This window comes from Spea bombifrons, chromosome 1 (genome assembly GCF_027358695.1).
Source record: "Spea bombifrons isolate aSpeBom1 chromosome 1, aSpeBom1.2.pri, whole genome shotgun sequence".
Lineage (NCBI taxonomy): Eukaryota > Metazoa > Chordata > Amphibia > Anura > Pelobatidae > Spea > Spea bombifrons.
The window spans coordinates 99344273-99416361 of NC_071087.1; the positions used below are offsets into that span (position 1 = coordinate 99344273).

General features: G+C 41.7%; 3 protein-coding genes across 4 annotated transcripts in view; 1 reads left to right on the plus strand and 2 right to left on the minus strand.

Moving 5' to 3' along the window:
* Positions 1 to 739, plus strand: part of PUM3 (pumilio RNA binding family member 3) — a 17835-nt gene extending 17096 nt beyond the window's left edge. For both annotated transcript variants that reach the window (XM_053466212.1, XM_053466220.1), the window contains exon 18: positions 422 to 739. In XM_053466212.1, the coding sequence (XP_053322187.1) occupies positions 422 to 554 (133 nt within the window). In that variant the 3' untranslated portion in view covers positions 555 to 739. The remainder of the gene's footprint in view (positions 1 to 421) is intronic.
* A 3368-nt stretch (positions 740 to 4107) lies between these two features.
* Positions 4108 to 10308, minus strand: KCNV2 (potassium voltage-gated channel modifier subfamily V member 2). Its single transcript, XM_053466233.1, has 2 exons — positions 8775 to 10308; positions 4108 to 4582 (listed from the first exon to the last, which is right to left on the minus strand). Exons 1-2 carry the CDS (start codon positions 10176 to 10178, stop codon positions 4301 to 4303), a joined length of 1686 nt encoding a protein of 561 aa, XP_053322208.1. The 5' UTR covers positions 10179 to 10308; the 3' UTR covers positions 4108 to 4300.
* A 5731-nt stretch (positions 10309 to 16039) lies between these two features.
* On the minus strand, positions 16040 to 47933 carry VLDLR (very low density lipoprotein receptor). The gene is made up of 19 exons (XM_053466200.1): positions 47562 to 47933; positions 35691 to 35810; positions 34973 to 35095; positions 33962 to 34084; positions 32204 to 32575; positions 30576 to 30698; positions 30358 to 30480; positions 29447 to 29566; positions 29232 to 29357; positions 28975 to 29146; positions 27762 to 27986; positions 27233 to 27351; positions 26994 to 27133; positions 26756 to 26897; positions 25613 to 25759; positions 25310 to 25375; positions 19016 to 19096; positions 17082 to 17251; positions 16040 to 16877 (listed from the first exon to the last, which is right to left on the minus strand). The coding sequence occupies exons 1-19, from the start codon at positions 47713 to 47715 to the stop codon at positions 16842 to 16844; spliced, it is 2682 nt and encodes an 893-aa protein (XP_053322175.1). The 5' UTR covers positions 47716 to 47933; the 3' UTR covers positions 16040 to 16841.
* Between the last annotated feature and the right edge of the window lie 24156 nt (positions 47934 to 72089).

Sequence of the window (72089 nt, forward strand, 5' to 3'; positions counted from 1 at the left end):
AGCGTTTTGTTGGAATTATATATATTAGTTGTGCACAGCATATTGCATTTTAGGCTGTTGGGTTGCTCTGTCCTCAATATGCCATCTACGACGTTGGAGGGGTTGCTCAACCATGCATTATAGATACCTTGGCATGTACATTGATTGACTTAATAATGTTCATTAGATGATATCCATAAGCTTGTTCTTAAACTGGAGTCCAAGGGTCACCAAAATTCTCTAGTTATATATATCGCCATCATATTCTGCGGCTGGAAACCGAATGTACCTAAAGATTTCTAGTAATAACATTTGTTAGTAGGCAGAGCTTACATTTTTAATGATGCGTTCATCTTGACGAGTGATTGCTTCTTATTTTAGCATGTATGTGTTTGTATATATAAATATAATACATGTATTTTTTTTTTTTTTTTTTTTTTAGCCTTCTTGAGAGCTCAGATGAAGAGATTGCTGCCAAAGTAAAAAATGGACTCAAGGAACTGGTCTCAAAACCTAAAGACAACACGAATACAAAAGCAATTGAAGCTTTAATTAAAATGTTAAATTCTCCCTAGTAACGTTCTTATGTTTGGTTAAATAATTATACATCCAAAAGAAAAAAAAGTTTAGTTGTCAGAGGGTTATACAAAACGATGCTTGGAATCCCTCTCTGGCAACCAGAGGGTTATCCTTTCTCTTGGTAAGGAGATGGACTGTATTAATGTTTTATATTTATAAATAAAACTCCTACCAACTTTGAGTGTTGTGTTATTTAGTTATGACGCAGTTAATAGGATCAGGAACTGGGATAAGTATTATGTAATCTTAGAGGGTCAGAAGGATTAACACAAGTACATTTCATTGCTACAGTTGATAAAAGAGATGTGTTTCTGACAGGAAACAACCTGTGTAATCCAAAGCAGTATATCTGCCAGTAATGCCTGCCAAACAGCTCTCTGTTTTCACCTACATTCACTAAAAGTCTTAGGGTTTATAGATTAAAATAGACTTTATATGTACGGTGCTATATGGACAAACGTATTTGAAATGCACCTCTTTAATTCTCGATTTGCCACAGGTGTATAAGAGAAAGCACCTAACCCTCCAGTCTGCATTTACAAACATTTCCTGTCTGTAGAGCTCAGTCAATTCAAGCGTGGTGATAGGATGCTTCCTTTGTAATTGTAAGTCAGTTTGTGAAATTTCATCCCTGCTATATATTCCACAGTAAGTGGTATTATTGGAAAGTGAAAGTGTTTAGGAACAGCAGCAACTCAGCCACGAAGTGGAAGACCACAAAGTCACAGAGCGCGGTCGCCAAGTGCAGAGTTGAATGGTGCGTAAAAGTCGCCAACGCTTTGCTGATCCCATAGCTAAAGAGTGCCAAACTTCCACTGCTATTAATATCGGCACAATATGGGAGCTTCATAGAATGGGTTTCCATGATTGCCCAGCTGCACCCAAGCCTTGCATCACCAAGTGTAATGTCAAGTTTCAGCGACTGGTTTAAGGCATGCCACCCCTGGACTCTAGAGTCTGGGTTTGGCAGATGCCAGGAGAGCATTGCCTGGCGGCATTGTGCCATCTGTAATTTGGTGGAGAAAGGATAATGGTAAGGGATTGTTTTCAGTGTTTGGGCCCCTTACTTCCAGTTAAGGGAAACCAAGACATTTTGGATAATGCTATGCTTCCACTTTGTGGGAACAGTTTGGGGAAGGTCCTTTTCTATTCCAGCATAAGTGTGTCGCAGTACACAAAGCAAGGCCCATAAAGACATGGTTGGATGAGTTTGGTGTGGAGGAATTTGACGGAAATTGGGAGCCAGGCCTTCTCATCCAACATCCGTGCCTGACCTCACAAATGCTTTATTGGATGAATGGCCAAAAATTCCCGCAGAAACACTCCAGAAGAATGGAAGCTGGCTGGCAATGATAATATATGGAAGATCGATGCGCAAAATGAATGGATAGCATACAGATGCGATTAGACATGAATCAAAGTAACAAGGTAATTGACATGCACTAAAAGTAAAATTAATTTATGCCGTAACATCATATAAAGGAAATCCCATCCAGTTTAACATCTGTTGGCATCAGAACTCCATGCAGTCACATTGTCCATGGTTTAGAGAATGCAGTTGAGCCAGAAAAGTGAATTTGTTCATGAAGTTAATGGCAGTCCACCTTAAAAAAAAACCAAACAAACAAAAAAAACCCATACTAATTACGGCATAAAATACACAAGCTGAGTGGAGTCAAATAATACCAGTTCAAAGAAACTTAAATTGTGAATATTCCCCCAAAAATATAAATATGCAGCATTAGAGAATGATAGTATTTTGAGACAGCATCCCAAGATCTAAAAAAAGTTATGTATGGTCCACCTACTACAGAAATAGCCATTAAAAATAGGGAAAAATCTAAATGAATGCTTTTTAAAGTTTACACAAAAAAGGCAGAAAAATCTCTATTCTCATTTAATTTGTACCTGTTCAATTTCTATAAACATTGGGGGCAATTGGTGAAAATTCCTGGGGAATTCTGCTCTTGGTCCAATAAAACGTATCCTCTTCAACTAAAGAATCCAAGTAACTAAAGTAAAAATCTAATGCTTTAACTGATTGCAGACTCATGGGCATCGCGTTAATTAAAATAGGTCGGCTGTAATGAAAACCACAATTAAAACAAATGGAAGCTGTTAAGTTCTTTTTTAGTTACAAGTATTATCTGGAGCATTACTCAGCCGTCTGTTCTTACCTGAGTCTGAATAAACACTGAGAGTTAAGCCTGGTTAGATATAATTGATGGTGACAGAAAGGCCTTTGACTTGTAAACATGTTTTTACCTGTTTCCCAAAATAAATTTGCTTCAGCACATGATGTTCCTGGAGTATAATTGTTTGGCAAAATGAAATATATTGCGATGGATTTGTGTCATGTGGCCACATTTGAAATGATAGTTATCCACTTAGTGTATTCTGCTGCATCTGCACTATTGCCACGATGCGGATGTACACGTGTGTGAGAACAGATGTGTTTGTGTAAGTGTGTGTCCATGGATGTGTTTGTGTAAGTGGTGTGAGATGGAGTATATGTTAGCATGAGTGTTGTGAGAGGATGGAGTGTGTGTTAAAAATGAGTACATGTGTGTTAGTATGAGTAATTGTGTGTGTTTACATGTGTGCCATAGTGTATGTTGGAGGGGAGCCAAGGGGCAATGATGGCACAGATAAGCTGTTAGTTCGGACAAAGGTGGCACTCACAAGCTGGGGGCAAGGGAGGTACTCACAAGCTGTTTGGAGGCAAAGGTGGCAAAGTATATATTTAAAGAACATATTGACTGTCCCAAGAATTTTAGATTTGATGAGGTAATAGGTGAACTAAGTGCAGTGGCAACAAAAACTATTGTATTTGCTCAATTATTAGATGACCCCCCCCCCAAATTTGAATATTAATTTAGGAAAAAAATGAAAAGCCTGGATATAAGGCTACCCTATAGGAAAAAAGTTTTACCAGTAAATATTCTCATGTAAACTATTTCTTTCATATTTAATAAAAAAAAACTATGATTGAGAAAAATGTTTTGTTTTTATTTCCTTTTATTTGCCAACCTGCCCTCCCAGTTATGCACATTTGCCCCAGGCTTGCCACTCTGCCCCCCAGATATGCAACATACCCCCAGATATGCCACTCTGCCCCCCAGATTTATTAAATGGGTCGTCGTTTTCCTTCTAACTTCATAAAACCACGCGCAGCAATGCCAACAGAAAAGCGTGCAGATGTGCATATCAATACAGCGTATGTGCCTCAATGAATCTCCTCATTTCTTAGCAAATGATCGCAAGAGTTTGATTCACAGGACCGAGACTCGTCCTTGCATTTGATAAAGCTCCGAATTTAGAGACACATGTATTCTCAGTCTCCCTCACAGAGTCCCTTAATCATAGGGAATGCCATTTTGAGGATGGGAATGAAAATACAAGTGATATCAATAATATTGAACATTATTCTATTTTAACAAGCTTCCTTTAAATTAAAAATAGTAAAAGTCCGAAACATGTTCCACCATAATCGCAATGCACTTTTTTTTTATACATCTTTATTAACACACACATGTGACAATAATGGATTTGACATGTAGGCCTGAAAACAAGCACATAATATAATTAAGCAAAATGTCACCAAAATATATCATGTATTATCAACTGGCCTTTATTAGCTAATTTGTGTACATAATTTACAGTTGTACTAAGTAGCATATACAGTATATAGATATAATCGTTACATATAGCCTGTCTTTTGCAGTCTTGCTAGAAGGTGTCATCAATGACTGTGGCCAGGAAGAGGTTGTGTTGATGTGCTAGTGCAACACTCTGACATCTTCTTCATAGCTCTGCCAGTAAAATCTACTTTTCCTCTTTTCTTCCGTATGGTTGTATATTCATAAGACTTTAGCTTGCTGTAATAGTCAGAAAACTTGTTATATAAGATTGAGATAGGCATCCCATTTAGAATGATCCCAAAAGCAATGCAGAGGAAAGCGAACAGTCGCCCAAGGTGGGTTTCCGGATATGTGTCTCCATATCCTACGGTGGAGATGCTGACCTGCAAAATGAATTATATCTCAGTTAAATGGCTGTTGTCTAATGAAAGGTTTAGAAAAACAGAAACATAGAATTTTACAGCAGATGAAAACCATTCGGCCCATCTAGTCTGCTTATTTTTCCTGATGCAAGGGGTTCAAACCCCTATCAGTCTTTGGTCAGTCTTTGGATATCGCATGTTAAAATAGTTTATCTGACCCATGAATCATACATCATTATTGTCCCAGTATAAGTCCCTGTTTCATTTTATGGGTATTATGCCATAAAATATATTTAATTGACTGGTACACCTCTAATCACCATACTTTGGCGGAGCTCTGTAAAATAAAGAATTTGATCATGTTTGTTGTAATACTGTAACATTTATTTATGCTGTTTATAAAAGTTGAACTTTAGGTCTATGAAAAATCTTTACCTAGAATATAACCCAATGTAACTTTGAGGACTAGATTTAACTCCTGGATAGATCTGGGGAGAAATACTTAAAATTACCTTCTTGTCTGCTTCCAAAGTAAATTGTGCAGAAGCAATAAGGACAACAGTGGTCACAGTGGCGGAACTACCAGGGTCGCGACTGCGACCGGGCCCTGGAGTTCTGCCAGTCAGGGGGGCCCAAGGGGTGCCGAGCGGTTGCTGAAAACGACCGCTCGGCAACTCTTGGGCCCCCCTGACTGACAGAAATCCAGGATGCCTCTGCTCCCCGCCGTCGCCGCCGCCTGCCTCAGAGCTGCCCAGAGTACAGTGTTGGGAGCGTGAGGCGTTTGTCTAGGGTGCCGGCGCTTCACACTGAGTGAAGGGCCGGCACCCGAGACAAATGCCTCACGCTCCCAACACAGGAGTTGACGGTAAGTGACCTACAAAGGGGGGGTAGGGAGGGAGTGGGTAGATCGTGAGAAGGGGGGGTATGGAGGGAGAGAGTAGATTTTGAGAAGGGGGTAGGGAAGGAGAGGGTAGATTGTGAGAAGGGGGTAGGGAGGGAGAGGGTAGATCCTGAGAAGGGGGTTAGGGAGGGAGAGGGGAGATTGTGAGAAGGGGGAGGGAGAGGGGAGACTGTGAGAAGGGGGGATAGGGAGGGAGAGGGGAGACTGTGAGAAGGGGGTAGGGAGGGAGAGGGGAGACTGTGAGAAGGGGGTTAGGGAGGGAGAGGGGAGATCGTGAGAAAGGGATAGATGGGTTGGGGGTGGGAGGGTGGGGGGGGGCCCTTAACAGATTCTCGCACCGGGGCCCTGAGGTTTCTAGTTACGCCCCTGAGTGGGCAGAAACTACAAGTATTTGTCACAATGCTCATCACATATCGATGGAGATTCAAGCTTGGAGAAGAAACAAGCTTTTTTCCTGTGAAGCTTCCTCTGGGTAGAAACTGCAAAAACTTTCACTAAACTCTACTCTAAACTACTCTAGGTTGCAGAATTTATGTTACTGCAGTTTGGCAATATTAGTTCACTGGATGATTACATGGCACCAAAAGCCCAATGTCATGTAAACTGGCACATGACATGGCATGTATAAGAACAGACAGAAATGAGTTCCACAATGACATGCATACACAATTACTAAGTGCATTTCATAGAGTGTAGTCAGAAGGGGACATTGCAAAAAGAGATTGCGCTGGATATTTTGCAAAGCATTTGAAGCTCGGTCATGTGTCATGTTACATTAAGCCACTTCTGTGGCAGGTTGTACTGGCAGACTGACATTTACAACATGAGGATCCAAGCAACATGGGTTGAAAATTTTTTAAAAGTAATGTTTAAGGGTTAATCACATATTAGGTGGGATAATGACCTAGAGGTAAAAAAAACACAGAGTGCTAAAGGTCACTGTTTTTGCTGTCTAATAGTTACAACAGGGGAAGAAAACAAAACGTAGAACAACGTTTCTTCCTTACAGGGTTTAGGGTGTACAAAACAGTAATTGCTTACTACGCTCACATAAAAAAAAAAAGTATATACTATACAATAGTAAGAAAACAATGGCATGTTGAATAGTTTTCATCTGCTGTCAAATTGTATATTTCTATAAATACATTTTTTTTCCATACATGTACTGCAGGGCTCGGACCAACTTATTTTAGTTTTAGTCGTGTGAAAAATACTGTAAAAAGGGAATGCTTTCAAAAATAGATATGTTAATAGCTGATTTTTTGACAAAATGTAAAGTGAGTGAGTAAAAATCAATATTTGGTTTGACCACCTTTTGCCTTCAAAAGAGCATCAATTCTTCTAGGTATGCTTGCGTACAGTTTTTTTTTAAGAAACTCGGCGGTAGTTTGTTTCAAACATCTTGGAGAACTAACCACGGTTCTTCTGTGGATTTAGGCGCCTCAGTTGCCAATCTCTCTTCTCGTAATCCCAGACAAACTCTGTGTTGAGATTAGGGTTCTGTAGTGGCCATAGCATCACTTCCAGGACTAATTGTTCTTCTTTATGCTGAAGATAGTTCTTAATGATTTTGGTTGTATGTTTGGTTGTCATGCTGCACAATAAATTTTGGGCCAATCAGATGGTACTGCATGATGGATAAGTACTTCTAGCCAACCCTTTGGCAAACAAACTGCCTTCTGCTACAGCAAAATATTATACATTTTGTTTGTGTTTTCGTGAATAGTTGAGTCGCTTGGCCTTGTTTCCAAATCACTCACGGGCCACTTTATTAGGTACACCTGTTCAAATGCTTGTTAAAACAAATAGCTAATCAGCAAATCACAATGCATTTAGGCATGTAGACGTGGTCAAGACAACTTGCTGAAGTTCAAACTGAGCACCAGAATGGGTAAGAAAGGGGATTTAAGTGAGTTTGAACGTGGCATGGTATTTAGTGCCAGATGGGCTGGTCTGAGTATTTCAGAAACTGCTGATCTACTGTGATCTAGGGTTTACAGAGAATGGTCCAAAAAAGAGAAAATATCCAGTGAGCGGCAGTTGTGTGGACAAAAATGCCTTGTTTATGTCAGAGGTCAGAGGAGAATGGGCAGATGACAGGAAGGCAACAGGAACTCAGATAACCACTCGTTACAACCAAGGTATGCATAATACCATCTCTGAGCGCACAACACGTCGACCACAGCGAGTGCCACTCCTGTCAGCTAAGAACAGGAAAGTGAGGCTACAATTCGCACAGGCTCACCAAAATTGGACAATGGAACACTAGAAGAACATTGTCTGGTCTAATGAGTCTTCATTTCCAGCTGCGACATTCAGATGGCAGGGTCAGACAACATGTAAACAACATGAAAGCATGGATCCATCCTTCCTTGTATGAATGGCTCAGGCTATTATCGGTGGTGTAATGGTGTGGGTGACGCCCCTTTGTACCAATTGAGCGTTGTTTAAATGCGACAGCCTACCTGAGTATTGTTGCTGACATGTCCATCCCTTTATGACCACAGTGTACCCATCTTCTGATGGCTACTTCCAGCAGGATAATGCACCATGTCAAAAAGCTCACATCATCTCAATGACAATGAGTTCACTGTACTCCAATGGCCTCCACAGCAACTAGATCTCAATAGAGCACCTTTGGGATGTGGTGGAACGGGAGATTTGCATCATGGATGTGCAGCTGACAAATCTGCAGCAACTGCGTGATGCCATCATGTCCATATGGACCAAAAATCCTATTGAGCAGACTCAATGGCTTCCTAATTCACTGTGTGTGTTTGTATACATATGTTTGTATATGTATATGTATATGTATATGTATATGTATATATATATATATATATATATATATATACATATTGCACAAAACTATCTGCACCATTTTAGCCTACAAACTGCACATTTTTATTTAACTTTACACATTATTCTCTAAAGCTCTATATGTGACTTGTGGTTTAGACCTTATGTCCAGAGGTGGATTACATTTCATTTGCCAAATCAAGGCATAATTCATAATATAGTGTTATAGTGTTGCCCAGGTATATTTAACATTGTTTCCAGATACTGAGAACCATGGTATTTTTGTGGTTACACATTAATGGGATGTTAACATTTATAAATAGCTATTTTTGAAAAGACCACACGCTAGAAAAACAAAACAGCTGTGGGGCATTTCTGTACATTTCCTGGTTACGCCAGTCTGCTACTTCTTTTACTTACACTATCCTCTAGGTGGATTATTTGTAATCTGAAATATATTCAACGAGTATATATTTTTAAAAGTATACTTCTACTTTTGAAGTCAACACTTACTGCTGCCCACCACCAGGCGTGAGGAATGCTGGTGAAGTTGGTGCCAGCCACATCATGCTCCACTGTATATACCATTGCAGAAAAAGAGAAAATGCCCATGGCAATGAAAAGAAGCAGGCACCCAACCTGCTGATAGCACTGTCGGAGAGTAAATCCAAAAGCCCTAAGCCCAGTGGAATGTCGTGCCAGTTTCAAGATACGAAATATACGCATGAGCCTCATGATCCTTAGAACTTGACCGAGTTTTCCAACTCGCACTACTGCTTCAATCTCTTGTTCGTGACTGGACCTTTTACCATTTTCATCCTCATCAGCAAACTTCTCAAGAAGCAGCTGTAAGTAAAGTGGTAATATGGCGATCATGTCTACAGCATTAAGGACGCTGCGTATAAATCTGCGTGGGTCTGGGGAGGAAATGAGTCGTAGTATATACTCCAAAGTAAAGAAGGTGATGCACACTGTCTCTACGTGTTCAAGATAGGGCCTGCCACTGGGAAGGCCAGACGCATTTTTATACTGCATGTCTTCTACAGTGTTTAGTGTCATTGCCACAACAGATATAAGAACAAAAAAACTGGATGCTACGGCCATTGCCTTTGCTGTGATTGATGAAAAGGGTTTTTCCATAAGGTTCCAGATTCGACACCTCATGTTGCCATAGAGCATCCCTCGGAAAAGTTCCTCATTTTCCTCTGTTTCCATTTCAGCTCTCAGCTCCTTTTGGATCTTTAGTTGCTCATTCAGCTCATCTTGCCTCTCTTCAAATGAGATTCGGCAACAACGTGGCGTATGCTTGATCCTTACCCCCCAGTAGTTGATTTCCTCCAGAAAACTTCTGGGGCACAATTCATCTCTTATCCACAAGACCCCGGTACGATAGAAATTATAGATGTGCTCAAATACAGCAGGATCCCGATCAAAAAAGTAGACATCTTCCGCCGGACTATAATCATCACACAAATCTAACTTACGTTGGCAGTCTGTGTATGTAGCCAATCGACCTATACGTGTCTTTGGATAGCTGGCTGCTATTGTGTAAGAGATTTGAAAGCTGGTTCCTCCTACGTTTATGTTCAACAAATTGCTCCTTACATTCCCAAAATGCGAAGGTGACAATAAGTAGCTTTCCTGATCATCTTCGTAGAAGTTACCGTCTAAATGTGCTGCAATAAATTGTTTCTTCCATCCATCTAGCCTTTCTTCTTCTCTTTCTGACCACCTCAGTTCCTCTACATCATCATCTTCATCCGCAATGTAGTAAATGTAATTGGCCTCAGACTTCCAGTGAAAATTGGAGTCCCTTCCCATGCATCGTCTGTCATTGTTTGCTCCATGCTGTCCGACTGGGATGTTCCCATAATAGGTCAATGGAGAAGACCTGGCCCTTTGCTTGAACTGCAACATATTCTGACAGAACACATTTGAACAATGCAGAAAACTTAGTAATACTGTTCAGTCATACAGGTATAAGCGGGACAGAAACAGCAGTCATCTTCACAAGTCACAGGGGGTCTCTATTTCAATGTTCACCTCTTCTGTGTTTCTCAGACATGTCACATAACAATCCCACTGCATTATCTGCTATACGTGTCATTGACTGTTTTAAGTCCTGCTGACAAAGAAGATTTTAGTACTTAAGAAGGGATTTTAGGGCTATTATCCCATTCAGCCTGAAACTAGAAGCAGCCTGTGACATCTCTCTTAACAAATATGGGACAGAATTACATTGCTGCAAATACTTACAAGTCGTTTTCATCGTCATTATTGCAGAATTATTGCAAGAAAAAAATCTTCCCATTGGGCAGCAAGGGAGCATCATGGCCTCCACATTTCTAGATAAGAAAGAAGTCTTGCCGATGATTAGCTGGTTGATGTAAAAAAAAAAACCCAAACCTATCAGGAAAAAATATACTTCACCACAAAAATATATTTCACTATATACATTATTCATTTCCCTGATCATTTACACTTTTGTGGTATTTGTTTTGCTTGTTCTCAAAAAAAGTTTAAAAAATCCTTGTCATTGTGCAAACGGTTAGCTGCTTGATTGGACCTAGTCACAGTTTTGATGCTGACTGTTTCTAGAAAGTGTTTATATCATTCGAATTTCGCTCATCTGATGAATAAAACCGTATTGTATGAGGTTTAGCTTGTGACACCAGTGTTTTAGAAATGATTGTGCTCTTTATGGCCAATTGTCTAAACCATCCCCTTTTTCAAGTAAACCTAATGCAGATATCTCAGTTCTGAAAATATGTGCCTTGATAGTTTGTTCATCTTCTATAAGTTGCTTTTAGTCTGATAAAGATTCCGTGTGTGTTTGGCCTTGTTTCTGGTGCCATCTGGCTTCCCATATGGGTTCCTCAGCCATGTTCACTTATGTTGGTCATGACTGTAATCCGACAGGTGCTTTTTTTTTTTATTTTCCTTCCTTTTCCCTGAAGAGGACTGTTTTTTTTATAATGTAGTGTTGTTTAAAATTGTAAATAAATGGTGCGCACAGGGACATAGTAACAGTTGCAGAACAATTTAAAAATCAATTTAAAGTGGCTCTTATGTATTTAGGTGAAATGCACTTTTCTTATCATAACACATCACATACTGAAAATACAGTGGCAGCAAAATCTGGATAGACGTCAGTTCGGTTGTTAAGGATTCACATATAAAGTAAACATATTAAGGAAAAATGATAATATTTTCATATGTGCTAGTAAATGGAATGAAAAAGCTATTCAGAAAGACATTAGAAACAGCATTTACTCTCTATCTATGTGAATTTATTTTATGAATCTTTGGTTGAGCATGTGGTGTGAATGCCAAAAAGCAAAACAAAACAGAAAACTAAGCAGTTCTTGCTGTTATGTCGAGGAGATCTCATGACCCACTTAGGGTGACCAAATTTTACCGGTATTTCTGTCATTCAGGGACACACTATGAAGCGGATGAGATTACACACAGAGGCGTATATTATATATATAGATATACATATCTTACATACGCACTGATTCACATATGCACACCGTCACATACACATAAAATGCATTTTATATTATATATGTTTATATATATATATATATATATATATATATATCACATACACTTCAATTCACATATACACACTATCACATACACATAAAATAAATTTTATATTATATACTGTATGTACATATATATCTCACATACACACTGATTCACATGTACACACCATCCAATACCCATAAAATACAGTGCTGTGGAATCTGCCGGCGCTTTATAAATAAATGTAATGTAATGTAAAATACATTTTATATTATATTTGTATATACCGTATTTTCTGGTGTATAAGACGACTGGGCGTATAAGACGACCCCCAACTTTTCCAGTTAAAATATAGAGTTTGGGCTATACTCGCCGTATAAGACTATCCCTCTACCCAGTATACAACAACCAGCCAATCATGGCAAGCGATGTACCTTACCGGTGATTGGCTGGTTGTTGTATACAAAGCCTGCTTGGATTGGGTGGGTCAGCTCTCCCTAACATATGCCTGTCCACACACACATGTATAGACATACACTGCCCTCACACACCCCTTCCTTTACACACATATATACGTACACACCAGCTTACAAACACACATATACACATACACTGCTCTTACACACACCTGTCCATTACACATACACTGCCCATACACAGATATATACATACATACACCACCCTTACACACACACATATATATATATCTACACATACTAACATACGCCTGTCCATACATACACATTTATACACTGCCCTCACCACACACCCCTGCCTTTACACACACACACATATATATATATTATTTAGATATATATATATCTCTCTCTATATATAGATATATACATATCTATATATAAACATACACACACCAGCTTACAAACACACAAATACCTACACTGCTCTTACACACACCTGACCATACACATACACTGACCTTACACACACACACATATATATACATACACTGCACTTACACCCCTTTCTGCCCATCTCTTACCTTTCTCATCTTCTATCTTCCATCCAGTTGTGGGAGCGTGAGGTCTGTCATTTGAGACCTCTGCTTTACTGCTCCCTCATCACTACGCGCCGGCAATTGATGCCGAGCGCCGGGATATGACGTCATCAGCGTAGTGATTAGGGAGCACGGAAGCCGAGGTCTGAAGTGCGAGACCTCAAGCTCCCTAATGTTGGGTTAGTTAGAGGGAGGTTGTGATCTCCCCAACCAGCCCTGCTCATCGGGCGCCCGCTGATCAGGGCTAGTTGGGGAGATCACGATCTTGCACCTACCTCGGCGCGGCCCTGAAGACCGGCCCAGGGGAGGTGGCTTCTCCGCTCGCCCCTCCCCTACAGATACGGTACAGTTTCGTGGGAAATCGTGATTCTCCGGCTCGGTAAGTTTCAGTACCCGGCGTATAAGACGACCCCCGACTTTTGAGAAGATTTTCATGGTTTAAAAAGTTGTTTTATACGCTGGAAAATACGGTATATCTCTCACATACACACTGATTCGTGTACCAACCTGGCTATCCTTACCATCCTGCTCGAGTTAACCCCTTACGGTACTGTGCTGCCTGTGTGTATCCTGCCTAAAGCTGAACCTCTACCTTGCTACATTGACTCAGTACCTATATTACCTGCCTACACTAAGACCTCCTTGCTGTTGGGATCATCTAAGTCCTGGATTATTTCTACTGAGGGCTTCTCTCTCGGTAGCAGTATTCCAGGCAGAAGAACTTCTTCGGTGAATGCCTCTAGCGTGGATCAGTTAGCTCTACCAAAGCTACTTAATGATTTCTCTTAAACCTCTTTAAATAGTTTGTTTTACTTACTTTTATGTTCTACACAAATATTGCCTGCGATCCTCTGGCTTGTGTATTGCATGTGTATTCACAAACGGAGCATCTGACATCAGTGCCCTGTGAAATTCTGGCTGGGATAGATGATGCTGTAGTGATATGAGTTAAGATGATAGAGTAGATTGCACTCCGGGGAGCCAGGAAGCAAAAACACTCATGGAGAACTTCAGATGAGTTCCTAGCGTGACCACATGGACCATGTATTTCAGAACACATAATTCTTACATATTGCTGACCAGATAAAATGCTGCCCTGCAGTATGGGGGGGGGGCAGCATTTTAACTGGGCTGGTCAGCAATATCTAAAAATGATGTGTGTCCTGGAAAACATGGCTGATGTGGTCACCCAATGAGTTCCCAAGCTAATTGCTACACTTCATCTACTATGTGTTGCTACACTAACAACTAAGAAAACAGAGTGGCCAAATGTAAACAATTAGCAGTATATATTTGCTTGCTATAGTGATTGATTGTTCCACTTTTTTTTCTGCCACTCTGAATCATTATTTATTGAGACCTTAGTCAATCACGTAACCTCAAACTAAAAATGGGCAAAACTATGTGGATCTATGAAAAGTAATAGAATTAATTGTAGCTGTGATTTCAGTACCAAATATAGGCACGTGTGATATAAACGCATCATTTTACTTTGCCTGTTCATTTTGCTGTATATCAATTTTCCACATCTGAAATTTGTGAGATGTTTTAAAGCAGTCTGTTTGCTTTAGACATTATATTGTTGATTTCAATACTCATCGTTCAGAGCAGTACACATTTTCTGGTAACTCTCAATCCGGCAGTTCTAAGAAATCTTAATCAAATACTTTTACAAAGATCGCAGGCAGTTGTATCGATTTTCACGTTACATGCAGTGATTTCCTACTCAGATGATTCCTTATCAAAATATTGATGTATTCCCAAAACACAAGAGAAAATGGCTGAAGTCTACGTAACAAAACCTGCAGTATTGATGTGGTCAGAAAATCCTTTATACTGCCCGGTGGTCCCATCTAATGTCTCAGCAGCTTAGTGCCAAGTATGACGTACATGCACAATGCCCCTTTCCTTGCGACATATAGGATGGTAGGATATGATGTCATAACATTTTTTTTTTGTAATCAGTGATTGGTTAATTTAGATTTTCTATAATCGGCATCAAACATCATTTGCAAAGCAAACTGCGTGCTGTTTAATCTCGTTTATCAGGTACAATAGGAATTTTCGACCAAAATACAGCTAAAGATATTTCAAAGCACATCTGGTGACCCATCGTCTCTTAGCTCTTTTTAAGCTAGCTTTAAGATGACTGGTTGTTGTATGTAATGCTTTAAAGCTCCCCTGGTGCTTGTTATCAGTGTACGTGATTACACAAATCTTATTCCAGCTAATTTGATTTGAGTTTTTCTATTCCAGCGCGGGTTTCAAAGAGCAGCAGCGTAATTGCAGGTTTATTGTCTCAGTCAACCTCTCGTGATACCATCCTTGTTCCAAAATGACCTAGTTCACGGAAGAGCTGCCGTGCAGTTTTATAGCAGATACGTCCTCTTCGTAAACACATTTTTATTAAAGTTTGTTATTGGAATGGTTTGTTTTTAATAGCACTACTTCAAACTAAAGCAGTGTATTTAAAATGCCTATAGCTAGATCTTTGTTTGCCAGCATAATTGTTGGTATTTTTTTTAAATTTTCTTTTTAAATGTACCTGATAGAAGGTGGAATCTATGACAATGTGGCAAAATTTGCATTATCTAATCAATTTTCTGACTCCATTTTCTTTACGACCTTACAAAGGTTTCCTGAATCAATCAGCAACTTAAGAAAAAAAAAAATTTGATGTCTGAGACAGACTTCACTTTCAGCCTGTAAAGTTTTCATATCCCCCACTGAACTTAAAGCCAAATGATAAACCACAGCCCCCTTACTCAAAATATAAGGAAACTTATAAACCAGAAAAACCATCACTGCGGTTTTCCACTGGTTTTGAAGATTAAGCCACTTCCTATGGTTTTCTGTAAACAATGTCCCTTTGTGAGTCCACCAACTAATTCCTGTTACAGGCTCTAATGTATACAAAAAGGAGGGACTACTATTCCTTAAAGCAGAGTACTGGATTTTATTCCTTCATTGCTTAGTTAACTGCGTAAGGTCAGTGATGTTCACTTACACGCCTGCCAATGAACCATTCACCTTTGAAATATCTTAATATGATTAATGTCCACTAGGAAAGATCATACTCTTAAGATAACTGCACCCATTGTATGCACAGGAAGAGTACATCTAATACATATATTCATTGCATGATTTTATTCTGTAACCAGAAACAGAACCCCCCCTCCCCCAAATAAAAAAAATTACAAGCGACAGATCTGAAAGTAGAAGAATTCAGACAGACAATATAGGCAAGTATTTATTCTGAAAAGGATCGCCAGTGGTTCTTTTACACAGGGAATTTACCCTCTGCACACCTCTATAAAAAAAAGGTCACAGTCAAGACAGATATACAGCCGCATTCGCACATACAAAACTTCATTTTACGTTTAGAAATTATTTGGCAATTTGATATGAATAACCCGTTTTTTATTGTCTATTGCCATCGCCCCAAACATTGGAAGGAGGAAAGAAAAAACCCAAAGTGTACAGATACATATTTACAGTCAAAATACTTCAAAGTGCTTTAGAATAGTGATTGTGTTCTTGGAGATATGTACAAATTGCCTATACAAAGTATGTACAGGTGTATTCACTATACATATTAGAGCACAAAAAAGGTTAAGCCTTGAAGTGCCAGAGGGAGAAAGCCCTGCAGCACTTAAGGGGTTAATTGCTGGGATATGGCTTCATATGGAAAGTGCTTTATACAGTACCTGGCCTGTGAGGAAAAAAGGATTTCATAATACTGACCAAACAAAAAATAAATAAAGAAATTAGAGTTCGGAGGGGGGGGGGCGCATAGAGATGGTAACCATATCAAGAGCTGAACAAATATATCATTAAGAAATATATACAAGAGGTTCCTGTAGGCAGTGTCCATTCAGCTCTGCTTCACACAAACATTTTCCTCTTCACATACTTCCAGGGATCTGGGGTGGGGTATGTTCAGCCACTGGCCTGGTTACCATACAGACCAAAAATCCCATTGAAGCAGTGTAGACTGAAGGAAGATGGTGAATGCCAACCATGTATGACCATGCTCATGAGAGATCGTCATCTGTGTTAACAACCGATATCTGAAGAACGAAGAAAAAAAACAACATTTAGATGCTAATTTGCTGCCGACGCCTCCGAAGTTTACACATGCAAAAAATGTAAATGGGCTGAGTGCCAACGTAATGGATATTCTTATTACACTGGCACCAAGGACAGCCTAATGGGTATATTTATTGTAGTAAAAAAAGAAAACCTAAGAGCATACAGCTGGTGTCATTACTTACTGCCGGATAAGTGTGTCCCACGCTTCCACCATGCCTTCCAATATCTATCGTAAGGTCTTCTTCTGTTGTCTTAAGATACACCGGGTTGTCGAAATTCATGCTTTTCATGTTTTTCCGCTGCCAGTTGCGCCACATAAGGTAGCCTCCTGTGGCTGCCACCACAAGCATCACTTAAACATAAATAAACCACATTTACGGTCATTTATAAGATCAAGAACATTTATCATATGGAGCATTGATTTCTCAAGTTTCAAGAAAGTTTCTGATTCCAGACATGTGGATTCATTCCAGCATTTGAATTATTTGCAGAAGTGTATCTCAAACACTTTTCTGAAAGCTATTAAGATTTGCATTACACAGTTGTGAAAAGCCTCTCGTCCTAGTTTTATAAGCGGCCGTATTGACTTGGCATGACGGGAAAGATTCCTAGAATTAATACGTAGCTCTTCTCTTCTAGACCTGATTTTAGACAAACCGTAATTAAACACTGACCAGAGAGAAAACGACATAGTAGTGGAAGTTTGTCTTGGTCACAGGCCAGGCTGTAATAGCTGTCTAGGCACTTTAGCCCTGGTTTTCATACTGCTGTTCCTCCTCCAGATACAGAAATCACAGCTGCCATTTAATATTTATTTAATTTATTTTTTTCTGCTGAAGTAGCAGGATGTCCCTGTAAAGTTTCTGAACATTACGTTTGTTATTCTAGGCACAGATAAACACCAATAACGAAGCCACGCAATTCTTCCTAGCAGCGCAAGTTTATAGAAACGATTCTGCAGAGGACATCCACTTACAGCAGACCTGGGCAAAGCACGGCCCGCGGGCCACATCCGGCCCGCTGAATAGCTCGGTGACTCACCAATGAGTCCGGTGTCCCCCCCCGCCCTGGTCACTTACCTTAAACTCCTGTGTTGGAAGCGTTTGTCTCGGGTGCCGGCGCTTTACGCTGGGCGCCGGCATATGACGTCAGACGCCGGCGATCAGCAGTGAAGCGCCGGCACCCGAGACAAACGCCTCACGCTTCCAACACAGGAGTTTAAGGTAAGTGACCGGGGCGGGGAGATCCTGAGAAGGGGGGGTTAGGGAGTTAGAGGGGAGATCCTGAGAAGGGGGGGTTAGGGAGTTAGAGGGGAGATACTGAGAAGGGGGGTTAGGGAGGGAGGTCTTACTGTGTTTGTGTGTGTGTGTCTTACTGTGTGTGTATCTTACTGTGTCTGTGTGTGTCTCACTGTGTCTGTGTGTGTCTCACTGTCTGTGTGTCTCACTGTGTCTGTGTGTGTCTTAGTCTCACTGTGTCTGTGTGTGTCTTACTGTGTCTGTGTGTCTTACTGTGTCTGTGTGTGTCTCACTGTGCCTGTGTGTCTTACTGTGTGTGTCTCACTGTGTCTGTGTGTGTCTTAGTCTCACTGTGTCTGTGTGTGTCTTACTGTGTCTGTGTGTCTTACTGTGTCTGTGTGTGTCTCACTGTGTCTGTGTGTGTCTCACTGTGTCTGTGTGTATCTTACTGTGTCTGTGTGTGTCTCACTGTGTCTGTGTGTGTGTCTTACTGCGTGTGTCTTACTGTGTTCATAGCTTATTCAGTTATTGTAATAAATATTTTAGCCCATTTTTTAGCTCAAAATATTTTTTCCTTTTTTTTCTCCTCTAAAATCTAGGTGCGTCTTATCAGCAGGTGCGTCTTATAGAGCGAAAAATACGGTATGCACTCCGAAGCCTTGTTCATTTTGTTCACTTCTGTGCTGTGCTAATAGTTATTCAGGCCTTACTTATTCAAGCACCTCTACCAATGACGTAGGCTTGAATAACTTTATTAAACAGCACATAAGTTAACAAAATGGACAAGGCTTCGGAGTTTGTAGAGGTCTGGCCCTCTAAAACCATTCCAATTTCTCATGTGGCCCCATGGGAAAATTAATTGCCCACCCCTGACTTACAGAGAGGAAGGATTGCCCACGCAGCAGAAGAGCTTTTAGTTCCTGGATCTGCTTCGTACACGGATGAGCTTGTGTTACCCTCTACAAAACAAAAGGAGACAACCCCTTTAGACCAACACAACAGACAGACATGCTGACCAAGAATCACCAAATTGGGGCATTATACTTAGTTTAAAGTTAGGGCTCCAAATCCTCAGATGGAAGTAGCAAAGCTACAGGTTCTAGTCATTTAGCATATCAGATTGAAATCATCATAAGTGATAAACTATGATAGAGACCAAACATTAGTAATATATTACTTACAATAATGATCTGTTTGACATGTGACAATATGATTGCCAACAAAAAAAAAAAAAAGCTTTAAGCGAGCAAAACCTTATGAAGCCACAGTGACAAAGACATTCGCCTCCCTCATAACATAAGTTAGAAGTCTAATGTTAACTGGCACTTCCATGTTGATATTAAGCAAAAGGTTTGAGCCTCTAATCCTTAATGCCAGCCCAATATATGTACGACCTACATATGAGGTGTAGAATGAATATCTATATTTTAAATATTGAAATTACTGCCTAACCATGGTCTTGCAACTGTCTATTTAGCCAGCCATGGGATAGTTTCACATACACACACAATCTCAGGAAGGCCTGCATCTATTCTATTAGTAGGCGACATTTAAGATTAAAATTTCCGCAGCTATTCTCTAATCATATCTTTCTTTCTATAGATCCATAAAAATGTGGCTTACATTGCTAAAGAATCTATCTTTCATAAGAAAGAAAGAATTCTTACCTGGGAATTCCTTTTCCTTGTCCATTTCCAAGGTGGCACATGAGAAGAAGGCTCCGCCTACCAGGTAGGGCAGGAAACACTACAAAAAAAGGAGACCTCCCCCTTCCTCCCCAGTGTGGTTAAAAAGAAAGACTCAGACAAATAAAAGCCAAACAAAGAAAATTTAATGGGTGGGAGAAAAAGTGTGCCACCTTGGAAATGGACAAGGAAAAGGAATTCCCAGGTAAGAATTCTTTCTTTCCCTTGCCATTCCAGGTGGCACATGAGAAGAATTAGCAAGATAGGGGGGGAAGGATTCCAGTCTGTAGGACACGCCGACCAAATTGAGACTCGTCTGAGAGGTGAAGATTCAGCCTGTAGTGCCTTACGAACGTATGAATCGACCTCCAGGTCGCTGCCTTACAAATAAGAGACTGAGACACCCCGGAGAGTTCAGCCCAGGAAGTCGAGACGGATCTGGTCGAGTGAGCCTTCAGGCCGGAGGGAGGTACTCTTCCCGCGGAGACGTAACATAAAGTGATTGCGTCTTTGAGCCAGCGGCTCACGGAAGCCCTGGATACTGACTTGCCCTTGCGGGTCCCCGCAAAGGACAGAAAGAGAGAATCGCATTTCTTCCAGGCAGACGTACGTGAGAGATAGGACAGGAGACATCTCCGCAGGTCTAGCGAGTGGAGTTCCAGTTCTTTGGGATTCTTGGGATCCGGACAGAGAGTAGGCAGGACGATCTCCTGATCCGAATGGAAAGGAGAGACTACTTTAGGGAGAAACTCCGGTGGCAAACGAAGGATAATGCAGTCCGGCAGAATCCTGAGAAAAGGTTCTACTCTGGAGAGAGCCTGGAGCTCGCTCACCCTCCTAGCAGAAGTGAGGGCTACTAGGAGGACAACCTTGTAGGTGAGTAGCTTTAGAGAGGTATCCTCTAGAGGCTCGAAGGGAGACGTGGTGAGCTGATGCAACACCAGGTTAAGGTCCCAGGGCGGGACCGACGGACGGAGCCTAGGGCGAAGTCTACACATTCCCTTAGAAAATCTGGAGATCCAAGGATGGGAAGCCAGATTGAAGTCCAAGAAGTTGCTGAGAGCTGAGATCTGGACCTTGATAGTAGCAGGTTGGAATCCTTTATCAAAGCCATCTTGAAAAAAACGCAGCACCTCACAGATAGATGGAGAGGATACTTCGTGCATATTGCACCAGGCGATGAATGTTTCCCAAACCTTCTGGTACTTGGCGGTCGTAGAATTTTTGCGGCTGGAGAGAATGGTGCTCACCACTGGTGCAGCTAATCCTTTAGAGGTCAGGATCTCCCTTTCAGAAGCCATGCGGAGAGGTTGAATCGGGAGGGATCTGGGTGGAGAACAGGACCTTGAACGAGAAGATCCTTGACCTGAGGAAGAAGCATGGGTTCGTCTATGGACAAGGTGGTAAGGTCCGAGAACCAAATTCTTCGAGGCCAGAAAGGAACAACCAGGATGACTTTTTGAGGGTTTTCCCGAATTTTCCGGAGCACTCTGGAGATAAGGGGAAGCGGAGGAAAAACGTATGCGAGATCGAAATCCCAGGTCTGCGAGAGTGCTTCCAGGCCTCGGGGACGGCCGACTGGTGAAAGAGAGAAAAACTCCTTTACCTGAGTGTTCAGATGCGTGGCCATCAGGTCTATCTGGGGAGTGCCCCATTTCTTTGTGATGAAGGTGAAGACCCTTTTGTTTAAGGACCATTCTCCCGGAGGTACTGAGTTCCTGCTGAGGTAATCCGCCTCCTGATTCAGTGAACCCTTGATATGGACCGCGGAGAGAGTACAGAGACTGAACTCCGCCCATCGGCACATCTGAGCCGTCAGGGTCTGCAGGCGTCTGCTTCTGGTGCCACCCTGCTTGGAAAGGTAGGCCACCACGGTGACGTTGTCCGAAAGGATCCTGATGGACTTGTGCCGCAGGATTGGAGACCAGAACCTTAGAGCCCTCCAGACCGCCAGCAGTTCTAGAAGATTGATGTGCAGGCTTGATTCTTGAGGAGACCAGGTTCCCTGGGTAATATGGCTTCCCATGACAGCACCCCAGCCTGTCAAACTGGCGTCGGTGGAGATTACCACCCAATCTCTCGTCCGCCAAGGGAGTCCCTGTGAAAGCTTCTTGGCTGACAGCCACCAACGGAGTGACTCCCGAACGAAGGGAGAAAGCCGGACCTTCTTGCATAGGGATGTCCCGGAGCGATCCCAGTGATCCAGTAAAAACCGTTGAAGAGGTCTTGCGTGAGCCAGTGCCCAGGGAACCGCCGAGATGGAGGAGGTCATTAGACCGAGCAAAGACATGACGGATCTGAGGGACACTGATTTGCTCTGTAGGACCGCGTGTGCGAATTCCCGTAATCTTAGGATTTTGTCCTGCGGGAGAAACGTCTTCTGTACTTCTGAATCGAGGATCATTCCCAGAAAGGTCCGACGTCTGTTTGGAAGTAACTTTGACTTTAGAGAGTTCACCAACCATCCCAGGTTGTGGAGAGTCTTGAGGGAAAACTCTAGATGTGATTGGAGCAATGATGCCGAGGCTGCAATTAGGAGCCAATCGTCCAGGTATGGGACCACTTTGATGCCTCTTTGCCTCAGGAAGGCCACGACCACTGACATGAGTTTCGTGAAGATCCGTGGTGCTGAAGCAATCCCAAACGGAAGGGCCCGAAACTGAAGATGACGAACACCTTGAGGCAGTGTAACGGCCAGGCGGAGGAATCTTTGGTGGTCTTCCCTGATGAGGACATGTAGATAGGCATCCCGCAGGTCTATAGTGACCATGAAGTCCCCCGATGAAATAATCTCCGTGGCGGACTTCAGGGATTCCATCCGAAACCTGTTGTATTTTATACAGGCATTTACCAACTGTAGGTTGATTATTAACCTGAATTTCCCGGATGGTTTTGGTACGACGAAGACGTGGGAATAGGTTCCCTCTCCTATTTCTAGATGAGGCACCGGGACTAGCGCCCTCTCGTGAATTAAGTTGGTGAGTGTGGAGAAAAATCCCGCTCTTTTCCAAGGATCTGCGGGGGGCATGGACAGCAGGAATTTCTGGGCAGGTAGGTGAGTAAACTCCAGTGCATAGCCTTGATTGATGATGCGAAGGACCCAGGGGTCTGAGGTGATCTCTTCCCAGGCATGAAAGAAACCGGTTAACCTGCCCCCTACTTGAAGCCTGCTGGCGTCAGAACCTTCCTGATTTACCGTCCCTGCCTCTGCCTCTTCCTCTCTGGAATCTACCTCTTGCGTAGGGTTTACCCCGAAAGGACTGGTAGTCTTGATTGGAGGTAGAGGGCCTGTAGAACTCCGTCTCTTGGAGCTCTATAATAATTAGACCTGAAACGAGGTGGTCCTTTCCTCTGAGGTAACCAGTGCTTGTCGCCCGTGGTGGATTCTAAAATCGTGTCGAGGTCGCTGCCGAAGAGGTGATTCCCCTGGAACGGAATGCCGCACAGCTTGTGTTTTGAGGCATTATCTGCCGACCACGACTTAAGCTAGAGCGCTCGTCTAGAAACCGTTGAAAGTGCCGTAGCTTTAGCAGATGCACGGACAGATTCAATGGAGGCATCGGAGATGAAATCAATTGCTAAGCAGGTGTCGGCCAGGTTTCTTGCGACCTGCTCAGTCCCTGGAATAGCTGCCAGGTCTTCCACCGCTTGTTGAAGCCAGATCTTAATGGCTCTAGAAGTTGACGCTATTGCAATGGTTGGACGAAAGTTCGCCGCTGCTGCTTCAAAAGCCCTCTTGGCGGCATTCTCGGCCCGCCGGTCCATGGGGTCTTTGAAATGAGACGCGTCCTCCATCGGAATGGCTGTTTTCTTCGTAGCCTTGGCTACTGCGGTGTCCACTTTCGGAACTTCCCAGGCATCAGAGTTCTTACCATCAAAAGGGAACAGCTTTTTGATTCTGGAAGACGTGAAGAATCTCCGGTCAGGAAATCTCCACTGCTCCGTGATTATTGCTGAAAGTGAATCGTGAACTGGAAAGGTCTGCGGTTTCCTAGAGTGACCCTGAAAAGGATCCGGTTTTGAGACTGGTATGTCATCCTGTAGATTCAAAGTAGACCTGACTGCAGATATGAGCTTCCCTGTTTCTTCGACTGGGAAGAAAAAGGTTTCCTCTTTAATTTCCCCCTCCTCATCCGAAGACTGGGGGTCATTCGACTGGTAGTCATATTCCGAAAAAGGAGCCGAATAATCTTCCAGGGTATCTGGAAGAACATTTGGTGGACCCTGCTGGTAAAGTTGATGGTGAGGCACCGGCGCCTGAGAGGAGCTTGCCATAGCCCGAAAACAGTCAAAGGTAGACTGAAGTTCCCCTTTCAACCAGGAGGTAAATTCCGTTGCGGAAACTTCTTTAGGCAGAGAGCAGGAGCTGCATATTTTGGCCGTAGGGTCGTGTAGGGTCTTTTTACAGGAAGAGCAGGCTTTGTGTTTCGTTTTACCCACAGACTTCCTATGTGGGGAGGCCTCAGGAGGGATGTCTGGATTTTTATCTGACATGACTGAGGAGAAAAAACACAAAAATGAGACCACAGAAAGCAATGGAAATAGGCCATGGAAATCTCCTTAAAACCCAGGAGGGAAACACCTACTTGAAAAAGGCAATATACAATCCTTAGGCACAGGCAGGCACAAAAAAGGAGTAGAAAATGCAATAATACAGCATAGGAACGAGAGCAAGGAAAGATCTTACCCATTCTGGCGTTTTTATAGAGGCATTTAGGCGCCCAGGCCCAGAAAACGTCACATCCGGAAATTCCTCGTCAATTGACCTCTCGTGACCCCGGACGCAGCCGGGGGTAATGCAGAGAGGAAAATAATGAACAACGGGTGCCGTGAAACCGGCACAGCCGGCTATAAAGTCCCGCTCGCAGCGCCTCCGGAGCGCTCTCCTGCCGTGCCTCACGCTGAGGATTCCTCCTCCCCGGGACGGAGGGAACCGGAGCCCGGGGATGCACCTCCCAGTGAGCCCCCTGGGCTGTGGGCAGCATATACCGAGGACTGAGCCTCGAGTAACCGCGAGGACCGCGGAGTTACAGCCTCCGAGGCTGCCGCATCACCCTGGATCCACCGGGATCACTATCGGGGATCGGAGAGAAGGACGCCCCCCCGGGGCTCCAAGAAAACAAAAAAGAAGAGGGAAGGTAAGCTAAAGCCTAACCGCTACCTGAGTAGGGCAGGAAACAACACTGGGGAGGAAGGGGGAGGTCTCCTTTTTTTGTAGTGTTTCCTGCCCTACCTGGTAGGCGGAGCCTTCTTCTCATGTGCCACCTGGAATGGCAAGGGAAAAGACAGTGTCCTAACGTCACATCATACAGGGAACGTCTAGCTTAACAAAAAAAAACAACATGAGGACGTTAACATTCAGAGACAGGAGTGAACAAACATGCCAAGTCTGGAGTTTTAATCCGTTCAAAAGGTGAAATGAGCTGTACGCAATGGCACTGCTTAGGCGTAATTTACTTTAGTGTGTGAGGCATTTTAAGCACTTACCAGCTAGGACTGGTTTAATAGGGGATAATCCAGTAGGAGTAATGGTATGATCCATAGATTTACTACCTTAAAACAGACAAACATGAAACTTTAATATACACACGTAGGATACAAGTACCTAATAAGGCTCTTAAGATCACACTTTATGACCGACAAGGGATCACATTCAATGACTATATGAAAATACAAACAAGCTGCTAGTAGGGAATTCACATGATGCCATCTACTGCAAGTGTGACACGACTACATAAAACTACAAAAGACTTTATACAAAAAAAAAAAAAAATTGTGCAGATAAGATACCTTTTCTACAGTTTCGGCCATCAAACGGTTCAAAGCCATTGGGACATACACAGGTGTATTTAGGGGAGCGATCGTTTATCTGAGGAGCAGGTAAACACAAATATTCACAGCCTCCATTTGGCAGAATTTCATTGCACCAATTTCTACCTATGGACAAAGTAGGATTTTTTTTTTTTATTTTAGCTCAACAGAACCTGATGGGAAAAATGATAGTTTCACAGTAAAAAAAAAAACAAAAAAAAAAACCCAAAACATTTAACAATTAACATTGTAACAAGACCTTGAATTTTATTTTCAGTACATTCACTTGTTTGGCATAAGTTATTATAGCTCCGCTTTTCCCAACAAACATTTTATTTATTCATTACTATAGCAAGGCAATAAGGATAAAGGGACCAGAAGAAGATAAAGCATGGCCATTAATGTCCTGTTCTTACTTACACATCTTAAATGTAGCAAGAATAAGTCGACTTGCCAGCAGTAACTTCATGAAAAGGAATACATTTTGGCAAGGAACAAAAGAGTTCCAAATTTGCTGGGTTAGACCACAATCACCAAGTTTACGCCCCAATTATCGGCACTGCAGTTAGGTTACAGAGTATAGTGTAAACACAAGGATAATTGGTGTGATGCGACACACGGCCACAAGCATCAAACACACAATTTGAATTCCAAAGATGTACTTTAAAAATAACCAGGTATTTACTAGGAGCCAGTTTAAACCATCTCCTGTGCCCTATTCTATGCATCATTTATATTGTTTTTATTAAACCAATGAGCAGCAAAATCAAGTGTTAAGTCATGAGACCACATTAAAACCATGCTAGTCTAAAGAAAATTGTAAGATGAATCACAAACAAAAAAAGTTTCTATACACCATTGATTAGATACAGAGACCGAAGCCATCTGCAGAGAGGCGTCTTGGGCAAGGCACTGCCAACTAGCGTGCATGCATTAAGCCACAAGTACACAAAAAGGGCGAAGGGCGGCTATTGTCACAGCAAATCTTTTGTAGAATTACACCCCCCCCCCAAAGTTCAGGCAAAATCCTGTGTAGTTACTCACTACAGTAATTTCAAATCAAAAGCCATCCTCCCGGCGACTCATTGCCAAGCGTTTAAGCTCTCAACGGTGCTGACTTACCTGGAGGCTGTATCAGCTCATGATAGACAATAATATCTTGGGCATCATTCAGGTTATTAGCTAAAGTTGCCAACTCTTGTCCAGTAAATTTATTTGCACCATAGATTGCTTCATTCTCTCCATCAATCCAGTATACTCTATCCTAATCAAATGGTAAACAAAGCGTTTTAAAAATGTAACTTGAACAATGCAAATTTGCACTTCTAATTTGAAATAAATTTCAAAGGGCAAAGCCTACCTCAAATATAGTAAGTGCAAGTGGATGAGCAAGGAACTCTGAAGACTTTAGGATAATTCTACGATCCTGCCCATTCAGGTCGACGCTACACAGCATGTGCAATTTGGAATCGAGCCAATACAGTCGGCTTTTTACCAAATCTAAACGAGAGGAAAAAGACGTTAACAGTAACTATTGCAACATAGCACTTAGGGAAGTACTTTAGCATGGGTACTACCCACCCCCATGTATATATTTACCTAAGGCTATTCCACTGGGTCTCTGGATGTCAGTTGTCACTAACTGTTGTCTGTCAATTCCATTCATTCCAGCTTTTTCAATCTTGGCAGGTTCTCCCCAGTCAGACCAGTAAATAAACCTATAGAAAACAATGACATGTTATTTTATCGTTAACCCCTTAATGACAAAGCCCGTACATATACGGGCTCAAAATGCATTGTTTTCAATGGGTTTAGGGACCGCCCATTGTCCTTAAGGGGTTAAGGTTGCATGTTGAGCCATCAGATAAACGTGTGTGTGTGTGTGTGTACACAAAACAATGTTAAGCACTACCATCTCTGCTAGTGAGCTTCATTGTATGAAACCTTTCCTAAACAAGTCTTAAGCACACGTTGATATAATCAGGTAATGTAGCGATGGTACGAGCATACTACAATAGGCTTATGAGGGCTCCATTACAGCGCAACAGCCTTGAGGTGGAATACTTAACATGACAGAACATCCAATGACAATTTTTCATGGAGTAACCAGAGAGAAATGTATATATACCCAGAAAGTGGATCAACAGCAATAGATAATGGATCTTTCAGGCCTGTATCAAATAAAACTGTCTTTTTGGAACCATCAAAACTTGACACCGAAATAGTCTTCAAGCCAGAATCTATCCAGTATATAGTCTTATAGATCCAGTCGACCGCGATTGCAGCAGGACTTGGCAAGTGCTCTATCACCTTGAAGTGGCTTCCAAGTTTGTCGCGACTGTCCACGTGAGCACTAGAGGGAAAAAGCAAGTCAGTTACACAGGAGCTGAACAGTTTTTTAGTTTTAAGTTGAAATAGTCTCCGAACTTCTGTTTATATGCTCAAAAAACTAATATGAAAAGACTGTCATTTAAGTATCTTGAATTACATACAAAGCATATTTCAAATGCTTTGAGGAAAACAAACCCTAGACAGCTCACTCAAAGAAATCAGGGATCTAGCCAGTCATTTTAATAACCCAATTTCACCATAACTCTATAGAGAATGGTTTGAATCGGGGGAGGGGGGGGAATTAGTTTTTTGTGTGTAATTTTACAGGCCTAAGATACAACCCCATGCATGAGGCTGAGGGTACATAGATCTGTATCTGCCTTCAGTATGAGGCTGGGGTTTTCTGGTTTGAAACACGAAGGTAGCTTATCTTCATGGCTTTGTGGAGGAGGCAGAAACAAACCAGTATGCCTGGTATGAGGATTAGTTGAAGACTCATACATTTCATTAAACACATTATTCAACCTTGTTCTACAGGGTTTGTGGCATTATCCCTGGAATCTTTATAGGATTTTATTAATTATTATTATTACCGTAGGCTTGTTTTCCCTAAAGCTTTGTTAAACAATTTGAGGGAAGGCCCATGATAATTTGTGTAAATGTAGTTATGATGACCTAAAACCAGGCATTTATGTATACACTGAAGCATGAGATGCACTTAACCACAAACTGTCACAATCTGCAAACACTGGTCACCGAGACCATGTTTTACGGGGACATTATTCACTAGACTGCTAGCCATCTAGTTATAGCCCAGATGACCACGATTTAGGGACATTTGGCAGAGATAACCTGGCTTTTCACAATGTGGTTCTTGGGATTTTATTTGCACATTTCAGTACAAACGTATTTAATGTTAACCGTCTCTTATGTCCCCATTATATCAATAGCTTTAGCTCCTAAACACAGCAAAGGTTGCATTCTTAAACCAAGACATATGTAAGACAGACCTGAATATGGCCTTCTGAAAGGTGTCCGCCCAGAACAAGCTATGCGCCGCTATATCCGCATCCAGCGCCACTGTGTTACGCAACTGCTCTACCAATTGGATATATTCTTTTCTCTCTAGTCCAAGCTTCCGGATATCTCTGCGGTTTGTGAATATTAAACATGGCTCCCTGCCTGTGGGCAGAATGGAAACATTTAACCTTATTCACTGATAAATGAGAGGAAAAAAAAAAAAAAAAAAAAAAGATACATTACGTACCTACTGCTTTACACACTCCTGTAGACAGATCCATCTGATAGCCCCTGCTGCATTCACATTTGTAGCCTCCCTTTAGATTGACACATATCTGACTGCAGATTCCAGGATTTTGACATTCGTCAATATCTAGGGAAAAGGGCAGATAACAGGATTGTGGCCAAACACAGTTTGCATCATGTTGAGGTCAAGAATTCAGGCAAACAGACATCTCTTACCACCACAGGTTTTTCTATCAATTAGCTCAAAACCAGCTGGACAATCACAATCGTAGCCAACAACCAGGTCCCGACATATATGAGAACAGCCTCCATTGTTCACCAAACACTCATTTATATCTGGAATAGAGCAGAGTTATAAAAAAAAGTCTGGGTTTAGCAGGGGGCCAAATAAACACCAAGACGCGAGATATTTCTATGAATTTTTGAAATATTAACCTGGAGCAAAAATAAATGTCTGTAAATACTTGAACCATAGGAAATTGGTAGGTGATCATATTTCTAGCTAGCAGGAGAAAACAAAAAGTAGCCAATTGTGTTCGTCCCTTTAGAATAGTATTTTTGTCAAGTCATTGTAACACAGATAATGGTGTTACTCAACCAGGACAGGTTGTTTTGGTTAGTCAAACTCTTCCAACAAGTGAAGGCTGCAAGGAAAGCCATTGATAACAGATATTTCCTGTTACACACATACTGTTACATTGGAACATCACATAGAATACAGAGAAAAAAAAACCAAACAACCTTATCATTGGGTCTAGTGCCCAGTGACTGAAGATTTAGATTGTGGAGACCACTTTCTTATACCGTGAATGCTACGTAGTATAATCCTGACCCAATTCATAGGCATGACATTACAAGTGTGTTTTTAAGGACGCCTTATACTTTGACATGTAGGGGCCACTGCCAGTGTCTGCCACTAGTTAAACCTGAAGGGAAGGGCTAGAGCCAACAAAACTGTAGCACATGGCAAGAACACAGCCACTAGCCCAGCATAGTTTTCTGGGAGTCTTCCCAAGCCCTATAAGTCATTCGCTATAGGTGCAGTGCTTAATTTTCTGTACAAAAAAAGATTTTGGAGTATTTCAGGTGTGCGTCTAATCACTTGTCAACATATGACCAGTACATACCACACTCCTTTGCTGGTTCATCACTCCTGTCTTTGCAGTCTCTAATTCCATTGCAGACCATGTGTATATCAATGCACTCGCCAGATCTGCACTTGAACCTACCAGGCCCTGAACACTGGTTGACTGAAGAAGGAAAGGAGATACAAACATGACAGAAGCTTAATTTTGAAAAAAAAAAAAAACAGAATACTGCAGTTAGCTATTTTTTTTTTGCCTACCATTTTTACAGCGGATTTCATCTGTGCCATCAAGGCAGTCCCTCACACCGTCACATTGCCTAGTGCCATGAATGCAATTGCCATCTTCACATTTAAACTGGTCTGGCTGACATGTACGGGAAGCTAGAAAGCAGAAAGAAAAATCCAGCTTACTAATGAATTGGAAAAAAAAACAAAAAAAAAAGTTCTGTTTCACGTGTTAATCTTACATGAATACACTCCCTGCACACAAAATTGTGCGTGCGGGTGCAGAATGCTTAGAAAAAGAAACACCGAGTGTTATGCAGATGCTGGCTGGAGTGCCTTAAATACCGTATTTGCTCGATTATAAGATGACCCCCCAAAATCTGATTAATTTATGAAAAAAGAAAAAGCCTGAATATAAGACAACCCTATAGGAAAAAAGTTTTACCAGTAAATGTTAATTCATGTAAACTATGTGAACAATTGTTTGTTAATAAAAGCTATGATTGAGAAAAATATTTTGTTTATTTCCTTTTCAACCTGCCCCCCCCCAGTTATGCACATCTGCCCCCTGGCTTGCCACTCTGCCCCAGAAATGCCTTATAACCCCTATATGCCACTGTGCCCCATGATATGCCTTTTGACCCCCTATGTGCCACTCTGCCTCCAGAATTGCCTTATACCCCTATATGCCACTCTGGCATTTAGGGGGTTAAAAGGCATATTATGGGGCAGAGTGGCATATAGTGAGGTATAAGGCATTTCAGGAGGCAGAGTGGCATTAAGGGGGTTAAAAGGCATGTCACAGAGCACTCTGCCTGCAGAAATGCCCTATGCCACCCATTTAACACTCCCGCCCCCTAAACTTACCGGTGCTTCTGAGTCCCCGGTGCTTAGTCCGGGCAGCGTGAAGAGCTCTACGCGATTCCGCTTGAGCAGAAGTTGTGTACGTGAATCGCGTAGAGCTCTACACGCTGCCCGGACTAAGCACCGGGGACTCAGAAGCACCGGTAAGTTTTGGGGGGCATAAGACAGGAGGATCCAGGTCCCCTGCATCGCTGCGGGGGATCTGGATCTTAGTCTCATGGTCAGACTATTTGAGGTCTGATTATAAGACGACCCCGATTACAAGACAAAGGGTATTTTTCAGAGTATTTGCTCTGGAAAAAAACCTCGTTTTATAATCTAGCAAATACAGTACGTTCATTTGGGTACTACAGAATATTCAGATAATTGTAAGCTATTAGAGTGCTGGCATCCTAATGGCTTTGCAAAGCATCACATTTTAAGGCCACTAATAGCATTTCAAGCACAATTTTCTGTGCATCCTCTTTCTCCCATCTTCTTCCAGAAAGCAGGCAATCTTCAAAATAGGGGACTAGTAAGTATGTAAATTCTGAAGCCAGAGACGGCCGCTTCCACAGGAGAACCATAAAATTGGTTTCTAATACAGTATAATATTATAGAACTTTAAGCGTCAGGCTATTCAAGCTCCTTGACAAACTAGCTCAAGAGTAGAGATTTATATGGTCCAGAACAAAGCTGCGTTTGCTATCAATTCTTACACTGCATTTCCAGGCAACAATATTTAAGGAAAAAACCCCCAATAAAGCCCAGTGACGGGGTCCTCAACAGTATCTGCATCTAGCACAAGGCAAACTTACGACAGTTTATCTCATCACTCTTGTCCTTGCAGTCTGCGTCTCCATCACAGCGCCATCTCTCATGGATGCATTCTCCAGAGCCACATGGGATTTCACTAGGCGAACACCTCTGAAGAGTGGTTGGCTGCCGTCCACACTGCTCCATGGATTCATCCGAATGGTCAGCACAGTCTGGATCGTTATCACACACCCAGCTGAGCGGTATACAAGTTGAATTCTTGCACTGGAACTCGTGGACCCCACATGTGGGAGGTGTGCAGTTCATCTCATCGCTTCCATCACCGCAGTCGTTGTGGCCATTACAATAAAAGTTGCTGGAAATGCAGCGGCCATTGGAGCAAGTGAACTCAGATGGACTACAGGTTATATTCCCTGTTAAGGTAATCACATTAAAATAGGTGAAATCTAGAAAGCCTCACAAGGCATTATAAACCATTGCATGACCACCAAGGTTTGTAATGACACAAATACTAGTATGACTTACATTAACATACTGCAAGCACCATTTAGACCAAATCTATCAAATACCAATACGCAGCAGACATTGTAGATAAGGTTAGCTGGGCCCAAAATAAAGTTTACTACATGGTACATGAATGAATCATGAAATACGGTGAATGAGCAAAGATTCTTAAACCTGGAAAGGGCAACAAGAGTGCATCAGCGACAGGGGGCCAGAGTACTAAACACTCAGCTGTAACATACCAAGCTTTTAATTAATATTTTATCTCACAAAACATGGTGCATGTACAGTTTATTCATTCTTTAATGTCCTCGTTTTAACCTCAGCTAGAGGCAGCCCCAGAGGCCTACGACTACATATTGGATCGGATCACCAAGTCAGCTGCAGCTCCTAAGAATATTTTAAAGCCGTGTCAGCAAAATCATTTTACACTTCGCTGCTACATTGTGACCCTGCAGGCAGCTAAACAAACGACGGTCAAAACTCAATTTGCGATTGTTTTGCTGAGGTGGGCTGAGATGAGCCTGTTGTAAGATGGCTTCTACAGAAAAGACTATACATTTATACATAAAAATATTTAAAAAGATGATTTTAAAGGGAAAGCATAAATATGAAACAGATTTCCATAAAGTAAAAGTGTTAGTGAGATTTTCAGTTAACGCAAATTGACACTTTAAGCCAGTATCTATTGCCTTGTCAATGACCAAAGAATCTGTCTGCTGGAGCTGCTAACCGACCCGAGCCAAGTGTGTTAACCTAAGCAAGAGACCGTTTGGTATATTCACTCACTAAATTTCACCGTGGGAATAGCCGACATGAGCTCAAACGGCACCTGCGAGCTTCCTTTTAAGTGAGGACATACAAGCCTGAAGCACAGCCAATTTGGCCAACAAAACTTAAAGCTGCAAGTATACCCTTTATTTTTTGGCCAAATGCATTACCAATTATACCAGTGACAAAAATTCTACAATGTCTTTAAAATAAACACTTTAGCCTGAACGTTTACACTTTTTTTACACTACAATATTAACAGCCTAGTATGCAGTCTTCTACATATAGCGATGACAGTATTCGTCACTAAACAATATTTCTTTGGGCACACCTGTGGACTCCCCACAGTAGGTTACCCCATCTCTTTTGTGATGGACAGGTCTAACTGTAGACCAAGGTAGTGCTTGAACCCAATAGCATTGAACTGGCTAGGTGGGGGCATGGTGGCCATTCCCTTACCCAGAGAAGCAGGTATGTGTATGGAAGAGCACTTAAGTGCAGCCTCCACCAGTTAGAACCCTTACCACAGTTCTCTTCATCCTCCGCGCTGTCACAGTCACTTTCCCCATCACACTGCCATGACAGCGGGATACACTGGGTTGAACGAGGACCACAACTAACTTCTGTGGCTCTGCAAGTTCTCACATCTGAAATGAAAGTATATACATCATTGCGTGTTAATCTTTTCGTTACATTGTAATGAACAAAGCAGCAAATCTGTTTAGTCAACATTTACGATTCACTCAATAGAAAGCCTCGCATTTAAAGTGTACCAGCTATACCATTTATTAACTGGTATTTGTCTCAGAACCACAAGCCTGAACGAGTACTGCAACATCAGGGCAGACACTGAAAAGGTTCCAAGTCTTGTGAACTTAACTTGTAAAATAAAAACCATAGCATTCAAAAACATTCCTAGTAATAAGATGTATTTACCTTGGGTGCTGCCTTAGGCCTCACCCAGGACATACATGCAGGACACATTAAAAGGTGCCAAGTACCTTTTAAAAGTGTCTGGCTAGAACAGTCCTTCATAGTGTCACTGGGTTGACCATGTAACTGACCCATTGAGTTGAATCATAGCAGCAACTATAATTGCATAAAGACTGCCACTGAGCATATCCTCCAGCAGATTATTTTGTTCATCTATACCACATCAGGTCACCCTGCTATATGCAATCTAATCAGAACACAAATTCTTTATTAGCACCAACTAGCAGGAATTTATTTTAGTTGTACAAAATTAAGGATGGTTGGATATCCAGCAGAAAATGTTAGCATATATTCTTAAAGAACTGGAGAAGTTCTACAGAGAATGTTCCCGTTTAAGCTTGTCATGGTTCAAAAAGTATAATTAAAAACATTTGAGGAACATCTTTACAGAAGAGGTATGCAGGCCTCCAAAATCCTTCAGCATTTAGAGCGTTTGGGGTCTTATAAAAAGGCAGCACTAAAGAGATTCTCGGGTGTATTAGACATGAACAAGCAATTGTTAAGGATACTTATACACGAGAATGGACTTCTGTTCAACTTACGGCATAGCTCTGGAGTTTCGTCTGATCCATCCTCGCAGTCAGGGTCTCCATCACACTCCCATCGGCTAGGAACACATTGACCGCTAGAGCAGACAAAGTCCGACTCTGTACATGTTTTTTTTACTGTTTGAGAGAGTTTATGGTGTGATTAATAGACCTCACTGGTAAACCCCACATGACGGGAGGGTGTGATTATGAACATTAATGCAAGGAAAGAATGTTTAACCTACACCAAACAAAAACTTTACAAACATTAAATGAGTCAACAAGTCAGGTTAGCCAAGCAACCTCACCACAATGTCGTTGTCAGATAGGGAAGCAAATTGAAACGTTTCTACAAATGTAGTACATAGTACAGGCTCTCTAGTATATGGCTATGCCGTACATCCCGCTTGGTGCTTTGGCTACAACTCTAACTGCAGTACCTTTCATCTAGTGGTCAAACAGAATTAGAGATTTTAGGCTGTAGAGTGTCCTCAAATATTCTGAGATCTGATAATGTTTGCATGGTTGCCTTTAGAATTAGAGCATTGCAGATGATTGAGATCTGTAAACAGTTTTGCAGATACTAACACTCAGTCTGCCTCCCAAAGGATATAGCCCTAACATTTTAGGAACTACGTCTCTTATGACCATGTAGAAGGGTATTTGAAATATCTATCTATATCTGACTTGAAGTTACTTCCCGTAAAAATGAGCCTGCTGGACCAGCACTTACGACAAGAGCTTTCATCACTCCCATCTGCACAGTCTTCATCACCATCACACTTCCACAGTGAAGTAATACAGCGTCCGTTACCACACTGAAACTGGGACTCTTCACACAGTGTCCTTGTCCCTAGTTTGGGGAGAGAAAAAGATAGCACAAAAAATGTTAAACTACTGTATCAGTGTAAATACTATGACAAACTATTAAAAAAAAACAAAAAAAAAAAAAAAAAAAAAAACCCCGCAAGATCAATTTGCATTTGTGAGGCAGCAGAAAACATAACAACCCCCCCTATTCCCAGAATTGCTGGAGAGGTTTTCCTGAACACATCTCACATAAGAGAAAGTTAATGTATACTATACTCCCCACCAGCCATGGTCAATGCTTACTCATGTAAAGATGCCCCCCCCCCAGAGCACAGAGAGCTCTAGATCTCCCTCTTCCCAAGATTCTAGAAGTGTTTCGAAGTTAGTTGCGTCGAGAGAAAGAAAAATCTCCCTGCAACTTTTTTTTTCTTGGTGGTACATCACTGAAATGCCTTCTGGAACACAGATGCACTTGACAGCAGGTAAATCTTAATAGTATATAGGCACTATACCTTCTCTGGCTACTATTGCCAATATTTGATAGTCTTAAACGCAACATCTGAGGAAAGGGACTTGGGGGTAATTGTTTCTGAATTCTTCCTGCAGTTGGGTAAGATACCGCAATTTATGTAGAAGTTAGGTGGTTATGCAAGCCGTATGATTGCTAGGTGAGGGCCAGTGAACTAATGTGCAAAAGCCAACCAAGAAAGGATGCAGCGCCATGTGATGACACCATGTGTCACTAGGTCACTAAGTTTATATGCCATTGGCAATTAGTTAGGCATGTATATATATACAGTACGGATGAGGAAAATGGCCCACTTCAGCCAACCTTGGGTACAATGTGAATGTGTCAGGCTTTTGTCTATGAGGCGTTGGGTTTCAGATTCGAACATTAACCCTTTTGCACATTTCTCCCCTTCAACTTGCAATCAAGTAGATAAGTCAACCCTTCTTAGGAGAAACACGATGCAGTTCCTCCTGTACAACAAATTCACAGCAGGTTACTAAGGTGAAATGTCATCTGAACCCCATCGCATGGTAGAATGACGATAAGATAACACAATTTTGTATTATACTTTATGGTCTTCTGTTGGATTTTATGGCAGTCTAAATATTTAGAAATTTTGGCTCATGTGTCAAAGTCGTAATAGAGAAGATAAGCAACATTAAATTGTCAAAAAGGTAAATCACTCACATGATAAACACAAGAGTCAAAGGGATTATTCCCTCACAAATATCTGGGAATTTGACAAGGGAAGTGTAGAGAACCAATTTTACTCAAAACTACACACTTCTAAAAAGAAAATAGTAGACATTGACTTTCTTGCATTCTCTTCAGGCTGTAGGTGTTTAGAGCCATAGATACACTACATGGACATAAGTATTAGGACACACCTTAATTATTGAAATCCAGTGTTTCAGACTCATTGCCACAGGTATATAAAATCTAGCCATGCATTCTGCATTTACAAATATTTATGAAATATTTGGGTTGTTCTGAATTTAAGCGAGTTACTGTGATAAGATGCCATCTTTGCAGTGGCGACTCTAGAAACAATATATAGTGGGGGCACATAAGATACCACAGTCAAAGCTGGGGGGCATTAATAATTTCCACCATTAAATCATATGACTGAATAGAGATATTATACATCTAGCAAAAAGTAATATGCTATGGAATGATACTTTTGTTATTGGACTAACAAAAGTAATATCACACACACAAAGCAGGACATGATCTGTGACAGACATACATCAGGATGGATTTTCCACACTGCATTGTCGTTTATACCCCCTTAGTGTTTTGCCCCTTGTGTATTGATGCCTCAGCCAGCACCCTTTTAGTATTGATTAATGTGGTGCCCCCACACCCTTGTATGATTGCCTCCAGTCAGCACTATTTGTATTAATGGCCCCCAGAAAGCCCCTCACTTTATTACCAATTTATGTGATGGCCCAATCACATATACGCGTTAGACATGCATTTTTAACTACATAATTAGTACTCATCTCTTTCAAGAAAATGATTGAAGTCTACTTTCAAAATAGCAGCTAAACTGGCAGTTTCTTTAATATTACCCCCTGCTACCCACATTATACATTTACATTTACATATATAAATATTACCCCCTGCTACCCACATTATACATTTACATTTATAAATATTAGACCCTGCTGCCTATAGCTGGTATAAAACAACACATTAACACAAACCCAGCTTTGCATGTATAGATCAATTGAAATTCACTTGTAAACTCAGCACTGAGAGTATAGATCAAATAAACCGAATCAGACATACAAATCCTGTATTTGCAGGTATACATTAATAAATGGAAACATAGCATTGCAGGTATAAATCAACTGGAAAACACATGTAAACTCAGCACTGAGGGTATGGATCAAATAAATACATGGAAACAGCATTGCAGATATTGATCAGCTGAATAAGACATACAAACCCTGTATTTGCAGGTATACATAAATAATGTATGGAAACATAGCATAGACGATACGGCTCTACAGAATAACAAAAACACAGCATTGCAGGTATAGATAAATTGGAATTCACATAAAAACAGACCATTAAAAAGGGATAGATAAAAACCCCCTAAATTACAGGCATAGCTCACAGGTTACACACCGCAAAGCCAGCCCTGGCTTTCCACAACTATACATCCACACATTAATTCAAACTCATTCACACTTAACTTATTTCACTATTCTTACTACCCTCCCTCATCACTTTCTACGCCTTCTGCCTCCTCACTATCTACCCTCTTCCCCCTTTGTAGTTCACTCACCTTGAAGTCCTGCGGCGGGAGCTTCTGTCTTCCTGCTCTGCCGCAGCGCACACTGCTTGACTGCTCAGCGCTGGAATATGACATCATATTCCGTCGTTCAGCATGAAACGCTGGCACCGCGACGGAGGTAGAGGCCTCGTGGAGGAGACTGAGGGGCGCCGAGCGGTTGCTAGGCCCCTCTCTCCTCCGCATCAAAACAGAAACAAAAACAGAAAATGTGTGAGGCTGCCCAGGACTTAACGTCCCATTGCGGGACTGTCCGTTGGGTGGTTCCAAATTCGGCGAGGCCACTACATCTTTGCAAGAAGTCAGTTTGTGGAATATCTAGCAGGGATGAAGTTACATGGTCACCTGTAAGTGGTATTATTGGAAAGTGGAAGCATTTTGGAACAGCAGCAACACAGCCAAAGCAAAACACTGAGGCACACGGTACATAAAAGCAGCCACACTAACGATTCCATAGCTGGAGCGTTCCAAACTTCCACTGGCATTAATATCAGAACAAACTGTGCGGCGGGAGCTTCATGGAATGGGTTTCCATGGCTGAGCAGCTGCATGCAAGTCTCACATCACCAAGTACAATGCCAAGCATCAGAGATCGGTGTAAAGCACACCGCCACTGGACTCTGGAGAAGAGTACGCGCGTTCTGCGGAGCAACGAACACTTCTGTTTGGCAACTCTGGGTTTGACAGATGCCAGGAGGTTACCTGCCTGCATTGTGCCAACTGTAATGTTCGGCGGAAGAGGGATAATGATAAGGGTTTTTTTCATGGGTTGGACACAGCCCCTTACTTACCAGTGAAGGGACATCTTAATGTTTGGTGTGGAAGAACTTGACTGGGCCGCACAGAGCCCCATCACCAAACCTTTGGGATGAACCAGAAAGGAGATTGTGATCCAGACCTTCTCGTCCAACATCAGTGCCTGACCTCACAAATGCTCTACTGGATGGGAAAAAACCCACAGAGACACTCAAGTCCTGTGGAAATTTTTCCTGGAAGAGTGGAAGCTGTTGATACTACATATTAATGGCCATGTTTTCAGAACACAAGGTCATAGAAGTCCCTGTTGGTTTAATGGCTAGGTGTCCCAGTTCTTTTGTCCATATAGTATATGTAAGGTCCCTCCCTAACTAGTCTTATTGTAAAGTACAGGTGATATTTGAGAAGCTTAATGAGCCAGCATATTAGCATTACTTTCATCTGCACATTGGGTGGGGGAATGCATGCTAGACATGCAATTCTTGCATTGCCAGTCCACAACATACTTCTTGCTACAGGCCAAGACAACCCCTTCACATTGTTGGATAGTTATTAGTGGGATACCCACAATGCACTCCCAGACACATTCAAGGATTACAATCTGCATTGCAGGCATGCAAGGCACACTCACTGGCATAACAGTTGGGAACAGATGTGAAATGCAGCTTTTAGGCTTTTTAAATAGTCCCATCACCTCTCATTAATTCACACCACAGGGTCAGTTATGTAGAAGCATAAAGTCAAGTAAATTTCATGAAATCAAGAAACCAGTTGTCCTGCTTCACCTTTCCCCCCCCCTCCGCAGAAGAACGGCTCTTCAAGTAAGATCTGTATGCGAGAAACAAGGACTGTGTGCAAAGACGCTGCAGGCTGGACAGACCTTGAGCCATCTGTGCAGAGACTATTGCTCAGACTCAAGCCTACGTCTGTGCTTGGCAGCGCAAGGCCTGGATCAAGGCCAGATTCCAGCCATATCAGGAGACTGCTTGGCACTTCATATTTCTTTGTTAAAGGTCTAATTACTCCATTCATAAAGTTTTAGTGTACAAGAAGTCACATGTAGTTACTCATCATGCAACATACCGTATGAAGCATAACTTTTTTTATTTTTTACTCTAGTACTAGTTGCAAAATACCATAGCTTTAAAAAAAATAGTGCATTTTTTTTAATCATGCTGTATGTGGCATACAATATAAAAAAGTGTCCGAGTGGGTGATTAAGACTGAACCACCTATTGAGTCTGAAATAATGGACTGTACATGTAGGAGTTCATTAGCATTAAAGATTCTCAATGTGGTTTGAAGAGGTGGGAGAATCCATGGCACTTCCCCCTAATCATTTATTGGCAGCGTACAGGTAGCTGAATGGCATCTAGTAGTTTGCTTCCTCGGTGATCCGACATTTACATTTTTCAGCAAATGGTATGTGCAATACAGCTGTTTGTCAGTATCTGGATCTTTCATCCATTGCCAGACGACTAACATTTAGCTAAACAGCTGGTGTACCAAGCCATCACCATATAGTATTTAAGGAATTCAGCTGCTATTGATGCAAATTAGAAAGGACACTTCATTTGTGCAGAAGATCTGGAAGGAAACACGCGATGCAAGACCTAGCATCACATACCCCCATAATGTCAGATACTAGCAGTAGATGGGAGGTTGGGTAAACACTTTCTGGATATAAGCAATTTTCACACTTAACATAAGGAAAGAAAAAATAAAATCCACCTCCTAAAGTTTGTTTTAACCTTGCCTATGTCTGGTATCTCAAAACCGCCAGCAGTTACATTCTCTTAAAAAGATATATGGGAGCACATTTCATGTGTGTTCCAGTTTGCTAGGCTTCAAGTGGTTTAAGCCTTTTCTCAGCTTTCAAAGCACAAAAGTTTTAAGAACTGAAAAATGTGACTTGGCTAAAGAGCTTGGTAAAGATGACAATGTGCCAGCTATAAGAAAGGGTCTTTTGAATAAGTAAATTAGTGTGACAGACTCCGGAAGAGTTGAGGCCCCCCCTTCCCCAACATGGCCTAATGCAGCTAGAGCCTTCACATATAGATAGTGTTTCCCTCACAATATTATCTTTTTTAAGTTACTAAACAGTCTATAGGACCTCAGATTCTATAATTTATATGTGTAAGATGCAGTGTTGAACCTAAACAGCATAAAGGAACATTTAATCAGCTTGCAGATTTCGTTGAAGAGCAGAGCGTTTAAGACTGGGTAAACTATGAATGTTGCACTTGACTGCCTTTTTGCTCTTAAGGGGAACTGTTGCCGTCACACATTTTAGTTTGTTTTTAACAAGCTTTTAAACTACAGCTTGTTCTTTGTGTGGCCGGCTGTATAATTATTGTGGATATCCGGTTAAAAGTTAGTCTCGTGGAAGCCGAGATGTATCCAAGGTCTGCAGTTCCAGCATAATCTAATCAATGTCCTCTACATTGGAGCCTCAGTGTCCCAACATTCAGCAGTATATTTTGGAAGAGATGAGTTAATATGAATAGATGGGGGGGGGGGGGTTTAGAATAGTGTGGCAGAGTTAGATGACCAACAAAGGAAAGGGGGCATAGTAAACTAGTACCCCACTCCTTGTGCACACTAGGGTCAAAAACCAAACGTGAAAAAAAAAAACCTGTCCTCATCTGAAGCCAGAGAGTCATGTACCTAAACCCTAGTACATAGTCATACTCACAGAAAGGCAAACAGATGCAGATAACATGGAAGGGGGGGGGGGGTTATTTTTCTATAAAGCCTTACACAATACTGTGTAATTTCAGTTCAATTATCTTAAAAGTCAAGAAGTCTTAAACATTGTGTTCTGTTAACAGCTGGGATCGTGCTTTTGAAATTCAGCAATAATTGTGTAGTATGCATCATATATAGCCTCCCAATACTTCAATCAGAACCACGCAGTGACTTCTTTATGAAAGGCAAGTAAAATCTTGACGTAATGGAAACAAGGTTGCAATGTCTGAGTTACCATCTATAGCATCAATACTATCCAATCCTTGGCAGTAGCGGACTCAACGGGGGGGGGGGGGGGGGGGGGTTGCTAATCTGTACTGGTTTTTGTTTTGTGTGATAGTTAAAGGGACAGTCTAACGTCAGATACTTCTGCTAACGGAGAAGCTTACTAGTGTAGGTCCTACAGAACACATAGCTTTAATCAGTGAGGGTGGGTTTCATCAAGTTTGATGGCCACACTGAAATAGTTAATGCCATAAGTGGGTGCCAAAGTATAAATGATGTGATAACATGTAAATGTCAAACAATCTATGCACAACTGTCAGGGCTCCAGTGACGCATCTTGTTAGATTACACAAAAGTATGTGAAACTAGTGAAGAATGTTACATGTGTTCTGGCAGTGATATCTCGTGAAGAGCACTTTCATCAATGAAAGCTCTCCAAATATTCCCTGCACTAATAAAGCAAGAGTCAAACTACACAGGCCCAAATCCGTTTACCCTACAGCCTTTAGCCTCAGGACATTTAGATAAAGCATTGGTGATTAGACATCATCAAGCCTCTTGAGAAACCAAATGCTTACCAAAGTGTTACAAAAGTTGAATAATATCATCCAGCTGTGACGACATCACAAGGAAGCACGAAGCCATTCTAATGGAAGAATAGCACTGTGTACAAGATTGGCATTAGATCTGCTTTACATCTATACTGGCATAATAGGTACTCAAAACAATGTACAATTACATTTAAATCACATACACAGTATAAACACTAGCTGTTCATAAACCTCAAGGTTTACAACCCTCAATTTCATTCCTTATCTAGTGGCCTACAAAAGGATCTCTAGGGCTATAACCCTTGGGCTTCTACCGACAGACTAAAATTTGCCTCAGTCAAAGCATGGCAATTGTTTGCATTGCCTTGCCACTAAAACTGAATATTCTTATAGTGGCAGCCTTTTATAGGGCCCAAACACTGATTGCCGAGTTATTTTTTATTATTATTATTTCTCTAGCCCTGTGTCATTTTTAGATAGTGTATACCATTTAGTTAGATGCACCCCTTGTGTGGCATTTTAACTTCTCTACTAGTGCCCAGGGGTGGAGAATTAAAATAATGTCAAATGAGATTATGTCAGAAGCCAAAGACGTCCCCATCTATAGTATAGTGTTCACATAAACCTTTTGAACCAAATGCATTAACATGTTTGTACATTATTTACTCTGAAAAGCAATGTATTACCTTCTATAACCAATGAACATGGCTCGCTTCCATGTCACAAACATCGGTTTATTGAAATTTAAGGGTACTTTTAGCTTGTTTGCAATGTCACAATCTTTATAAATAAAAGTACAGAAAGTTCTTGTGACCTGCTTTAAGTCTCATGTTTTACAGCTGCTGTAGACTGACCTTTTGCAATCGCAATGACCAGTCTACTCTAGTAGCGGTTGGGACGACGTGTAGTAGTTCTAGTTGTGGAGTCGGTAACGTCAAGTATTCTGTGCCAAGAGAATACACAAATTCTTTACCGACAGGCCTTGGTTAAGATCTGGATGAGATTTTCTGTCCCTGGTAGGAGAACCAACAGAAGGCTCAAACATTTACTCCTGGGCCCAGTGGATTCTAAATATATCCCAGTCCTTTAAATTGTAGATGTAGTGGTGTCACTCGTCCTACATTTTACAGTTCACTACAGTAAACAATTTATGTTGTATGTGAACAAGGGGGGGGGCAGATAAAGCCTAGCAGCCCCAGCCTCCGTCCCAGTAACCATTTTACACACCATAACACATGCAAGCATCACTATTCCACCCTCACCTTCCTCTGGTAGCCATAAGGAAAGCTGCCCGGTATTCATGCCATTAGAGCAGGAACGTCCACTATCAGGCACTGGTAAGTGAACAGGGTATTTTTGTGGCAAAAGTACACAAAAAAAGCTATATATCTCATTAACTTCGTTAGGCACATCATGGCCAAGAAAACAAACGCGTCGCTCCCATTTAGGGCTGTAATAATCCCAGGCTCTGATTGGAATTTACCCAATCCCTTGGTAAAAAGCAACTTTAAGGATAGTGCCACACTAGAAGGAACACACAAGGATGTCAGTGGCATACCTCCATACAATATGGCTACAGAGGATTAAGACCCTCTAGGACCCCAGGCAAATCCACCAAATAAGTTTTCCTGCCCCACATGGTGAAATACTGCATATTGATGTTTGCCTACCTCCCAGTTACAGTAGCCTGCCCAGTCTATCTATAGCTATGTGGCCAGTGGCGGTGTCAGAAGATTAGCCATTAGCACAAAGCCATATATCATTGTATGGCAAGCAGGTTTTTGCAATTTCCAAGCAGCACAGCCATTGCTCACTTAAGTCAAGCTTCTGCTGCCGGCAGTACAGGTCTGAGTGGACATCAGAATCAGGAATTCAAAGTGCCTTTCCCAAAGATGTCCAAAAACATTCTCCATATTATAAGCAATTACGCAGAACCCTTGGTCACATGTGATGCAATGATAGCACAATGTTCTGATAGCCAAGAGGTTGCCAGGTCATGAGAACTAGCTTTTCATACTCAATCATGGACTCACATGAAACAAATTATATAATTACTGTTTATACAATTTGTTTGCAATACTTACATACAATGTTTCCTTAAAGTATAGCGGGAGATCCCTTTTGAAAATCAGTCTTCTCACCAGAGATAAGCGTCTGAGACTATTCTGCATCGTGGAGCTAGCACCTATTTGACATTACTGCACCTCTGGGTGGGTTAAGGGGATAGAAAACCCCTTAAAATGAAGGGGGTAGCAGAGGCATTATTAAACAATCTACACCAACCAGATGAGGCAGAAGAGATGCTGTTCCCACAAATCCTGTAATTCTGACGCAACCTCAAGGGATTCTGGGTAGGCATGTGGACACTAGCTTAACAATGATCATTTTTTGCCTCTTTAGCCACTTTGTCCATGGACCGATTACAACAATGCCTGCAACAGAGATGTATAAACCAGATCACTTATTGAACAGGGTCCACAGAGAAGCCTAGTTGAATTCTAATCTATTTGGAGATGTTGGCTTGGAACTTGCATTAGAGTTAGCCTAATCTTATCAATTCGAATTACCACTTAACAAATGCCAAGAATACCATTTGCTAATCCTACCACAAGTGTTATTGAAGAGGAGAACAAAGTATTAGTTGTAGTAAGGCATCTGTAGTACAACCAGAAAATATAGTAGTGACAATTGCCACCCTGATCCATGTTTAGCAAATGGATAATCCAACCCTCTTGTAAACCTGGTCATGGAGTGCCATAAAAGATGGTAGCCTAGGGTGGAAAGACAATACAGTAAATCCTGTACACTGAGCAGATAAGTCATGTGGACCAGGAACTCCAGTACAGCAGCGACTGTCAGATCATTCCTCTAGATCCGAGCATGTTTGTAGGCAAACCTAGATTGCAGTCAATCCAAAACTACGGTGGATTCACTAAATGACCTTTCCAAGTAGCAAAGTCACCACAGCCTTCATGTGCGTCTTATCTGAAATGCTAAGCCTTCGAGTTAGCAGCTGTTCTGTTACCTGCAGTTCAACTTAATGTTACTATGCTTAACATTTAGTCACAAGATCTTGTCCAATATTAACACGCAGGCAAAATACAGTACTGAGTCACAGCTCAGGCTGACAGCAGGTGCACTCTAGGCCACCTTCTCCACAAGGATCAGGAAAGAAAAAAGGGATTACTGCACCTGTAACTCTAGAATACCCGGTGTAAAACCAAAAACCCAAATGTTACGGTAAAAAAGGTTTGCATTAACCATTTCCTGTCAAAGGTGCTTTTAGGTAAACTTTGCAGCCCCCTTCACAAGGTTAACCCCCCCCCAAAAAAAAAAAAATTGCAACAGATTTCATTATTTAGCCAGTGACCTCCAGTAAGGAAGCAAGGCTGACATTACACAATTAAGAGCCAAAGTTTTTAGTAGAAAATATCGGGCCTTTGTATCTAAAAGCCTATGGACCTTTAAAAGACAATACCCTGGAATCTTAAAGCGACTTCATACTTTTAATCACACCATGATTCTATTGGTGGCTATTTCCTGTGCTGTATTGCAAACATACAAATAAGAAATTATGCCTTTTTCGCCAGTATGCCCATATATTTTAAACAAAATAGCAACTAATGTATATAGCTTGAAATTTAACTACTTTCACATTAAGGGAACCCTAGTTTACTGTGTGATTAGTACTAGAGCTTCCAATTCAATCAGAATCTGACTTTATGAATGAAAAGGACTCTAGAAAAGGTTTGTTTTTACAAGACAAAGCTACTTAGCAATTTGCTAGAGGAGTCATTTATGGGTTTAACAACACCTAGCACAGGTGTTTCAGATAAAGGAAGTTTCAATGACTTCAAGCCTTAAGTGTCATTCCAAGTCACTTACAGGGGTCAAGGGAAATGACATTCAACCCATAGAAAGGCGGTGAAGGGTTACTAGAGGCTGTCACCATTACACACAAACTCCACTCCACACTTAAACTTTCCCATACCATGTGCAAGATGCATGGATCAAAAATAGAAACATAGATCGTATTTCCCTGCCCATTATACAGCACTGTGTGCAATAAAGCCATTTAACAGGAAATAAAAAGCAAAAGGGATAAAGGAGGCAGTGACCCTTCGAAACGGGACTCTTCTTGCACATACAGCTTGTTAACCCTTACATGCACCGGTTTCACTGTGATTTGGCCTGTGATTACCAGGACAGACAAGCAGGGCTGTCTAGAGCGGCAAATGATTACTTAGTAGACATACACAATAGTGCAGTGTATTACAGTAGGCTGCTTGGACATTTAAACTGACACCAATAACGGGACTGAAAGGGTGTGCGGGGGGGGGGGTAAGATTAAGATCAGAAGACAACACCGCAATCAAAGCATAATATAATTAGTAGCCAGAAAGCCACAGCGTGTCTGTAGCAGGGGAAGGACTAGGAATATTTAACCCCTTCCCTAACAGGTAATGCGTGAACGATCTGCTGGTAGAAAAGGGAAAAATGCCAATTGCATTCGCCGTCCAATTTAAATAGATAAGAGCCGATACACAGTTACCTATGGGCGCACATAAAGGCAATTAGTTTCTATTCCCCATAAAGTAATGAGCTTCATTGTCTCTCCCTCTCCGCAGAGGGGTTAAATGTTAGTAGCAGACATCGGGACAGTGTTGGAGAATGGAGACATGAAATATAGGTCTGGATACTCACCGTGAACCCAGCCGAGCTCCGGGCGCAGACAGCATGCAATAACCAGTAGCAACAGCACAACCCCCCGAGAACAGGACCTGTTCATCTCTCTGCACCCCGCAGCACCCAACCCTCCTGGACGCCAGCTGGAGGAGGAGGAGGAGGGCGCACACATGAATCGAGGGTGTCAGGGAAACACCACCCTCCCTTTGTAATTCCGGATAGCAGTCTGCCGATTTCCCCTTTAAGGAAGATAGAGATCCCTTTTTAATTGACACGTTCCGTGGAGCCCCAGAAATAAATCCACCGCGGAGAGCTACTTGATCCCAGGATGGATGGGAAGGTGCTGTTTGGATGACATGCACAGATCCTTGTCGGGGGGGTGGAGAGGGAGAGACGTGCAGTTGGAGGCGACTCCACAAACGCTCCTCTTATAGCAGCGGTGGCAGCTGGATTTGCAGCAGGCGGCGTGAAGATGAGGATCTGGAGCGGCAGGCGGCGCCCCCGAGCTCTCCCCGGCTCCCGCACACATGCACGGGATCTCTGTGATCCGGCCGTGGCGTGGATTACCCGATCCGGGAATCCCCAAAGCCCGCTGATGTGTTGCGCATTCTACGATGAGAAGGAAGGCTCACCGCACGTGTTCTATCGCACATCGAGAAAGGATGTGTGCGGCTGGTACTAATGGTCTTGCGTGGGGGCACATGATGGTATGTGATGGCGCTACAGTGTGTGTTGGGCACAATGACAGCACGGGGCGTGTGTGCATTGTTGTCGGGGGGTTGGCTTTACACTGTCGGATGTGACCTGGTGGACTTGCTTGATTGTCTGATGATGGGCTGTTTGTATACCCTGCACTGTGCACTGACAGGCTGCGTGATGTGTCCTTGAATTGCATGATAATAAAGGTCTCGGGGGCCGTGTCTTTGAACAGCATAGTATGATAATGAGGGTCTCCGAGTATTGCAGATAACCAAGAGAAGATTATGTGGCCTCTTACACAGCATTCACTGGGGTAGATATTTGGCAGACGAGTGAGACTGAGTCTATGTGAGAAGAACAGCTGATTCTAATAGACATCTACATGGAATTTATAGCAGTGTGTGTGTCTGAATTCAGTGTATTCAATAAGATAACAATGTTAACACTAGAGAGTTTGCAGCTTAGGTGTAATGAATGCAAGTTTTACTTCATGGAGAGGGTGGTGGATAAGTGGCACAGTCTCTCAGCAGAAGTGTTAGGGGCTAATACAGTAAAGGAATTTAAACAAACATGGGAATAGGCATAAGGCTATCGTGAATCTAAGATGAGGCCAAGGTCTGATAAAGGTTTGGATCTTTACATAAGGAAACATGAGCAGACTAGGTGGGGCCAATTGTTCTTATAAGCTATTGAATTTTATGTTTTGACATATCACCCACTTGCTCATTACAGCGCTGTGTCTGTGAGTTAATGCCGCGATGACACTAAATTTATGGGATTGAGGTTTCAACTCTCTGACTATGTTATACATAGTAAAGGGCCGACACTAACATGATTCCCCAGCAGCTGAGCCGTCCCTAATATATGGTTCAGTGTATATACATTATACTGGGCCAGCCAAGCTCTTCCTGCAGCAGAAACCTAACGCGGATGGTCCTTCATAATGTGTAGTTAAGTAAAGATCTGAAACCACAACTGTTCTTCAAACTCCCTGTCAATTCTCCCTTTAGTGAATAGTGTCCTTTATAATAATTTCAGGAATTCAGTGTAGAGAACACTGTTAAAGTATATGGGGAGTCTGAATCGTTCCTTATTGACTAACAGTTTAACTTCAATGAGGCAAGGGGGGCAATTGTCCCCAGCACTACAAGGTGAGGGGCAGGCTTGAGCTTCTCAGCAGCAGTACCATTGCACCATCTTCTGTTTCCCGAAGAGGATGTGGCTTTGGCACGGGACAGGACCTCCGACTCCCCCCTTGTGGTCCCTGTTGTAGAAAGTCAGGTCCAGAAGCATAAACATTTTGGATTTAGCTATGATTGATCTCAGTATATTGTTGAGAGAAGAATCTAGATTGGAAAGAGTCATGGAAAGAGTTGGAATAAAGAAAGCTGTTCAAGGAGGTTGGGGACGAGAGGAAGTAGTCGGATGGGGCGTTAGTTTGACATACTAGTAGGGTCCAAGGATGGCTTTTTCGAGATTAGAGTTATGGTGGCATGTTTGAGGGGGGATGTCAATGATCCACAGGAGAGGAATGAATTAAAGATCTTGGGTAGGTTTGGAACAAGGTGGACAAGAGTGAGACTGGATACATTTGGAAAAGAACAGGTGGTTGGATCTATGGTGTGCAAACCTAATAATTTAATTCCCCAAACCAACACAGAGTAATTGCATTTGTCGTCTTAACGTTACAATATGGGCATCTGAAATTGTGTGCCCAAAATATGTCAAATAAATGTAAAATAGGGCTTTGTGCCTGTGAAAAAATAGGACAATTTTATGATACATTCTTATTTCTATTGCTTCTGCTCCCTTTCACATTGTAAGTGGTTACAGGAGAGGCATGGCTAAAAATGAGGGTTACTCCTATTCCATGGTTAAAGAAGAATAAAGCTTCCCTACAGGCAAACATTTATAAGGTTATTTGGCAAGGCATATGACCAAGGATGCTCCATCAGCCCACAAATTTAGTAGGCCTCAGCCTTCCGGACATACAAACCTATAATCGTCCACCTAGATACGTTATGTTACTCATTGAAAACTGGGCATGGAATAATACATGGCTACCTCCACTGAACAACAGTTACTTCCTAAGATAGATTTAACAAAAATGTTATGCAGCAGCAGAGCATTTCCTGCTCTGCCCGCATTTCAAACCAGTCATGGCTACTCCGTTAAAATCATTAAAATCAAATCGATAGATATTTTAATGTGGGGCGTAAGATTCTCTGCACTGAGAGCTACTGTTAGTCTCAATTGTCTTTCCTTAAGTCAGCCACAGACAGAATTCTAACTCTTGATTTAAAAATATTTCCAAAAATGTGTTTTCAATTTTGTTGGCCTAAAGGTGCCATATTCTGCACACACTGCATATAGATAATGAACCATTTGTCATCCCACAATGCATTGTATGGAATATATAACTCGGACAAATGTCGGTATAAAATCTTTTTATTTTTATATTCTCTAGCAGGCTGGCTGGCAGAATATATTACCGTTCTAGTGGAAAGCAGTGGAAGTGGTGCAATTACCATAGCAACTGGTGAAATTTTCCTGCTGGTTTGATCTACTTTTACCACCGTGGAATTGCACTTTGCATAAAATTCTATATAACTCACTATATAAAGAGCATTTGTTGAAGGAAAAATATTTGGCACTTTTTATTATAATAATGACCAGTCTTTTTATTGGAAAGTTGTGGCCTAGTTTTCAAAGCCAACATGAAGTTGCATCAAAGTGCCAAACAAGTATTTTTGGGTATTTTTTTGTTTTAGGTGTTTTTTTCAAGCTCTTTTATAAAGTTGTATACACCAAATATTCTAGAACAGAGGCACATTAATAAAACAAAGTGGAGAAAAGGAATATGGGTCTCAAACAGAGTAATTTTCTTCCATAAGAGATCATTGAATTCTAGATAGGCTTTCTAGATACTTTAATGGTCTTGTGACACCTTGATGACAAAAACTAATATCCTCGGGATACAGGAAACATACACTTACTCGCCACTTTATTAGGTACACCTTGCGAGTACCGGCAGGGCCGGCCCAAGGCATTATGCCTCCTGGGACGAAGTTTAAAATGCCGCCCCCCCATTATCTACCCTTCCTCTCCCTCCCTCCCTCCCTCCCTCCCTATTATCTACCCTTCCTCTCCCTCCCTCCCTATTATCTACCCTTCCTCTCCCTCCCTCCCTATTATCTACCCTATCCCCCCCTTTGTACTTACCGTTCAGCAGTCCTGCGGCAAATCTCCCTGCTCGGTCTCGGTGCCGGCTTGTAATGCCGAGTGCTGGAAATGATGTCATCTTTCGGCGCTCAGCATTACAAGCCGGCTCCGAGACCGAGCTTAGAGGGCTCGCAGAGGAGAGAGAGGGGCGCAGAGCGGGTACTGACAACTTGGTAAGTGAAAACCACTCGGCTCCCTCTCTCTCTTCCTCTTTAAAAAAAAACAAAAAAAAAACTGCATTCTTCGTGGCATACATTCTACAAGGTGCTGGAAACATTCCTCAGAGATTTGGACCAAATGGACATGATGGTATCACGCATTTTCTGCAAATCTCCTCCACATCCCAAAGGTGCTCTATTGGATTGAGATCGGGTGACTGTGGATGCCATTGGAGTACAGTGAACTCATTGTCATGTTCAAGAAACCAGTTTGAGATGATTTGAGCTTGTGTCCCCCACACCATTATGCCACCACCGGCTTGTACCGTTGATACAAGGCAGGATGGATTCATGCTTTCATGTTGTTCATGCCAAGGTCTGACCCTGCCATCTGAATGTCGCAGGTGGAATTGACACTCCTCAGACCAGACAACGTTCTTCCAGTCTTCCGTTGTCCAATTTTGGTGAGCCTGTGCAAAATGTAGCTTCAGTTTCCTGTTCTTAGCTGACAGGAGTGGCACTCGGTGTGGTCTTCTGTTGCTGCAGCCCATTTGCTTCAAGGTTTGACATGTGGATTCAGAGATAGTATTGTGCATTCCTTGGTTCTAACGAGTGGTTATTTGAGTTACTGTTGCCTTTCTGTCTCTCAAACCAGTCTGCCCATTTCTCCTCTGACCTCGATCAACAAGGCATTTTCGTCCACACAACTCCCGCTCGCTGGATATTTTCTCTTTTTCAGACCATTCTCTGTAAACCCTAGAGATGGTTGTGCATAAAAATCCCAGAATATCAGCAGTTTCTGAAATACTCAGACCAGCCCATCTGGCACCAACAAACATTCCACGCTCAAAGTCACTTAAATCCCCTTCCCCATTCTGATACTCGGTTTGAACTTCAGCAAGTTGTCTTTACCACGTCTACATGCCTAAATGCATTGAGTTGCTGCCATGTGATTGGCTGATTAGCTATTTGTGTTAACAAGCAATTGAACAGGTGTACCTAATTAAGTGACCAGCGAGTCTGTGATCCTGGTAAAGTGAATTCCATTTTTGCAAGAATAAGACTAGAAAATTAAAAAGACCCTGTTGGCTTTAAAAGGATCATCTGGCCATTTCTACGTGAAATATATGACATCAATTCTACTACCCACACCTCCTCAGAAAGATGATCCATCAGCCAACACTTAAAAGCTGATCTGCCGGCTTGCACCATTCGATGATGGAGGCATAGAAAAGAAAAAAAAACTGCAGGCTGAGAACATAAAATATCCTTCCCCTGGTATAATCTGTGATTTTTATTCAATAGAGAGATACCAAAACAGGGTATCTCCACCACGAGAGCTAAAGTAATTATATTATTATTTCTGTGTGCATAATATTTCTAGTAAAACCGTTATCTATATTCTGTTGTTATACCCTAGATGTTGGTTATATGGCAGACAAAAGGGAAAATTGATCAGGACCTCTAGGAATCAGATGACCACCATGCCTTGTTATCAATGTTCATTTAATCTTATTGTTCCTGTTCATGAATATTAATTTTTTGAGCGTCACAGGATTGTGAAAAGCATGGCATGGCAAAAGATTTGTGAAATCTTGTTTCCCAACCCTCCGACATACAATGAGTTAAAAGTGTTTGTATGTGCTTTCTTCTAAAACCTGTATTTATATGTTAATTTTGTGTTGGGGGGCCCCTTCTTACTTCGTGCCCTGCCAATGTCTATTGCTGTGAATTATCTTAAGCATCAGATGTGTACTTTTGCCCCTTTTGAATTCTTGGGAAACATACCATCTTAGAAGATTAAGGATTTTTTTAGTTCACTGGTACTTAAATTTCATTCTGAGTATTTGCAACACTTTAATTCACTAAACAAAACAATTGATGAAAGGAGATGATTTTTGCTGGACGAGAAAATTGCTAGTCTCTCTAACGTCATTAAAGGCTGAAGTTAATTAGTAATTACAGCAAATTACATGTGAGCTTTCTATAAATAAAGCATTGTAGCCTCTCATTGTTCAGGCACTTGGCAGAACTGGTAGTTTTGCTCTTTGTGTCCTGGAGTTGGATACATTCAGTTATACTTCTTGTAACCCTATTACATCCAGCAGTACAACATATAACTAGGGTCTTTCTTTTGCTGTGGCCAGTGGTAGTCCAGTATTTGGACACTATACCAAGGGAAAATGAGGTAGAATTTTAAATTAGCCAGGTTGGACTATATTTGGGAAAAACACAATATGGTTTGTACATTGCTTCTTATAGACCTAACCCTGTGGTATTACAGCTACTCTGTATTTTTAGCAAAGCCATCTGGAATCCTACTTAATTTTCGGATGTGTGACCAGATCCAGAGGAAGATGACATTGGGCCACCCACCAAGCCTGCATTGTGACTGTCCACTATCTGTCTCCATGTGGATAGTAACACTATGTGTGTCCTTAGACCAGCAGTGCTTCCCATTGTGGTGTTGTCAAGAAAGCTGTGGAGTTTGCTTACTTTTATGCCCCTCGCCCAAACTGTCCACTGCCTTCTACGACAGACCCAATTCATTTTCCCTTGCTACAGGGATAGCCAACAAGTAGCTCTCCAACTTTTGCTGAGCTACATATACCATGAGTACGAACCCACCTTAGCACAGACAGTACCTAGATTAATTTCATGGGTGGTAAGCTACCCACTGGCTCTACTATGTCAAATGTGTTAATTTTATCATAGAGTCATTCTCTGGGGTTAAAATAAATGAATATCTAGAAGATATGCAATCGAAGTGATGCAAGTGAGTGGACCTAATTAAGATTAAGATGTTTGGGCTTTCGATCCCGCATGAGTTATGGATGTTTTCCTTGTCCAAAGGGAAAACAGATAAGTGCTGACCTGAATTATTTATTTCAAAATTGACTGCATTTGTATTATTTACACCATTATGTGATATATGCAAGTTGCAATTGTTACCTTGTAAAGTCAATATCAAAGGTATTGTTGTAGCTGTGTGGTATAATATTTAGATACTTTGATGTTAGTAATTGTCATTTATAAGGATTCTGTGTCGCTCCCTAAACCTTCTGCATTTACCTATTACAATTCTGAGATATCCTCATATACATATGGAATATAATCATGCATTCTCTGGACACAGCAATAATATATTTACTTTCTTATTAGATTTCCTATCAAAAGCATAAAAATAGAAAAAACATAAGTAAGTAATTATGACAGTAACTTTTTTTTTTCTTCACTACATTTACAATTAGCATATTTTGGTAGAGCGTATTTTTGTAGATCAATTAGCTGTTTGGAGGACACTGGTATTTTACACAGGTTGCCACTCTGTTGTTAGCTGCTTTCTAATTCAAAATCAAATTAGATGCAGCAGCTGAATGAGCATGAATCCAGATACTGCTGCTCTGATGTCTGGGTCCCTAACCTCATAGCAGCTTAGGAGGTTAAAACGGCTTATTTTCGCTACTATTCAAGAGCTTGCCTTATTCCAAGTTAAGGATTGGGGCATTGGTGATTTATTTAGAGATTACCAGTTTAAAACTATTATTCAGGACAATATGTTTCATAAAAAACAAGATTGTTTGTTTTTAACCCAAGCAAGACTGCTTTTAACCCTTGTTTTCTTTCCTTGGCAGATTAACTCTTTCAGAGATGATGTAATGTAGATCTTCCTGTCACGTGGCTGATTTTCATGCCCCTTCATATGTATTAATCTAAGCAAATGCATTTTTTCTGGTTAAGGTGTGTTAAGATTTGACTCAATGAGAGAAAAAAATAATTCCATAGCCCAGCTGAAGAGGAGTCCCCTCGCAGCTTAATTTTTTTAGTTATTATAATAGGCATTGTAGGATGGGTAAAGAGCTGGGTACGGGGAAATTCTTCCAGATTTGCTAAGACATTTTGAGCAGACATTTTTTTAAAGAATTTTTATAATATCTCCATCGATACCAGCCTTGTTAACAAACGCTTAAAACTTGAATCTAAACAAGAATGTCATTGGGTGGAAGAGTTTTAGACAGAAAACCGATAAAAGAAATGCAAAAAGCACCAGAAAAGAGAATATCCATAAATCAAGCAGCTCCTGCGGCTATTTGAGTCACTATCATTTAACTGCTGGGGAATGTGAAAAAAGGCCTCAAGGACAGCCAAAAAAAGAAAAATAAGGTTAAACAGAATCATAGCCAATTACGTTATATTGAAATAGCAACGGCCACCTTCACAGTGAATAGTGGACAGCAGAAGTACAACGCCTTTCACATGGCATATGATATTAATGCCAAAATACCCTTCTCATGCCGTAAATCCAGTGCCCGACAACCCCATCTTACATTATGAAGGAGAGCAAAAAAGCCCCTACCCTTCACACACAGTGCTGACAACACCAATGCTTTCCCTACCATTATATTATATTATTATCACATAGGCTGTAGTGCCCTGTTATCCCGCAGAATAGTTGTATCAACCTGTCTTGCTTTTGCAGTGCCCAACTAAGAACTGTATGAAGGGCTTGTCATGCTGTCTTAATTCATGCAGTAATGGAACAGTAATCCAGCAAATGTTTAAAATACAAATTGTGGTTGAACCCATTTATTAATTAAGAAGGCATTGGTTTTAACAGTCTCTGCGACAGGTGAGTCAAGTCTAGATAGACCTTTTATTTTATGTTGTTTCAAGACCAAAATCAGAAGTGTCTGAGCCAACTAGAATGTTGGCATGGTTAACTGTTCACTTACAGGTATCACCGCGAAAAAGGTCTGTGGTCACTGGGATTCCTCCTCCCCTATGTCCCTGTCCAGTTTGTCACTAGTTCCTGACACACCTGAGTTCTGTCACGCAATTAAGGGCCTTTATAACCATAGGTACTCCTAGGCACCCTTGCTGGAGCATTGTACTTCCTGCCCCCCTGATTGTTTGGTTCAGTAGTGGTAAAACAATTACTGCTGCAGGCTGCCTTCCTTTAGCCTGAGTGAGTTATTTGCTCTGTATAGAGGAGAAATACCTTCAACAGCAGGTTTGCACCTGTTAAGGACAGGAGACTGAGTAATTCGATAAAGATTGAAGGTCCCGAAAGAGAGGAGAAAAAAGGAGTGAAATATGTTTCACTTGGCCTGGATGGGTATGATGAAGACATCATTGTCTGGTTACATTGCTATTGTAGCAAAGTAAATAACTCACAGAAGGGGCACAATGAGAAGGGGATTTTGAATGGTATGAAGAGGCTCCTTGTTTAGGTAAGAGCACAAGGAAGGGGCTGGTGGAATAGTGCATCCTCCTCAGAGTTTCTCCCTGGAATTGTGGAGAAAGAGGCCACCTCGCTGCCAACTGTGGGAAGTCCAAGCTTTGCAACAGATGTGGCAAGTCTGGTCATGTTTATAAGGAGTCGCCCAGCTGGATGGCCTGGGAGGTTATATCCAAGACCAAGTAAACTCCTCTACAGCTAACCCGAAGGTGATGCTGGATGATCCTGCTGTGCTGATAGCAGTAGGATCACCAATGCAACGCAATAGAAAGAAGGAACATGCTGTTTTATGTCCAATGGATCCCTCCATAGCTGTGGGTCTTTTGGATGCCGTGAGGGTCGCATTCTTGAAGAAGGGCTTGGCAGCAGTCCCAAAAACAAAAGTACAGAGTCCAATGGTGAGTTTTCAGCACCAAGACCAAAACAAGTGTTTGCTGCTGCTGTAGAGGAGATTGTCCATCCCATAGTCTCCATTGACCATGTGCTATTGCAGGGGCGTCCAACATGCGGCCCGCGGGACCTCGAGGTGCGGCCCACGTGAGATCGGCAGCCAGGATCGCAAGAGCCCTGCTACTTACTTGTGGGAGGGTCTATTCTCTGCTTCAGTCCTGCCTCCTCTGTGGGGAGAACGAGGGAGGCCGCGCCCCCTGCTGAAGTCAGTGATCGGCTTTGAGAGAGCTGTAGTGCAGGTAAGAGGGTGGGGGAGTGTGTTTGAATGAGTATGCCTGATTGAGGGAATGAATCTGTGAATGAATGGATTTGTGTGTGTGATAGCATGGATGTGTAAGTGCTGGAACCTAGGCATGATGGGACTGTGATTGCTGTTAACAATCCCACTCCTATCATGCCAAGTCAGCCAGTACATGCTGAAACCTGGCTAGCTGCCCCCTTGTGTATTGATGCTGCCAGCAGTATGGGGTCTGCACTTACAGCCACCCTGTATCAGCATGTACTGGCTGACTTGGGATGATAGGAGTGTGATTGCTAACAGCTAACAGCAATCTGCTTACAGCAATCACAGTCCCATCATGCCTAGGTTCCAGCATTTACTGGTTGCCTGGGTATAAAAAGAGTGTGTTTGCTGTTAGCAATCACACTCCTATCATGCCAAGTCATATTGTTGATTTTTTTTGTCCAATTGTGGTGTGTTACTTTTAATAAAAGCATGGTTACACACTAAAATTGGACAAAAAATACCGGTACAATGCCCAGCCAACCAGTACATGCTGGAATCTGGGTATGCCTGAGATTGCTGTTAACAATCATAATATATAATTTTTTGTACAATTTTGGTTTGTAACTTACTTTTATTAAAAGTGTGTGGGGGGTCATTTTCAGTTTTGGCTAAGTGAACCCTGAATTTTCGGTTTTGGTCCAGAATTTTCATTTTAGTGCATCGCTAAAATAAATAGAACTATTTTATTTTTACTTATACAGAATCTTGCATTTGTAGTCACAAAACTTTCTAGGCCCAGAAATCAGTGAGAGGAAAAGTAAAGGTTTTGTGTCATTTAATTTATTTTAATCTGCATATCTTATTAAAGGCCATATTTTCTCACAGTGAAAAATTAGTGCGGCCCGCGCACGTATACAATTCTGATGATGTGGCCCACTGCAGAAAAAACTTGGACGCCCCTGTGCTATTGGTTGCTCTGATGGAAGCTGATCTGGAGTGTCTAGCTGGTCCCGGATCTAGCTGGATCTCACTGTTGCTTCACTCAATTTGAAGAGTCTGAGGATGTCTGAAGGGTTGGGTCTTTTGTATATTTGCTGACTTTAAATGTGGATATTGTTCTGCTACAGGACTGCTACAGATCATGGTCCGTTTTATGGACATTTAAAGAAGGACTGGACCTCTGGGTCAAATGAGAATAAATCTGCTGGAGTTGGAATCCTTTTCAAAAACAACAATGTGTTTTTAAATTCTATTATTGAAATAGCTCACCGGAGGTGAGGTGTTATTTTTAATGTTCATCTCCTGAATGTATATGCTTCACCAGGAAAGTATGGAAATTTTAGATCATATCCCCTTCTTTGCCACAGCTTCTTCTCCTTTAATAGTAGAAGTTGATTTTAATTGTGTGTTACCAGCCAAAAATAGAAGTGGAGGTGATGAGAATCTGAAGGCAGAGAGACCCCCCCACCAGCTTAAAAATTGTATTATTGATTTTAAACTGAAAGATGCATGGAGGCAGCTAAAACCTAAAACCTTCTGATCCTGGATATTCATGGTCTAATGGCCAGGTCACCTTCTGTGTTGATTTTATGTTATCCTTTACTGTTTTTAATATTCAGGATGTATTTTTAAAAGAAAATGTATTCTCAGATAACTGCCTTTTTAATTCCCAATGAATCCAACGGTCTGTGGAAACCTAATTTATTGTTGTTAGAGGACAAACAAATCAGAAATAATTTTAATGGCTCATATGAACTTTTTCGTACTAGTGGGAAACCACAAGGTCCAAGATTAAGAATTTAGTTGTCTCTGCCAAGAGAAAGCTAAAAGTGAGCAAACACGTTTTTACAGATATTAATGTGCGTTTGCAAAGTATTTTTAGGTTGAAAGAGGCTGGTGTAGGCAATACTGACAAACTGATTGTTAATTTAAAGGAGATTTAAAAGATCTTACAATTTACAAGTAAACAAATTATTTTAATGCACTTGGAGGAAGGGGGGAAATGCATTCCTTTCTTTTTTTATGCATATATCTCAAAAGAAAGACCTAATTTTTAGAAATAGGACAGACCTCCATTACAAGCATTTCCATAAATAATGTTTTAGAATCAGATGACTGGAGCCCTATCCCCCTGTTGGATGTTGATCACAAAATAATGGCAAAAATTTTAGCCAACAGAACATAAATACTTATGAAATCATATCTCTTGTATGCTATAGTTGCTTAAAGTTCTTGTGTGTTGTATAGTTGAAAGAAAAAAAAAAGAATAAACAACAACAAAATATAGTGCTCTTTATTTGGAACAGCAGAAATCATTCACAATAAAGGTTATCAGTCACAGTTTTAACCCCTTAATGACAAAGCCCGTACATGTACGGGCTCAAAATGCATTGTTTTCAATGGATTTTGGGACCGCCCATTGTCCTTAAGGGGTTAAGAGCAATACACTGTTCTGATGTTTTGATAGCTCTGTGAATGAGGGTCTTGTGGTAGTTGACAAATCTCAGGAGAAACAATGTAACTCAATCTTCAATCACGTTAAGTGGTGAGCTGAGCAATGTAGCCATTAAAAAGAAAGAACAAGAAAGCAAACCATTGTGTGTACAGTAAAATGTAAGGAATTTCATTATTAAAACGGAGGCTCACTTCCAGAGATTGTGAGTGTAGCGACACAATTCACACCACAGGCGCACCATGTATAGCTTCCTTTTTTTTGTGGATGCCAGGTTCTGTAGCAAATGCCTGCAGTAGTCCTTGGAAGCAGGAGCCCTTACACACACTGTATGACAAGAATGAAAAGATGCTGCGTGGGCTGTATCAAACGTGTTTCTTCACCTAGGGCTTCCTCAAGTGGACCATATATATATATATATATATATAGCTCCTCTTTCACTCACTTTTATTGTTTTTTATCTAAATATAGCACCTGATCAACTTCTTTCACTCACTTCTATTGTATTAAAAAATATATACCGTATTGGCCCGAATATAGGCCACACTCCCCCCCCCACTTTAAGTCTTTAAAGTGGGGGTGCGGCCTATATTCGAGGTCTAGCGCCTGACGCCCTGGGATTTGCAGTCCCGGGCGCCGGGCAGGCAGCAGGGTCAGGATACAGATCCCCCGCAGCGGTGCAAGGGACCTGTATCCTACTCTCTAATACGCTCAGACAGCCTCCCCTGCCAGCACTTCCCACGGGGTGGGGGGAGTGCCGGCATGGGAGATTGTCTTAGCGCATCGCACAGACGTTCACCGGCAGCAGCGATGCGTGTTAACAACCACCGCTGCCGGCACGTCTGCTCGATGTGCTTTAACAATCTCCCTTGCCGGGAATTCCCACGGGGGGAGTCCCGGCAAGGGAGATTTTTAAAGCACATCTTGCAGACGTGCCGGCAGCAGAGGTTGTTTATGCTCTCATCGCCGCTGCCGGTGAACGTCTGCGCGAACAATCTTCCTTGCCGGTACTTCCCACGGCACCGGAAGTTGAATACGCGTTATGCGTCGATGTCCCCCGCCGGCCCCGCAAGACCCTGTGGAGTCTGCACCGGTAAGTCTGGTGGGGGGGGGGCATCTTGGGGACAGAGTGGCAGCATATCTCGGTGCGGCCTATATTTGGGTGCGGCCTATATCCGAGCCAATACGGTATATATATATATATATATATATATATATATATATATATATATATATATATATATATATAGCACCGTATTACCTTCTTCCACTTCAATTGTCAGAACCTTTTGGCTATTTTTAAGGCAATAGCCAATGAGTTTGGGATTCCCCTGTCCACTGCCAAAAGGGCCCACAACCCAGGAGTGGTTCTGAATTTTTTCATGTGAATACTCAAGAAACCCATTTTCAAAAGGAGTAACTCTAGGTTTAGTGAATAAACCCCCACAGAGCCAAAGGGACCTCTTGGAAGGTGCAAGAACAACTAGCTATCTAATAGATGATCATGATAAAGCAGGAATAACTAAATTTCGTATTGTCAGTAGGCTGGAGAAAGTTCTTAATGCACAGGAGAAATGGAAAGACATGCAGTAATCTGATGTCACGTGGGAGAAGGTCACTGTTGATATAACCTGTTCCATGATGGTGGTCCTCATGCAGATGGTTGATGTTATGTTATGCCTTCCTGTTCAATATTCTTAGCTACAAGGTTCATGTATGTCACAGTGATATGTTGATGTATTTTAGCCAGGACTTGTAGACTTTATCATAACACTTTACAACCACATGTAATTTACTTAGCAATGTTCCTCATTAAATATCCAGTAACTGAATATTATATTGTTTTCTCGTGGCAATATATAATTGTTTACCTTTATTTTGTCAGATTATCAATACAAAATGTCTCATTTATGTTAAAATATTTGATACCATGCAGCCGCTGAAGGTTTTCTATTTAAATCGATGTAGCCCATATAATTAGGTTCCAGTTGGTTGTTTAATAAATGTGTATTGTAGTTCATGAATTACTGTACTTGTGAATTAGATTTTGTTACCAATAAAAGACCTGACCCTGTGCTTAATACATGTAGACATGATGCATTAATTCCACACACCAGCAGTTACTCACAATGTCAGGAAGAAAAAGGAAATCTATGTAAATTACACATTACCTTTTTCCAACGCCCCCTGTATGTTTTCACCCAACAAGATGTTTGTTGAACAGCCTCACAGGTGAACCATTGGACGCAGTGCAACACGACTGAGGTGAGGCCAGGTAGCCCTTTCTGTCTCTGGAGATTATGCTGATGGGGGCACCAAAGGAGCCAATTGTGGTTGTGTGGGACCCCTTGTGATGTACCCCACGTGATGTACCCCACAGTTATGACAAGGGTATATCAGGAGCAATCCCAGGAAACTGCCCCAGAGTGTTTGCTGCATCTGACAAAGTCCCACCCTCCCTTCCCCTTTAGATTATGTTTGTATGTTTGGTTGTTGGTTATGCTGGAATGGCGCAATGGTTTACCACCCATAGAGGTGGTTTGACTTGTGGTACACAAGCCTTGGGCTGGTGCCTTTGTGATTCCAGATGTTGGACAGAGGTTGCCGTGCATGGCACGCTGGTAGTCACGCTAGGTATATAATTTGTACACCTATGCCAGTCGCTGGTGGTGTTACAGTTAAATTGGTTATTTTATATTGGTGTTATTGTTTAAGTGCAATGGGTTGCCTTTGTTGCCAGCTTATGCTAATGAAGTTTATTATATTATAAAATGTTTACCTTTATTTGCATATTTATAAAATTTTTTTATATTATAGTTTAATTGACATGTTGACTGTCCCGGGGTGGAAATACAAGTTGAGAGCGCTGTGCAAAAAAAAAATTATTCAATTATCCAAATATTTGACTTTAATAAAACTGGTAAACTTTGTATTTGAGTAGACTCCTTTTATTTAGGGTGGTGATTGGTGGCCTCCTAGCTGACTCTTGTATTAAACACAGCATTAACCATACCTAGAAATTTCCCAGGCTGGGTAAGCATGGTTTTGCCCAAGGGTTTGGCTAGCTTACTTGCATCTCAAATGGGGAGTTAGCAAACATAAACAAACATAACAAAAAACAAACATCCATTAGTGGGTATGTATTATTTTTGTAAAAGGGACACCCTAGCTAGCAAATGATTTTTCATGGTTTTCTCCATTGCACATGCATATGTGTTTGTGAACCTACCCCCCTCCCTTGCGCCGCACTTTTTTTTTCATGCACGAGATGTCTACTGCGGTGTGATATACTTCTAGCCAGCCTGGTCCTGTGCTGGCTTGGCAGTCATTGCCAGGGGGACTCTCTGTGCGCATGCATGGAAAGCCCACCCATTGTTATAGCAATCAGTGGCGAGAATTGTCAGAGCACGCAGGAGGGAAGCTGCAGCTCTGTAAGTTCAGTATAAAAGTGTAGCGTAAATCCCTTATATTTTTAAGTACCGTATTTGCTCGATTATAAGACGAGGTTTTTTTCAGAGCAAATGCTCTGAAAAATACCCCTCGTCTTCTAATCGGGGTCGTCTTCTAATCAGACCTCAAATAGAGGTCTGATTAGGAGACTAAGATCCAGATCCCCCGCACCGCTGCAGGGGACCTGGATCATACACCCCCCCCCATCATACACACACTTACCGGTGCTTCCTGCTGTATTGCCGGGGCAGCGGGTTGACGTCTACGCGATCCGCGTAGACAACGTCCGCTGCAGCCGGAAGGAGGTGTGGCTAGCAGCGGGGGTTGTCTGCGTCCGTCGCGTAGACCTTCCCCGACTGTCAGAGATCAGAGTTCCCCGCACCGGTGCCGGGGAACTCTGATCTCTGACAGCCGGGGAAAGTATACGCGACGGACGCATATAAACCCCCGCTGCCAACTCCACCTCCTTCCGGCTGCAGCGGAAGGCGACGTCAACCCGCTGCCCTGGCTGGAAGCACCGGTAAGAGAGGGCTGAGAGGGGTGAGAGAGAGAGAGAGAGAGAGAGAGAGTGTGTGTGTGTGTGTGTTAGTTAAATGGGGGTATAGGGTGTGTGTGTGTGTGTGTGTGTTAAATGGGGGCATAGGGCATTTCTGGAGTGGCGTTAAGGAGGCATTTAATAGAGCACTCTGCCTCCTGAAATGCCTTATACCTCCCTATATGCCACTCTGCCCCATAATATGCCTTTTAACCCCCTAAATGCCAGAGTGGCATATAGGGGTATAAGGCATTTCTGGAGGCAGACTGCTCTATACAATGCCTTTTAACTCCCTTAATGCCACTCTGCCTCCTGAAATGCCTTATACCTCCCTATATGCCACTCTGCCCCATAATATGCATTTTAACCCCCTAAATGCCAGAATGGGATATAGGGGTATAAGGCATTTCTGGAGGCAGAGTGGCACATAGGGGGTCAAAAGGCATACCATGGGGCACAGTGGCATATAGAGGGTTAAAAGGCATATCATGGGCCACAGTGCCATATTGGAGTGGCAAGCCTGGGGGCAGATGTGCGGAACTGGGGGACAGGTTGGAAAACACAAGAAATAAAAACAAAAAAATATTTTTCTCAATCAGCTTTTATTAAAAAAAATAGTTTACATGAATTAACATTTACTGGTAAAACTTTTTTCCTTTGGGGTCGTCTTATATTCAGGCTTTTTCTTTTTTTCCTAAGTTAATATTCAGATTTTGGGGGGTCGTCTTATAATCAGGGTCGTCTTATAATCGAGCAAATACGGTACTTTAATATGCATTCTTTTTTGGTGAAGCTGTCAGGGACATACTGTCCATTTAACTATGTATTTTTGGTTTGTATGTAAGTATTTTCAGTGAAAAGTGAACACAGCAACTGATAAAAAGTCCAAGTTATCAATTAATGGAAAAATAATAAATATTTCACAAAGGCAGGATACAAGGAAAGAACTATCAATTACCATAAAACGGAAAATCAATTCTGTCTAAATGTGCATTGATTAATTACCACAGAATTTTCTTATTTCCACATTCAGACGTGAGCTGCAAAAATGATGATTTTCAGTGAGTTTTTCTCTGTAGCAGAATTTTCTGATAACGATTTGCATCACCCTGAAAAAAATACATATTAAAATGAATGTTGTGGATATTTTTTATATTACATTATTATAATGAAATCATTTTCATAATCATAAGTCAAAATCAAGGGAAAAAGTGTCACAACGTCCTTGCAATAGGCAAACTGATAGACATACAAATGGGACAAAAACGATTCAGAGACATTATTTGGTTTGTCAAATTACGTTCCCAGCCCATTTGGTTTGGAAAAATATTGGGAGGGGGCGTTTTTAATTCGGGAATTAAATTTGTTGCCCTTGCCTGCATTCACGCTCACTTACTCTCTCACTTTCTGCTTCACGCCCTGTTTCCCTACCTTCTGTGTCGACCACTTCTTCTCTCCTCTCTCTTTCATCTAGTCTCTTTTATCTTCTATGTTTGTCTGCATCTCCACACACATAACCTCGTGCAAATGTTAGCCCGATCCTCCAATTGGGTGGGATGACCTCATCAAAAGTGGTGTGATTTTGACGAAAGTTCACTTAAGAGCAAAATTGCAGCACTTTCGGTAACGTCCTCTCGTTTGATTTGAGAAACAAAACATAAACAGACTTGTTCCAAAATGGCGCCCTAAGGTGACCTTCCGCCAAAATCGCGACACTTTTGGTGATGTCTTTCTACCGATTGGAGGATCGCGCAAGAGGACGTCACTGGAAGCGCCGCCATTTTGGCAGAAGTTCATACCAGGTTATGCCTGCAGAGGAAGATAGAAAATGTAAAAGTGGTCGGCAGAAAGGGTAGGGAAACCATTAGAGAGCGTAAAAGAGAGAGTGAACGAGAATGAGAGCGCGAGTGAAAGGGCATGCTTCGTCAGGGGGACTGGCCTCTTTTTCGTGACTTTGTACAAATCGCCAGGGGCGGGCTGGGCCGGGGGGCAGGGGGGCAATTGCCCCCCAGGCCGCCCTGAATCTACATTAAATGGCCGCGCGGCCGCCCATTTAAGCGGCCGATTCGGCCACACCAGGGCCGTCTTTAACGCCCGCAGCATCCACGGTAGGCCGGCCGAACTGGCCGGCACACCGAAAAGCAGCCGATGTGGCTGTGACTCTTAAAGCGGCCAGCGTGTCTTACAGCCGCTTTAAGAGTCACAGCCACATCGGCTGCAATGGTTAATCATTAAGCGGCCATGAGACACGCTGACCGCTTTAAAATCATTAAGCGGCCAGCGTGCCTGCACAGTGCCGCCCAGTGTCCTGTGTGACTCCACCCCCTTGAGCGGCACGTCACATCGTCAATGTGATGGGCCGCTCAAGGGGGCGGAGTCACACGGAACAGCTCCTCGTGACAGCTAGAAGAGCACGTTGGAGCACAGCAGCAGTGAAGGATGCGGCAAAAACGTAAGTATTAAAAAAATAAAAAAAATAGTTGGGGTAATAGGCGGAAGGGGGGGCTGCATTGGGACAACAATTAAATGCAAAATGGGGGTGGCTATACACAAAGGTGGGGGGTGGGTTCAAATTACATGGATCAGTCATTAACAATTCAAAGGGGGCATCAATACACAAGCGAGGGGGCTGGCTGGGGACATCACATAAATAAATACACAAGGGTGTTGGGGCATAATGTACAAAGGGGGCTGGCTGTGGGCACAAAGCCACATGGGGCAATACACAAGGGGCATAATGTACAAAGGGGTCTGGCTGAGTGGCAGAGCCTGTCCTTGTGTGTGTTTGGATGTTGATGTGGCAGAGCCTGTCCTGGTGTCTGTGTGTTTGGCTGTCTGTGTGGCAGGGCCTGTCATGGTGTGTGTGTGTGTTTGGGTGTCAGTGTGGCAGAGCCTGTTCTGGTGTGTGTGTCTGGGTGTCGGTGTGGCAGAGCCTGTCCTGGTGTTTGTGTTTGGGTGTCGGTGTGGCAGAGCCTGTCCTGGTGTGTGTGTTTGGGTGTCGCTGTTGCAGAGCTTGTACTGGTGTTTGTGTTTGGGTGTCGGTGTTGCAGAGCTTGTACTGGTGTCAGGGCAGGCTGTTTGGGGACAAAATTGGCTCACCCTGGGCTGTTTGGGGACAAAGTTGGCTCACTCTGGACTGTAATTTGTTAATGTTATCTTGGTGCTGGTCGGGTTCTATGTGGGCAGTGTGGACACCAGGGCTGGCTTTGGGGGTGTGCATCCTGTGATCTATGCCTGTAATTTAGGGTGTTTTATCTATACCTTTAATGCTTAGTTGTTATGTGATTTCCAGTTGATCTGTACCTGCAAAGCTGGGTTTGTGTGTTATTCTGCTATGCTGTTTGCATACATTATTTATGTATACCTGCAAATACAGAGTTTGTATTTCTTATTCAGTTGATCTATACATGCACGTGCTATTTACATGTGTTGTTTATTTGATTTATACCTGAACTACCGGGAGTAAGTAAAACAGAGGTGTGGCTTAGTGAATGAGGGACAAAGGGACTCTGGGGATAATTACAGGCAGGGGCCCAAGGAAATGCCTAGGGTCCAATTTTTCCATATTTACATTTTATTTTGTTACAAAGATTAGCTGTTTTTTTAATGTATTAAACATCATTTTTTTTACTCCCAGTCCCATCACATTACATCAATATGCGTTAGAAAATCAGGAAAAGATGGGCATGTATAGTGGGCTGATTCGGTGGCGCAACGGGCCACTTGACTAGACTTGCCCCCCAGGCCTTACGCTGCCAGCCCTCCCCTGCAAATCGCCAAATTTGCCTAAATTCTGTAAATTTGCAATTCGTACAAATCCGTCTACAAATTGATAGCGTATATCAAAATGCTTCATCATTTCCTACTTAAAGTTTAGGAACAATTTATTTCACTATTATAAAGTGAGCTATAGTTGCCTTGGGTTTAATGGCTAATTTGTCTCCCAAACCTTTTCCAGCCACTTATACTTAGTACCCAATTTTTCCACCTAAGCAATGGTAACACATCAGATGCCACAACATTTGCAATTAAAAAGGTTTGTGAAACCAGCCCCTAGACCATCAGAACCCCACTCCCCAAGTACATGTTCTGTCAACTAAAAATAGGTAGAGCATTATATGACCATAGAAAGTTAAATTAATGTAGCAGGAGATTACAGTCATATAATGACCGCCATCAATATTCACTCTCCGGGACACCTATGTATATTGGTAGACCGAGAGCCCAGGCCTATTAGTCAATTAGATGGGTTATCAGAGCCTTCACTCTCTTCCCCAACGCTAATTATACATTTGGATTTTCATGCAGGTGATTAATATGGTGTTGCTTTTGCAAAACAATAAATATCGGTAGAATTGCATCCTAATAACCATGTTGATAACCCCAACAGTTTCTTGTTAAAGCATAGATGAAATTAAATTAGCTTAATTTGTGACATGTAAAGATATTTATGTTTGTATAAAAGTAATAATTTTTCATATAACTTTCTCATAGATTATATCAGTTTAAAGGGGCATTCCAGCCATCATATGCAGGTTAATGCATTTGATATCTGTTTCCACTCTAAATTAATATTATTTCCTCTTGCAAATGCAGAATCTATATATTTCCCTCCTTCACTAACTTTTAGGCTTCTTGGATTGGCAAACACTTCTCCTGTTTGCCAGTATGCACATGCAATATACTTACGTCCAGCCAGCTCCAGTGCCATCTTGGATGAGAGTTTAAGGGGTCAATGCTGTATCACTTCTCTGGAATATCCTAGCTTGATCTGTCAGACTTTCTCCCTCTTAATCTAATTTCAATTGCTCACTAATAAAACACCTATTTTGAAAATCCTATAACCTCATACCCTCAATCAGCATGTCAAGGAAGCCATCTGCCACGTCCATCTGCAAGATCGACACTGAGTTCTCCATATCACCCTCACTACAAGTCATCCTCAACCAAGCAATTCTCTTGTTTGTCTGTTTGTGTATGTATGTTAATGAATGCATGTCTGCATGTATATGTGTCTGGGTATGTTAGTGTGTGTCTGCCTGGGTGTGCATGTTAGTGTGAACCCGCCTGGGTATGGCAGTAAATTGAGACTACTGGAAATGATCTTGAAATGTTTAAAGCTGAAGTTGTTATGGTCAATAAGGCTCCCTAAAGAGCAAAACAGATCAATGCAAGCAAAGCCAAAGAGGACACTGGGAAAATGGTTGTTGGTGGGATGCTAGATAGACTTGTAAGATCAGTTGTCTATGTTAGTGTAGCGTCATTTTACCCAATACAGTACGATCTAGGAGATTTAGATTTATATGGGTTAAAGATGCGCCAAGTTTTGGTACGGCTTTGGAACAGAAGGAATACAAACTAGGTGAGGGGCTAACTGATTTCAAGAAGGCAATGGCCATGAAAAAAAAATTATAGGTGGACTTAATCCAGAAACAGCTAAAGGTAATGTAAGAAAATATTTTAGAACCTTTGGTGAGGATGAAACCTCAAGATTATTAAGATTAAGATTATAAAAACAAAAGTCTGTAATTTTTCAACCCACATCATCTCAGGATGGTGATTATAAAAGACATACAAAACTAGTTCAAACCACACTGCTCTGGCTGGGACCTGGACAAAGTATAGTTGAGCAATGACATTCCATTGTGAATATTTTTGACTTTGAAAACATATTACAAATTACTTTAACCTATTTTAAAATTTAAAAGTTGTCCCAACCAGAATTTTGTCATTTTTAAGCAAAGATGACTAAGAAGATAATAATGTCCGCATTATTTGGGCATGCTAAAATCCTACTACACAGTTATATAAGCACCTAAATTACACTACCAACTGCAAATTTTGCCTAGAAAAAAAACCCAATACATTTTCATTATTGTGTATCTTATTCTTAGCACACCAGGACCCATTCATTTCACAGTTGTCTCTATGGATATCATTTTTTGTGTAAATCAATTTTCAATCAACCATACTTGTTATTATTGATATATATATATATATATATATTTATTTATTTATACATGGTTATTTGTATTTGGTTATATTCGGGAACACTTTATAATGGGCAAACAGGACGTACCAGTAGTAGACCGACAGAAACAGAAAGCAAGGAGGGTTCAGGTCAAACAAGCTTACAATCTACTTACAAGTTTTCTCCAAAGAGAAATCAGCATAGCGCCGATTGCATACAAGTTGATTCCAAAGTGGCATATCTGCCATATATACCACAAGGATAACTCTTACACACACACAAAAAAAAAAGATTACACTTGAAAATGGTTTTCTTAATATTTAAAAGAAATGGTCATTTTCAATGATCCGTTGATTTTTATTTTATTTTATTTTATTTTGTATCTTTCCTGAACATTATTTTCCAACGACGTAGAATAAAATTGGTTTAAAAATAATAGTGCAGTTAAACCTCTTTCTGCAGTTCTAATGAGATCTTTGGCCTAATCAGATTTTCCTTTGTCATTGTCATATTAACTTGACTGTACCCGAAATCTATGATTAATTTTTGCTTTGGTGCATGGGAACCATGGTGATAACTGCAAAGCTGTAACTAAAGATAGATAATTGTTCTGATAAGGTGACTAAAAAGCAATCGATCACAGGAAAAAAAAATAAAACTATAATTAGATTAAATTGTTTTATGTTTCTTATAGCCAGGGGCTGTTTTAGGGACAGTCAGCAATTAGATTTATAACGCACCATCTCTAAATACAAAAAATATAATTATACATAAATTAAGAAATGCAATACTTATGATCATAAGTTTTTAACATACATAATCATACCTGGGAACTTAGAGCTCTTTCTCTTTCAGTAGAGTGGGGTTGTGTGTTGCAGGTTTAGTTGTGCATAGCGGTGGGGCTAGCCCCATGCAGCCTTTATTGGTAGGGGAAGAGGGTGGGAGCAGGTAAATAGGTGGGGAGTGGGCAAGGGCAAATACTTCTCTACCCAGAAAAAATAAACTAACCCAGAGACCCTGGGAAACAGGGCCTCACCTGGAGTCTTTAGATTAAACCCTGAAAGTATGTAAATGAGGTTGATATTTGCATTGGCACCCCCCAGGAGTTATTACAGTGGGGGCAAAATATCCTGTCCACTCTCCCACCCTAACACCTCCGCATTGCCTGTCTTTGTTGGCTCATGAGAGAGGTTTCCTGGTGGGAGGCAAATGTAAGTTAATAAATTAATGGGAAATATATGATCATGGTCGTCATAGCTAACAGACCAGCAATATTTACAATACAGTTTACAATAAATGATTGGTAACAGTTAGACACAACTGCCCCAGTCTACTGTTCTTATTGTGCTCAGCCAGTAATGACTGACTGTATATCATGGGAGTTGCAATCAACAACAAAAAGTTAGCGTGATAGTGTAGGCCACGACAACCCCAGTCTATAACTACAATCCCAAATTCAGCTAGAAATATGGCTGCTGAATATTATTGTACATGCAGTCAACAAAAGTTCCTTCCCAAACCTAATCCACAGTTATTAGCCACTATTCTGATAATAATCAACTAGCAATGTTGCTGCTCCACATCATTGGACTTGCAGTCAAGAAAAGTTGATGTAGTGTAGTGTATCTCTGTAATGCACAGCAAACATTCTGATGTAATACAAAAAAAAGAGAATGTAGGTAGAAGGAAGTTAAAAAAGAGACTTGATAGTTTTGCAGCAGTTGTGGCTAACATTTAGCACTTGGGGTGCTTGGAATTCAAGGTGGTCTTATGGTTATAGTAACAGCTCATCCCAAGCCTCCCCTTTTATATTTATTAATGCCGATAGTACTACTGAGGGAATGTGGTTTTATTTTATTGCTTTACTTGCTAGATAAGCATGATGTCCAGTTTTGCTTAGGGGACATGAATCTGTCTTGAGGGATACTTATCATGTGTTCATTGAAGCAGATAAAGTTGACCTCCTAAAAGGGATTTGTGAAACTCTCTTTTATCAGAAAGATATCTAGCAGAGATGTATTTCTGGGCTACAGATATACTACAAATGAAGGGCTGCAACAACTAATCGATAAAATCGATAATAATCGATAATATGTGTGTGTGCATAACTAGGGGGGCAGGTTGGAAAATAAAAACAAGAAATG

Excerpts from the sequence above, each read along its gene's own strand:
- KCNV2 (XM_053466233.1), bottom strand. The coding sequence starts at position 10,178 with ATGTTGCAGTTCAAGCAAAGGGCCAGGTCTTCTCCATTGACCTATTAT. Across the intron at positions 4,583-8,774 it reads ACGCCTGGTGGTGGGCAGCA|GTCAGCATCTCCACCGTAGG; the intron begins GTAAGTGTTGAC and ends TTCATTTTGCAG.
- VLDLR (XM_053466200.1), bottom strand. The coding sequence starts at position 47,715 with ATGTGTGCGCCCTCCTCCTCCTCCTCCAGCTGGCGTCCAGGAGGGTTG. Across the intron at positions 29,147-29,231 it reads AGGAGTGTGTAAAGCAGTAG|GCAGGGAGCCATGTTTAATA; the intron begins GTACGTAATGTA and ends TTCTGCCCACAG. Across the intron at positions 17,252-19,015 it reads GTGGGCAATCCTTCCTCTCT|TGATGCTTGTGGTGGCAGCC; the intron begins GTAAGTCAGGGG and ends TTTATGTTTAAG.